At 33.9% G+C, this 72,089-nt stretch overlaps 5 protein-coding genes and 1 long non-coding RNA gene across 6 annotated transcripts in view; 4 read left to right on the top strand and 2 right to left on the bottom strand.

Moving 5' to 3' along the window:
* LOC25483637 (putative RNA polymerase II subunit B1 CTD phosphatase RPAP2 homolog) overlaps nucleotides 1-2,648 on the bottom strand; it is a 5,580-nt gene extending 2,932 nt beyond the window's left edge. The window contains exons 1-3 of the mRNA XM_013612335.3: nucleotides 2,431-2,648; nucleotides 981-1,586; nucleotides 1-746 (exon numbers count right to left, since the gene is read on the bottom strand). The exon at nucleotides 1-746 is cut by the window's left edge and continues 58 nt beyond it. Of these exons, the coding sequence (XP_013467789.1) occupies nucleotides 1-746; nucleotides 981-1,569 (1,335 nt within the window). The 5' untranslated portion in view covers nucleotides 1,570-1,586; nucleotides 2,431-2,648. The remainder of the gene's footprint in view (nucleotides 747-980; nucleotides 1,587-2,430) is intronic.
* A 7,539-nt stretch (nucleotides 2,649-10,187) lies between these two features.
* LOC25483636 (F-box/kelch-repeat protein At3g23880) lies at nucleotides 10,188-11,638 on the top strand. Its single transcript, XM_039834907.1, has one exon. It carries the CDS (start codon nucleotides 10,315-10,317, stop codon nucleotides 11,308-11,310), a length of 996 nt encoding a protein of 331 aa, XP_039690841.1. The 5' UTR covers nucleotides 10,188-10,314; the 3' UTR covers nucleotides 11,311-11,638.
* A 2,902-nt stretch (nucleotides 11,639-14,540) lies between these two features.
* Nucleotides 14,541-15,221, top strand: LOC25483635 (F-box/kelch-repeat protein At3g23880). The gene has a single exon (XM_013612333.2). The coding sequence runs from the start codon at nucleotides 14,541-14,543 to the stop codon at nucleotides 15,219-15,221; it is 681 nt and encodes a 226-aa protein (XP_013467787.2).
* An 18,820-nt stretch (nucleotides 15,222-34,041) lies between these two features.
* On the bottom strand, nucleotides 34,042-35,171 carry LOC25483633 (magnesium transporter MRS2-F). Its single transcript, XM_024774989.1, has 3 exons — nucleotides 35,015-35,171; nucleotides 34,497-34,918; nucleotides 34,042-34,302 (listed from the first exon to the last, which is right to left on the bottom strand). The coding sequence occupies exons 1-3, from the start codon at nucleotides 35,169-35,171 to the stop codon at nucleotides 34,042-34,044; spliced, it is 840 nt and encodes a 279-aa protein (XP_024630757.1).
* A 675-nt stretch (nucleotides 35,172-35,846) lies between these two features.
* On the top strand, nucleotides 35,847-36,335 carry LOC25483632 (F-box/kelch-repeat protein At3g23880). Its single transcript, XM_013612330.1, has one exon. The coding sequence runs from the start codon at nucleotides 35,847-35,849 to the stop codon at nucleotides 36,333-36,335; it is 489 nt and encodes a 162-aa protein (XP_013467784.1).
* Nucleotides 36,336-44,758: 8,423 nt separating this feature from the next.
* Nucleotides 44,759-45,451, top strand: LOC112418375 (uncharacterized). The gene is made up of 2 exons (XR_003008706.2): nucleotides 44,759-44,913; nucleotides 45,221-45,451. It is a non-coding gene; the product is annotated as an uncharacterized lncRNA (long non-coding RNA).
* Nucleotides 45,452-72,089: the final 26,638 nt, after the last annotated feature.

Here is a 72,089-nt window from a genome sequence, read left to right as displayed (position 1 = left end):
AATTGCACAAGCTTCCGCTAATGCACAACGTAACATATCTTCATCATCAGCAGAATCTACGTTATCAGCCACATCAGACTCCTTATTAATGTTTCCAAATTCTTTCACTGCACAGAGATCTTTACCCCCAGAACCGTTGATTTTCTCATCAGCCCATGTAACAGAGCGACTGAGTTTCTTTTTACCATTAGATTTAAGAGAAGATTTTGGTTTAGTATGGCATGATTCAATTGCTTTTTCATTTATGAATTTCTCTTCAACATTGGTAGGATTTAAATTGGAAGTGGAAGCATCATCGTTAGCAGCAACTATACTTGTTTCCTCTTTGAGTTGTATCGATTTCCTTTCAGAATTATTCTGTTCTGCATCACATTCTCTTTCTGAAATGGTAATCGAGTGGACAACTTTCTTTTCAACAGAAGGATCATGAGAGGATTTGAGAACATCTTTACATGAATTCGCTATTTCCTTCTCTTTGGTTGAGGTACTTATATTTACAGTACTCTCAAAAGATGAAGAAATATCTTGTATATTATCATCTTTCCTGACCACTTTATTGCCAACCCTTTTTGGCTTCTCCAATATGGATGGCGGCTTAATTTGATGATCACCAGTTGTGTCTGTTTGCCCCGATGATACTTTCGAAACACTATACTCATCTTGTGTAATTATTGTACTCATGAAGTCCAACTCACTGCCAATTAAACTTTTATAATCATCCGACTTGCCACGATTAGCTTTGGACCCTGCAAAACACAATCAGCAGTTAGAAAATGGAAAAGCATAAGGATAAGTAACTACACTATTCCATTTCTCAGAACTTAGGTCCTCAACTTTACAATTATAGTATATCAAAATCACCCATAAGGAAAACAAAGAATACAATACAATAATCAGACACTTTTGAGCAAAAAATGGCATAAGGCTATCTGATAATGTAGGATTTCAAAAAATTATATTGGATGCTGTAAAATTCTCACCTTTTTTATCATTTTTCTTAGAAGCCTTAGAACCATTGTCTCTTTGTTTTGGTACATAACCCTCAATTGCATTTGATGGTCCAGCCCACTGTTCCAAAGACTCCTCCCCAGTGCCGGTTTCTGTTTTATCCTGGATTTTCAAGTCAGAAAAACCTAATTCTCCATCCTTTCCAAAATTTTCCATTGGTTCCAAGTTCAAATTTCCAAACAACCTAAGAACATTGTTCAGTTTCTCCACGTCTAAAACTTGGCACCTCTCATCTTGCAGGCTCCCAGCAAAAGCTTTGCTGTTAATCACACAACCGGAAGAACAAAACATGTAAGTTTCCTGTAGGTCATACACTTTGTGCTCCTTCAATGAAATCCGATATCTACCCTTCCGTGGACGATCAGTTGGCAAAGCATTGCGGCACAATGGATACCCACATAAATTAGTGATGGACCTTTCAGTTACAACATCTTCATAGTCACTCTTTGATATCAAAGAACCAGCTGCAAACAGCTGGTCTTCTTTTTGGATGCCATCAAGGAGGGCCAATTGCAATTTCAAAACAGCATCTTTGACAAAAACAGGCTGGTTCTTTTCCATCAGAAACAAGCAAGTATCTAGAATTTGCATGAGGCACAAAGAACACCACAATAAGTTTTAACATTCCAACAAAACTTAGAACTCACATCAGAAGACATGCATCAAGGTAAGTAATTCTGTTAAAGCACTCATCCAATTGTATACATTATAAAAGAGAACAAAAGAATAAATCAATACATCGATGTCAAGTACTAAAACTAAAATTGAAATTTTTTAACACAACCCATGAAGATAAAACCAGTTCCAAATGAAGTGAATTACCTGCCTGAGTAAAAAAATAAAAAATATTATTGGGCTGTAATCTGGTGCGGCTAAAATATAATTATTGGCAGTGTGACACTTATACATAGTCATTAAAATTTCTAGCTATCAACTTACAAACATAAGCATACATAGAGATCAGCTTAAAAAATAATATGCTTCTAATTAGACCGAGGAAGCAAGATTTCTACTTTTTTGGGGTATCTGAGCTTGAGATTTTGGACTATTACAATTTCTATTCCAAAGTTCATATATAAAATTTTGATACCAAGTAAGATATATAACTTTGGTTCAAGGTAATTTAGCGAATATAGAAGAACTCTAGTCTAACATCTAAGTTTGATTTTTCTCATACAACAGAAAAATATACATCCAGAGAAGAAAACTCAGTATAGAAATTTGGTCCAATGACACACACTATTTATATTTTTAGCAATACATATATAAAACATGATTCTAAAAAATCAGTCCTAACCAACAAATTTTTCAATTGAAGCATTTTATCAAACAGCTTGTGCACAACGATGTATGGGAATATAACAATCAACGATTTAATCATACAAAAAATGAACGCGAAGGAGAGGGATAGAGTAATGGAACCTGACGGTGGAGATGGATTTTCCGGTGGTGGCGTGAGTAGAGTTCACGGTTCGGTTGCGTCGTTGAATGCGTACCTGATTAGGGTTGAAAATTTGAGTTGAATTGGGTAATGAAGAAAAACAAGAGAAACTTTACTACTCCAATGGTTTATATTGGATTTAGGGATTTGATTCACGAAAACAATTTACAAGTACACCGTCTTCTTTTTATACTATCAACTACTTGGCTGAGTTGTGTAGGGCTGCCTTTCGTGTTGTACAAGGCTATGCGATCCAACGGTCCATATAAATTATTCTATTTTTACATTTTGTTTTTTTACTTTCAAATGTCGTTTTAGAAACTATTTGACCGTCCCGTGAGCTTAGCTCAGTTGTTGTCCGCGGTTCGAATTCCGGCCACCACAAAAAAAAAAAAAAATTATTTGACAGTCGAAAAAAATTAAGTCATTGAATTAATCCAAAAAATTAAGTCAATGACTGAACCACAAACACCTAGATATTTGATCTAGTTTTTATAAGAAAAATGTCCATGTATTAAATTAGATTGAATCAGATTATTCTGGTTAGGCCGATCTATATTAAATATTAAAAAAAAAAAATGTTTATGTCATGAATTTTATAACAATGTAAATTAATACATTTGAAAAAATTATAAATTTAATTAGTTGTTGTCATTGGAAACGCCGGTGTATCTATACCTATTAACAAAAGTAATACTTTCCTTTTGGTGTAGCCTTTTTTTAAATACCAAAATATCCTTACCCAAAACATCTCTGAATAGAGCATAATATAATTTAATAATTGATAAAATGTCGAAATTGTTAGGCTAGATGTCATGATCGGGGTTCGAACCCCAGTACTCCACTTGTGTGTGTGAGTTTATAATGACTTTATCATTTCGTCTATCTAAAAAAAATTAAAAATTGACGAGGAAGAAACAAGTTTGTGTGCAGAGAAGCCTATTTTTGCCTTCAACTCCAACATGAAATGCTTGCTTCTCTTTTGTTTCTTATTTCACGGTTTGTTTCCATAGAATTTTACATTGTGTGTTGTTCAATATGACTAGATTTTTTTATTTGGTTACATCTTATGCCTCACTTTTGTATTAAGAAAAGCGAAAGACCTTCACATTTACTAATTTAGGGAATTATCTGTCTGTAAAGAGATGCACTTCTTAATGTTCATTTTGATGTCCTAAACATGTATTTTAAAAGGAACTTAAAGTACATTTGAAAAGACCCTGAAACAGGAGTTTAAGTGCATGTTTAAGAAGTGCATGTATTTTACATGTTTATGCCCACTTAATATTTATTTTCTCTAATTGGTTAGGAGTTTAATATTTATATCTGGCATATTCTTCTTAAAATTCGAGCACTAGGAGCGAATGTCACACTATTATCTTCTTATCATACACAATCAATTAGTTTTTAATGCTGGTAACTTACTTCCAATTAACTTCTCACCTTACACAATTGAGGTGTCTGGGGTTCGAACCTTGACCCCTGCATATAATATGCAATATCCCTACCAAATGAGCTAAGTTCATCTCATACAATTGTTAATAACTATTTCTCCGTCCCCATGAGCTTAGCTCACTTGATAAGGGATAATGCATAATTTATGCAGGGGTCGGGATTCGAACCTCAGACATCTTACTTATTCGCCTTTAAGATGAATTTCTCTAACCGTTAGACTACTTGACAAAAAAAAAAAAATATAACTACTTCTCCACTCTGATTTCTCAAACACACATTGCTCCTACAATCATCATTTCTATCATTTTTTTTTCATTAACAACTCCTGGCAACAAAAGAAAAAATTCTCTACCCATTGTTATTCTTATCTCTCCATTAATTCATTTCATGGTCTACTATTTTTACTCAAAAAAAATAGGACATTTCATCATGGAATAATGTTGTCAACTTACATTAAATCATTCTTACTTCCTAGAATTGTATGTACATGACTAGGGGGTGTTCGTGGATGAGTTTGGATTGGGTTTGGCCAAACCTAAAATTAAACCAAATAGGGTACTCCAATTTGGGTAAGGTAAAATAATCACTCGTAATGATATTGGATCGGTTTGGACAAACCCACTAATTTATGGAGTAAATAGTCAATTACCCCCCTGAAATTGTAAGTTTCGTCAATTACCCCCTTAAAATTAACAAAATGTCAATTACCTGTTGGAACAAAATGTGTTTCACAATGAACCTTAATGAGTTTTGATGATAACAAGGTATTAAAAATTGTCAATTGGTTATTGCTAATAATTGTTCAAGTATACAGGACCAAAAGCAAGTCAAGTAATTTCAATAGGTCTTGGAAGAACAATGGAGAGCAAAGGAATTCGAAGCATCTGAAGAAAACTGCGTCTGAAGCTAAAGTGCTTCTGAAGCTGAAGTGATGATGTCATCAGAAGCAGAAGCTCATCAGAAGCAGAAGGTCATCAGAAGCAAGGTTTTCATCAGAAGCGAAATCATCACCAGAAGCTACAATTGATCCATAAATTTAAACTGAAGATTCAAAGTAGCTGTTTAATGTAACGCTCCTATTTCTATTAAAGCAATTAAACATGCGAATAATACATTTATTCAAGAAATAGAGATTACGTCTTATTCAAAATTCAAAAACCAATAAACATGTACATAAACCTCAACAGTCGCAGCGGAATATAAACCAGAGTAAATTCAAATATACATGTTATGAATAAATAAATTACATCAATATAGATGCATCTCAAAAATCCCAACAAACGGGTAATCTCCAAACATAACAAAATCCAAAATAAACTAATCAAGACCGACACAACGAAGCCTAGATCAGAGCCGACTAATTCTAAACATCGATATCGGAGAAAGCTCCAGATATCCACCAAGCACAAGAACTCACCAAGCAACTAAACCTGCACAACGTCTACCCATCCATACAGATAGGCAGGCGGTCCATAACAGATCCACTAGGGGTAAGTATTACATTATCATAATCCAAATAACAGTTAACATGAATATTTCAATTAAAACATCATGCACTTGATCAATAATAATTACACATTAGTACTTACATCACACACCAATATCTCACATCAATCTTCATCAATCATATGAACAATTATCAATTTACAATTATTCATTCACAATCACCAATCACATTTATCATGAATAATCATTAATCACATTTCATGAACAATCACCAATTACTTGTATCATGAATAATCACTAATCACATTTCATGAAAAATCACCAATTACATGTATCATGAATAATAATTAATTCACAGTTATTCATACACAATCACCGATCATATACATCATGAACAATCACCAATCATAAGCCATGCACAATCATTAATCATATTTCATGAACAATTATCAATTCACAAATATTCATTCACAATCTCCAATCACATTTCCAAATAAGACTCATGTCATGATATGCACTTATTGACACATAAATGCATGTGGTACCAAATCTCAACAAGGTCGTCACCTTTCGATGCCACTTGCACATCGATTGCAAGGGCTCACACCTGCCTTACAATAATCTCGAAGTAAAAGAGTCATCCCTTTTATAGCAACAACGACTATGATGCATGGACATGTATAAGGACTCGATAATGCGACAACAATTCACAATCTCAACCTCAATATATAGGACAACACCCAATTATATTGATTATCTCCACATCATTGCATTATCAAGAAAACATGCCCATACACAAATAAATCATAGTATTCACCATCATCACATCAACATGATCATCAATAATCCACAATGTTATTCAACATCAACTGTCACATATAGTTCACCAATTCAAGCATTCTCATATTCCAAGTAATATGGAAAACAACATCTCATGATAAATATCATATCCAACATATAATCATTCATAATCAACTATCACATATAGTTTCACCATTCAAGCATTCCTTACATTCTAAGTAAGATAACATATAACATCTCATGATAAACATCATATTCAATACAATCATTCATTCATACAACTTCACTTAGTCATACAAGAATAATCTCAATAACTCACAAGACAATTTGCTAAAGAAACATTTCCGACAAAAATTCAAATCATGTGGCAAACGGCCAACATTGATAATTTTCAAACTTAGGTAACTTATTCAAATTTGAAATCCTACAATTCAATCTTAATCAATCATGTAGTCAAGGACTTAAGCCACTTACAAACTATTAGAAATTAGTTCAAAGGATAGCTTAAGTTCGTATGAGAAAAACCAAGACAAAACGACATTTAACTCAAAATTTGTTTTCACCGATTCAACTCCGCCCAAAATATTTCTTGAACCATCAACACATTCACATTCCAAAATACATAAATACATACTCAATTATTCACTCTAAGTACTTCATTAAACCCAAATTCAAGTTTGGAAAAGTTCCACGGCTCAAAGAAAAAGTTATGATAAGTTTTCACAAAAATTCACATGACCCATGTGTAGTAATTTGATCATAACTCAAGTTCTAAAAATCATTTGGACGTCAAACCAAAGCCATTAGAAAGCTAACATAATTATCTAAAACTTTCACGTTTACAAAGTAAGCTAGAGACAGTCATTCCTCATGAATAATTAATTCTAACAGTTTCTTAAGATAAGTTTGAATAAAATTGTTCTATCTTAAAAATTAAACTAAACATGCATTTTGCTAAAGTAATATGAAGTTATTAATTATGCGTTATTTTTAGAGGATATATTCTTATTTTAAGATTAAATATTAAAGTTAACTGTTAATTGTTTGTCTTTAATATCTTTTGAATCAAGATAAGAAAAAAAACATATAAATTTTTAAGTTTGGGGGGCATTTTGCACATAAGTGCAAAACTTCAGGGGGGTATTTGCAAAACTTCATGTTCACTGACAGAAGAATTTGACGGAGGGGGTAAATTGATTAACGTTGTGCAATTTCAAGGGGGTAATTGACGTTTTGTTAATTTCAAGGGGGTAATTGACGAAACTTACAATTTCAGGGGGATAATTGACTATTTACTCCTAATTTCTGGGTTGGGTTGGATTGAGTAATGGATTATCCAACTTATTTTTCTATTTTTTTTAATATTAAATGACTAAATGATAAGTCCTCATAATTTTGTTTTAAAATAGTATTCAACCTTTTAATTTTCTTAAAAAAAAAAAAATTACTATAATTTTATGCATCATAGAATATCAAATAATAAACTTCATTATAAAATACTTGCAACAAACTAAAGGTGTATGACATAAAATTGCATTAGTATCAAAATAACCAAAAAATGCAACATATTAATTTGCAACTTTAGTATGTTTTGATATTTGATTGATAATATCAAAAGAATCTGATAAATTAATTATGTCCATAGTTATCCTATATTTGAAATTTATATATACTTGCAAGAAAAATTCATTAGATATGAATTATTTTACTTTCGTGATTATGAAATTATATTGGTAAGTCATCTTAGAGGAAAATACAAATTATTGCAACGTTGTTACTGAGCAAATTTCTCACGATTGTCAAAAGAAATATTGTTAAATCATTCCTAAAAATATCTTCAAGTATGAATTAATTGATATGAATAAAGTGATGGTTATAACGTGTAAACGCTTTTACTCTTTTTTGAAATGTGATCATCCTATGTAAGACTTGAATCTGTTATCAAAGTTTTGTTATTATTTCTTCTATTGGTTTGCCTTTGATTTTTTAATTTTAAATTTTTAAGGGGAATGTATGATCTTTTATTTTAATTCTAATAATTTTGTTCAAGATATATCAAGAAAAAATTAAATCAACATTGATGTCCAAAAACATGTTTATGAAGTACATCCGTTATCACATTAGGAAGAGCGTACATATAATAGTAGGGTTGGTCGGGTTCATTCGGGTACATATGGGTTCAACCTTAAAAATTCACCTGAGCAACCCGTTACCCATATTAACCCAAACCGAATGTTTCAAATTGTATCGGGTTGGTCGGGTACATTCGGGTAGACCCGAGTTTGCCCACCCCTATCAGGTATCATGGAGTAGCTTGGTGGGTTACTGTTAGCACTAGGAGACTTATCCAGGAAGAACAAAAAAATAGAAAAAAAGGGTTAACATAGAGAACCGGTTAACAGGTAATTGATTAAAAAAAGTGAATGGTGTGAATAATTATTAATGGAGTGTGTTATAAGGGTGTGTTAGAAGGTGTGATCCTAGAATTTCTCTATAAGGAAACATGACTTATGAATTCCGCGATGAAAAATCTTTTAAAAGTGTTAAATATGGGAATGTGAAACAAATTGGATAAAGTTAATGAGGGTAAAAGTGGAATAGTGACATTTAATATGATGACTTTTATATACTTTTGTTTACATTTGAAACCATTATTTTTTTTATTTTGTTTCTTACATTCGAGACCGCAAGAAGTACACATAGGACAATACAATTATATTTTCACACAAAATGAACATATTAATTACTCCCTTCGTTCCTTTTTATATGAATAGTTTACAAAAATTGCAGTATTAAGAAAAATGTTTGAAGTAATAAATTTGTCATAAATATATGTTAATATTATCAAATTATCTTTTGTTTATAGAGATATTTAATGTTAACGTGTCATATTTTAAAGTATATTGATAATATTAATGAAGGGTTTATTTGGAAAAAGAGTAATAAATGCATCTAAAAATTTATAAATAGTCTAATATTATTTAAGGATAATTTTTATTAATAAAATAGTTTTATAAAAAAGGATGGAGGGAGTACATTAAAATATTTTGTTAAGGGTTTTTAATTTGTCATTTTTTTCTCACGAAAATTTGACGGTAGACTTGTAGTTGAAACATGTGATCCCTCACTTAACTTTTATTTATCCACTCACTCACCAACAAGTTATTATATTAGCTTATACTCCCTCCTCTCTTGAGTTAGGACATTTGAAAAAATGTGTGTTATTTGATCAAATTATTTGTATGACAATTTAAATAACAACCATAAATTTACTAAGAAAAGTAAGTATCAACATGAAAATTAAAACAATAAAGAGAGAAAGTAAAAACATAATGTGGATATGAGATAAAAATCATCATAAAAATTGTGAAAGAATGTATATACAAATATTATTTCTCATTTAAAATCCTCTCCACTTAATTTTGATTTCTCATTTAAATCCCTCTACTTTTCGTTTTTTTAGAGTGATTAAAACGAAAAGTAGGTATATTTATTTGGCAAATTCTATGGTACATCTAATAAATTTGGGTGTATCGGTACACCAAGTCGTAAAATTAATAATAAATGAGTTGTTTTTTTGAAGAAAAATAATTATTTTATATCATTGACAACTAAGAGAATTAAATTTTATTTACCAAAAGCTTCGACGAAATAAAATTTAATTTTTAAGAATTTTTATTACTCATAACAATGAATATTGATTATTTTTTATGACAAAATGTAAATTTTTTAATATGATCCTTATAAACAATGAAATGATGATTTTTCTTATGAAATGATGTTTTATAAAATATAAATATTGACAAATACCTTTTTATTTCATTAAAGTGATCGTTAATTTATATATTTTGTAAAACAAGAGTACCGTAGAAGTTCCCTATTTATAAACGTCAAAAAATATTTAAACTTTAAATGTCATCATCTTCCAATTAATTTAAGAAATGGACTCCTCTCTCACTCTCGTTCTCCACAAAAAGTACATGCCATTCCAACAAAATGAAACTTCATTAACTAGCCTCGTTGGTACTTCATTATTTAACCATGTTTCTTATCCTCACCAGTCACCAACCTTACTTGCCAAGATATCATTTCCTAATTTTTTCCTAACCCTTACCCAACACTCATTTTCATTCCAAAACGACGCCACTTCTTCTGATTCAGTGATGGAAGAAGAAACTACCGCCACCACGAGGCAGCTGCGACCAACCACCTCCACCGGAACCCTAACACTTGCAGCCAAGAAGTTCCTCCGCAAGTTGTGGAATTATCTGATTTCAAACACCAAGAGGAAGCAGCCGGTGGCTCAACTTCCGTTGGATGTCGTGGCTGAAATCCTGTGCAGACTCCCTGTCAAGTGTCTCTTACGATTCCGCTGCGTCTGCAAGTTGTGGAATTCTCTCATCTCAATTGATAGAAGTTTTGCAAATAAACACCTTAGAGTGTCAACCAAACGCCACCATGTCGTCACAAGCTCATTGAACTACCCACCAAAGTTAACTGTAATGTCTTACCCATTGGACTCTTTTCAACTCAACTCTAGTTTCACCTCTGATGCCACGTTCTCCTTTGATCACTCTTTCCTTTATCAACTAAATACTACGTTCTATAGCCGCATTCTCGTTGGTTCTTGTGACGGTCTCCCTTGTTTCGCTATTGGTGAACATATCACCGTTATTTGGAATCCTTCAACTAGAAAATTAAAGAAACTACCGTCTTCAAAAATTCCACAAAAAAAAGATGCAATTGGCAATAATAGTTTTACTAACTATGCTTTTGGCTATGATCCTTTCATTGATAATTACAAGATTGTTTCTGTTTTTTGCTATGATTCTCAATATGTTGGCAATCGCATGAAGAGTTGCAAAACTCAAGTTCAAGTTCACACTTTGGGTACAGATTCATGGAGACGGATTTCGGATTTCCCTTCTACAATGGTCCCTCGTGGTCGTAATGAATCAGGAATAATCGTCAGCGGCACAGTAAATTGGTTTGTATATTCTATTGTGTCTCCTAGGCGTGCCATTGTTTCTTTTGATTTAGGGAAAGAGTGTTACCAAGAGATTTCAGAGCCTAACCACGGAATTAATGCCGGTTTACTCGACCTTGGGTATGATAAGGGATTGCTTGTGCATATTTTCTCATTCAGAATATTTTACTGATGTTTGGCTTATGAAAGAATACGGAAATAAAGAGTCTTGGATGAAATTGATCCGCCTTCCTATCTTTGATGATCATGGTAACTATGTTGACAATCCGAAGATACTATACATTTCTGAGGATGACAACCATGTACTTCTCTTGTTAAAAGAGAATCCTAAATGTAGCTGGCTTGTTTATGATGCTAGAAATGATACTAAAAAGATTTTTGAGACTCAAGTCCGCACATATGCAGAATCAACAGTCTACGTTGAGAGTTTGGTATCGCCTTGATTTTAATACTAGGACTTGGATGTAGATGTTGTGATATATCATTTGAGTGAGTTTCAATCCCAACTTTTATGTTAGTTTTTGTTTTTGTTTGTGTTATTAATGTATTTTATATATGCTTGCTTTGACTACCGTCGACTTCATGTATCATTGTTAATTAATGAAATTTGCAACTTCAGAAGTTGTTGTGTTATTATCATTTGTTTGTTAGTTATAGTAGTTGGTTCTTCACCATTACAATTTTACATTGTTCACAATCACACATTGCATGCATTAGATGGTTTTGGTTTGATTTTATAAGATTGGATTTAGGATTTAGATATTATGTGAAGTCACTAACCGCTGCACATGCAAATTTCATAATGTATGCTTCAAATTATCTTCTAAAAAATAAGGTCAATTCTACGGTACATCCAACATATATGAGTATACCGGTACACTAATTAAACCCTTAAATTTATAGTTAAATGAATTATTTTTTGAAGATTTTTTTTTATTTTTTTTATCATTTATAATTATAACTATAAACTCTTATTCACCAAAAGCGTCAACAAAATAAAATTGAATTTTTATCGCTCATAATGGAAAACTTTGATTATTTTATACGATAATATGTAAAAAATTTATTATGATTCTTATAAACAATGAATGATGTGTTTTTCTTATGAAATGATATTTTCTAAAATATAAATGCTGACAAATAACTATTTATTTAATAAAATTGATCATTAATTTATAGATTTGAAATGGAAGAGTACCGATACACCTCATTTTACGAGTGTACCGTAAAAGCTCTCTAAAAATAAATATGAACAAAATGCAATTATTAGGTATGAAAATGTGACGTGAGTAGACCAAAGAAAAGAAGTGACATAAACCAAAAAGGAAAAGTGAAATTAGCACGTATAAGATATTAAAATGCAAAGTATTGTAGGCAAGAAATGTAAGAAAACAACACACAAGGCAACCGATATTTCATGGAGGAGCAACAATGAAAGCGCATGGTGGAGGACAATTTTGGATTTTGAAAATTAACCGAATATAATATCGACAATGTAATAAAATTTTAAGGTTTTTTCTAGATTACCTTTGAAGAATGGTGGGTAATTTACCCACCAACCAATGAAAATGAGCAATTTGTTGGTGGGGTCAAGATAGTTCATGGATACCACTTAAAAATGTGCTTATGTGACTAATGTGTATTAGTTGGGGTAAATTATCCACCATTCTTCCATGGGTACCCTAGTTATCACCAAATTTTAAAGACAATGTCTCTCCTCCTCTCCACTATTTATCCACTCCTCAACCCTCCCTCTCTAAAAACGGAACTAAACATATCTAATAAATATGTTCTCTCCTCCGCTTCATTTTTACCTGAACCAAATATAGATTCCTTAAGGGAAGTGGGAAGTATAATTTAATCTAAAAACAAAAAAGAAAAAATATAATATGAAAAAAAAATTGATAACCAAAATTGGCCAAGGAACATTATAAATTGTAATTTATTTATTTATTATTAAGTTTATTTTCTTTTGTGAAGTTTCACGTAACAAACAAATAATTATTTAATATTGTTGTGAGCCTCCAAACCTTAATTATTATACGCAAGCAGGGGCTTTGGTAACGCAACAACGACAATTTTTTTTCCATACATGTTCCAATGCAAAAGTAAGAACCACATTGTTTCAAGCAATTCAACCTACAATCATCACAATATTTTCTCTAGAGGTTGATTTGCGTTGCATACTCTAGTCATAACAAGCATGACCATTAACATCATCATCATGATCATGGTGATACATTTCTTCATCTCGTTCATCACCATAACTTTTCTCAATGTTTTATTTCCATCTTACAAATTTCAATCTTTAACTCAATAAATTAGTATCATCAAAGCTATAGGGGCAAGTTATTTGTTTCTTGAAAGGACTCAATCAAATTTAGGGTTTAATTAGAGAAATGTACGATCATTCAATTTAGGGGCGAGTTGTTGCATTTTCAGAAGAATTTGTGTTGATGAGAGGAGAATGAGTTGAACTACTTCACCCACCCATAGTTCTACGTTATTGATCTCGATCATTTGTTGAACGTCTGGTTTTATCAGTTTTGCATAATGCCAATAGTATGAATAACGTTGTGATATTTAGTAAAAGGCAGCCTTAGTAAAATTCATTTTCTTTTGTAGCACCAATTCTATTTTTCTAGTAGTGATTTTTTCTTGTAAAGAACATTTCGAGTAGTGATTTTTCTCTCTCAAAATGTTCTGTAAAAATGAGTGAATGAATGTAATGACCTAATTTTCTTACAAGACTAATGTTTATATAGTCACTACAACAAATGATCTTAGTCTCTAGTTGTCTTGGTGAGCTCAATAATCTTACCAACTAATTCACGAAGTTACTCCACACTTAAACTGTTAAAATAACGAATAATTACCATCTCTAAATAATTACCCCATCTTACTAGTAACTTAGTAAAAATAATTATTCCCACGTAAAACACTAAAAATAACCTTCTCAATAAAAAAGACTAATTTACCCTTGCTCACAAAATGACCAAAATACCCCTGAGTTTAAAATGACTAAAATACCTTTCTTAAAACAAAATCCACTAATCCCGAATAGAATACACACAGAGACAAATAAATTAATAATCACATACAAGCACAAAACGCCACCACGTCATCGTAACCCTATGGAAACCCTCATCACAGTTAAGTGTAACGTCTTATCCATTGGACTCTCTTAAACTCATATCTAGTTTCACCTACGATGGTATGTTCTCCTTTGATTGCTCTTCCATTTATAATGCCTCTACCTATCCTTTCCAAATTGGTTCTTGCGACGGTTTCCTTTGTTTCAATGTTAGTAGGCATCTCACCGTTATTTCGAACCCTTCAACTAGAAAAGTAAAGGAACTTCCATCTTTACAATTTCCACCAGAATATTATGCATCTCGTAATATGGGTTATGCTAACTATGCTTTTCGCTATGACCCTTTCATTGATAATTACAAGGTTGTTTCTGTTTTTTGTTATGAGTTTCAATATTTTAAAAATCTTCGTGCAAAAGCTTGCAAAACCGAAGTTAAAGTTCACACTTTGGGCAAGCATTCATGGAGAAGGATTCACAATTTCTCTTCTACATATGTCCCTCGTGGGTGTGAATCAGGAATAATTGTCAGCGGCTCAGTTAATTGGTTTGCATATTCCAGTGTAAACGATAGTTGCTCGATCACCATTGTTTCTCTTGATTTGGGGAAAGAATCTTACCAAGATATTTCACAGCCTGATTATGGAGATTTTGTTAGGTTGACCATGGGTGTGATGCGGGATTTCTTGTGCCTATTTTCTTATTCTGACTCTTTTACTGATGTTTGGCTTATGAAGATATACGGAAATAAAGAGTCTTGGATTAAATTAATTCGTCTTCCTCGCCTTCGTTATCATGATTACAGAGTTTCTAGCAGGATAGTTGATATTTCTGAGGATAAAAACCAAGTGCTGCTTATCTTGATAAAGGATTATAGATTGTTGAGGTGGTTTGTCTATGATGCCAGAAACGATATTAAAAAGATTATCGAGATTCAAGGGTCTGATTGGGTACAATCAAAAATCTACGTTGAAAGTTTGATATCACCTTGATTATAATTTATAATATTAGGATATAGATGATGCGCTATCAATGCCACTTGCGTTTGAGCTGTTTTTCTATTGGAAAATTTCAACATGTCTGAATGTGTTTCTTCTTGGTCCTAATTATAGATTCCAAGTGATGCGGTGACCTCAATTGTGGCTGCAATATAAACGATTTTTAGACCTCTACAACTGCATCACAACTGCAATTTCCACCGCATCGGACACTTTTTGCTGCAATATATATATATTCTGGGTATAACTGCAATTATAACTACAACCACAGTTTGAAAGTTATTATGGAATCCCTTGGCAGCAGCTAAGTTATTATGCGGTAGAGTTATATATTGACTGATTCAGAATCAGAGACCACTCATTTTCTCTCGTTGATATGAGTGGATTTTTCATTGATGCGACTATTTCATGGGTGCTGATTGGTTTTGGTGTTGTATAATGTTGTTTGTTTGGAATCACGTTGATTTTAACAAAATTACAATGGCACCGTCATTTTATTAAAATTACATAAACACAACAGAATTTAAATTTTTTTATTTCCTTTCTTTCGTGGGATCAATACGAATGATCATGAATTAGTGATAGAAACTTTACCTTTTAAAGGGCATAACCTTTATAGTTGAATTGTTTTTGATAGCGAGCAAAGCAAGTGCAGCGATGTCTTTACTCATCCACGTGCAAACAAAAGTTCTCTGATGAGCAGGCTAGCCAGTTCGAACAAAGATACGGAGAGACTACGGTTTATAGTGCATAAATGGTTTTCTGAACTTGTTTTATGTTATAGCTCCCCAAAGAGACTTATTTATAGACTCACTCATGTGGACCATATCTTATTGTGTACTACATTTAACTTTAACGGCGTCATTCCATATGTACCACATTTCTCACTTTTCTCTAATTTTTCGTAATGTTTGTAATTATATTAAATCATACGTTTTATATTATAAACATACTATGTAGTATTATTATAAGAGAAATTCTAATATGGTCACAGGACCAAAGAAAAAGTATTTGGTCACACACACATAAAAAAGTATTTTTTTTAATAATAAGGAGGAAATTGATAAAAAAGATGATTGAATATTTTGAGGAGAATCTTTTTATGTGTGTGTCCAAACATTATTGATTTGGTCATGTGACCATGGAAGAATACCTCTTATTATAATGGGTTAATCTGATATAAATATTAGTCATAATATTTATACATATGTATAGACTTGATATCTAATGTCCATGACCCGTGAGATTTGGTTAGTGTACAAAATATAATAATCTCTACGCTTTACTATTATCTCAATTTATTGTTCTCGTGAGCTCCTTAGCTCAGTTTAGGCATGGCAATGGGGCGGGGGTGGGGACTGTAACACCCCGTTATCCAAAAGTAATTTAATACAAAATATTCATCAGAGTAATTCATCAAACGGGCATGCTACACTACATTTCAAAATTTCTTAAATAGAAAATAAAACTATTTAGTTCAACATCTTTCATAAACTTCAATAATTATTTGCAGCGGAGTATTCTCAACGTTAAAATCCATCATCAACATAATCCAAAGCATTAAGTTTGTTCAACAATAACAAAAGAGCTACATCAGCTTAATCCAAAATTCGATGCATAAGAATAAGCATAAACATAAAGACCCCATCCCAGACGTATCAGAGTCCTAGACATTGAGCCACCACCTACTACTCAGGATCACCTGCAAGTTACCCATAGGAAGGGCAACATTTTCAAGGAGAAGGGGTGAGATTCACAACAATAAAATATAGATATTAAAATCATCAATTGAATCTAACACCCTATTAAACATCAATACATCATCTTGTAAATATAAATATATATTTCACAAAGCAACAACATAATCTTCAAATCAATTCATCAAAATATATGTATAAATATATACTCATCAACAACATTCTCATCATCATCAATATGACAATTACAACCAACAACAAAGACTCATGCATGACATGACGACACCACTAAGACCCCTCAATAAATGCAATTATGCATGTGGTACCAAACAGGACCGAAGCCCTCACGACTTTTGAATGGTTAAAGCATTCATCAGGACCGAAGCCCTCACCGTTATGAACAACTAGTGCTCCAGGACATGAGTCCTCCCGCTGTTTATGCATATGCTATGGACCCACTTGTGTATATCTACATACAACTTGACCATGCATACATTCTCATATGACTCCGGAATTAAACAACATGTATGGTTTAGCAAATACAACATACATCACAGTCATTATCAAAATCAACAATCAGTAATCCAGCAATCTAGAAAAAGGTGAACAATTAAACATAACAATGCTCAAACATCAACATCATTCAACAATATTCAAAACAGAATAAACACCTCAGATTCTGGGCTACTCGCCTCGCGAGCACAACTGCTCGCTATGGCGAACTCATAAAATAGGTTGCTCGCCATGGCGAGTTCAAGGCGAACTCTGTAACGCCCACTTTCGTTTAATCGTTTATTTAATCGAGTTTAGGTGATTATATTATATTTATATAATATATGCATGATTTTGGTATGTCTTGATGATTTATGATGATTTGATTGATGACGTGATAAGTTATGAGTTTTGGAGGATTTGATTATGATATGAGATTTATTTTATTGTTAAATAGAATAAAGATTTGAAAATAATATAAAATATTTAGTTGAGGGCTGTTTTGATATTTTAGATAGTTTTGGGGGAGAAAGTGAGATAAGATAAGTTATTAGAAAGAGGTATAAATAGGAGAAGACCTAATATTTTAGAAACTCATTGTACGTGAAAACTTTTGGAAAAGGGAGAAAAAGCTTAGAAGGGAGAAGAGCATAGAGAGAGCTGCGATTTCTTCATAACCAGGTAAGGGTGAGACTAATAACTCAGTATTGTTAATTGAATGTGATTCTGATGATTAGTTAACAAGAATTAGGAGTGAATTGGAGAAAACGGAAACTAGGTCAAAACCTTAGAATTGATGATCAAACGGTGAGAATTGGTTTAATTGATGTAGAAAGTGTTCCTAGACCTTAGATAATGTTTAGGACGAACTTTGGAATCAAAAACAAGCTTAAAACCATGTGAAACGTCGAGTTTTTGTGAATTTAGGAAGTCTGGCCGTAGCGACATTCATCGCTCGCCACGGCGAGCTATGAATCTCGCCTCGCGAGTGATGAGCATTCATCGCTCGCCTCGCGAACCCTGTTTCCTCGCCTCGCGAGTTGTGCAATGCAGCTCGCCATAGCGAGCGACCTTACTCGCCATAGCGAGCTAAGGCAGAGTGCATGTTAGATTTTGTGTTTCGACCTTTTTAGCTGGACCTTGAATGCCTTAGTGTGCCTGAACATACCTAGTAATGATTAGGAATGAATGTAGGGCAAGATTAGACCCAGAACAACATTAGTTTGGGAGATGAGTGGTACTCGCCATGGCGAGTAAGAACTCTCGCCTCGCGAGTACAACCAGAATGTACTTGTTTAAGTGTTTGTGTGATCTGTGTCGCACGTTTTGATCAAGAGCGAACCCCCTTATGATAATAAGACCTAATGATGACGTTAAATGCAGTCTGTAAAGCAGTTAAGATATGTTGATATTGATTGAGTATGATTAATGTATTGTACATTTATGTAAGATATGGAAGTTTAATTATGATATAATTGATGTGCTATTGATATAATGATATCATCCTGTTATGTGACTTGATTATGCTGCTGCTGTTATTTAACTAAGTGCATTGTATATATTTATATATGATGAAATGATGACGTTTAGCTCCAAATTGTTGGATGCATGTTGATATGTTGATTACGATGTTTTGTTCATAAGAGTCCATGCATAACATCTCATTGAGCTTAGTCCTCACCATGTTTATTAGGAGCTTTGTCCTCCGCACGTTTATTAGGAGCTTTGTCCTCCGCACGATTAAAGTATATTAATACTTATGATGACGATTGGTACCACATGCATATAAGGAGTCTAAGAGCATTGTCACATTGTCATGTCCATAATGCTATGTTGTTGATGACGATTGAATAAGTGAATACGTGATATTTGTTTATTGAATATGTGAATACGTGATACTTGTTATTTGAATATGCAAAGTTATCCAAGAATGATTATGATGTTAATGTTAACTATGATTCGAATTACTTTGATTAGCATTATTTTGTTATGAAATCTCACCCCTTCTGCTTGAAAATGTTGCCCTTCGTATGGGTAACTTGCAGGTGATCGTGCTTAGTATGCAGTTTGCTTTCGTGAGTTGGCCTTGCCTTCACTGTGTCGTCTAGGTCGCTCTGATACGTAACGGGATGGGGTTATATGCTATAACATGCTTCATTCTTTTACGTGAACTGCTATGACAATTTCTGTTTTGATTAACTCTTTTGAGATACTTATTTGGGGCCTGCGTGCCAAACTGATTTATGGTTTATGAACTAATATTCCGCTGCTATGTTAAGATATTATGTGGAAGTTAAATTATTATTTAACTGTTTTTGGATTACGTTTTTATGTGATATCCCTTTTATGGTTTTTACTCTGATAAATGTTTTTAAGAATTTGTATATTGGGAAAACGGGGTGTTACAAACTCGAGGCGAGCGAAAATAAGGTGCTCTCGGGAGTTTTGACATTTTTCTCACTAAATCTTCATTTTTAAGTTCCCTATTCATCTTTTTAATCTGAAAATTGTCCCAGACCTCTCTAAAATCATCTAGGCACCTAAAACTATCCATATTACAGCTTATAACAACACTTCAAAAATCATGTTTTCAACTGGGTTACTCGCCACGACGAGTTGGTCTGCTCGCGAGGCGAGCTATGAAGTTGCTCACTCGCGTGGCGAGCACAAGCTACTCGCGAGGCGAGCGATGAACTTCTGTACGGGCAGAAAACAGGTTTTTTCCCCAAAATCCCATTTTTCTTCAATTCACTCCCCAAATCAGTTTACAGATATGAAACTAAGTGTTGTCTACAACCAGAACCTAATTCTAACATCAGAACAACAATCTCTACCCCAAATCATCATTTCATCACAAAACCCAAAATCCCCAACTCTCACCAAAACTCTGTTAAACTCAAAATCAGAAATTAACATCTATACTACTGAAGCAAACCTCACCCTTACCTTAAATTTGCAGAAGAAATGCACATCAATTGGTTTTCTTGGCTCTACTTGCTCTTCTCTCCCTTTCTCCCAAAACTGTCAGTTTTCACGTAAACTGCTTTCTGACTCTTTTCTTTCTTTCTTAACTTCCTACTCAACTCCCCTTTATTTCACTTAACTCCCCGTAAATTCTAATAAATTATATTAACTCCCCAAACTCTAAAATAATAATTATTTCTCACCTAATTTAAATTAATATTAAAACCAACCATATAATAAAATATATCACACCACATAACACCACAAATATTAATTAAAATCACATATAAGACTCTAATTAATTAAAATAAATAAATATATCGACTAGGCGTTATAGGGACGGATTTTACCTTCCTCGTCCCCATACCCGATTCTCATATACTTACTCGTTACCCCACCCATACCCAACGGGGATGAGAAATTGAATCTCATCCTCGTGCCCGACGGGTTCGGGTATCCCCACCCCATCGCCGTCCCCGCATTGAATATTTTTTTAATAAAAAATAGAAGTTTTTTTTGCATGCCCAAAAGCAACGTTGTAATACATTATCCAACAATAAGTCCACTTTCACATTTGTTAGACAAAATGATTTAGTTGATCCTTTAAATATCAATGATAGTTTTTATTAACATGACAATTATCAAACAAAATAACATAACATATCAACATAAAATAATTTTTTACATTTGGGACGGGTTTGAGTATGGGTTCGGGGTGGGTACCTATATACCCGTTCCCCGTTCCATACCCGTGTTTTGAGATCGGGGAAAACCCATACCCATACCTAAACCCAGTCAAAACGGGAAAAACCCGTCAAATTGAGTTTGGTTCGGGCGGGTAACCATGGGTATGAGTTTTGTTGCCATGCCTAGCTCAGTTGGTAAGGACAATGCATAATATTTACAAGGTCTGGGGTTCGAACCTCTGACACCTCCAAAAAAATTATCCCAATTTATTTATAGTTATTGTAAAAAAATTATTTAAAGATGGAGTAAAAATACTTTAAAAATAATGTTTTATATGTCAATCGGGTCCCACGATTAAGTCACATTTAATATTTAATTAATTTAACTATCTATTTTAATTTTTTTTTTTTTACATTCTAGAAACACTACCAGATTAAAATGATGGATAAAAAATCTAGTGATGTGAACCTTGAAGCAAAACATCACAATAACAACAAAGAGCTAAGTGCGACCTAACGAGGGATATCAAAGAAACATCAATTGAGTTAGGTCTTATGAACACATTTAAAATCGACATCAATCTTTGTGATTCTCTTTAGGCTTAATTAATTTTTTTTTTTGTTTGTAGATGAAGTGACAAACACTACCTAAAACCCAAACACACAAGTCTAGGGTTGGAAGACAGATAAACATGTACAACCTAACATATTAACATTGTTACTCGAGTTAGGTGCTACACACACATTTAAAGCATTTATTTGATTTATTATAGATTGTGGTTAAATAAGTTTTTTGTCCCTAATAAATTACCAACTTTTTTTTGAAACATACAATTTTAGTCCTGATAAATTCAAATTTGTTTAGTTAATCTTAGACTCGTATATTTTTTAAGAATCTTTTGCAAGCATATTTTACAAAATTATAAAAAAAAAAATATTACAAAAAAAATAGAATTTTATAAATTGGAATGAATTTTGCAAGTCACAAACTTAGCAATAAGACAATTTTAGATCACCTATCCACCGTACAACCATCCGATCAAATAAATCTTCCACACTCCGACACACACAATTTGAAAATCAATTTGTTCCAAGCATGCACTGGAGTACCATAGATCCTTAACCAAGCACCCCTTTCATAATTCACATCTTCTGCCGACCATTTATGCAAGTCCGCAAACAACATACTAAAAAAATGTATAGCATCATTGAACACCTTCCAAATATCCTCACCCCCCAAACAATGAAGAAAAACTCTATCACTTCCCATTAGTGTTACAACAACATTCGCAAAACCTGCATCTTCCACCCTTTGTTGTAAAGATAATGAAGAATCTCCCGTTGCCACCCTTGCCACCATACCCCCACTAGCCCACAAACGATCCTCCGAATTTGAATTGTACCACAAATGGTTGACATGATGCTTCAGAATATGATGTACACCATTACTCTCCCCTACCTTCTTCACCTTCGTCTCCCACACCAGCCTTCCTTCCTCCAACTCTTTGCATTTTTTCCCATCCACCTTAACGCCAACCTCCTTCCGAACCACATCCTCCTTCCCCACAACTCCCTCGTCCTCACTCTTCTTTTTTTATTTTTTTATTTTTTATTTTTCGACTTATTTTTTTTCTTCTGCTGCCCTACTTTAACATCCACCATTCCAACCTTCACAATTTTTCTCCCTCCCTCTCCTTATCCTCCATCTCCACCTTCCTCATCCTCACATTCCTAATCCCCTCTCCATGAGTAATCACTACCGGCTTAACCTCCACATCCTTCACAACATTTCAACCATCCCTCTTATCAATCCTATTATTCTCATCAAAATCCGCAAACCTGTCGAACCTAGCTTCCCTTGCCCATACTCGAAATAATTTTTTTCGCTCGTTCACTTATACATTTTTTTAATATGTGTGAAATGAACAAATAGCTCATTTAATTTAGGATGGAGGGGGTATCTAAATAGAGGATAAAAATGTATTTAAGGTTTACTTTTTTTTTTGGCAAAATTACAATTTTAGTCCCTTAACTTAATTTTAGGTAATAGTTTGGTCCTATATTTTTTTTCATTTCAATTTGGTCCTTTTTGTCTATTTACATATGAATTTTCAAGCTTCAAATTCATGGTTTTATTTTCTAATGGCATTTCAATCTTCAAATTTATGGTCTTCATCTATGTTTGCATAAGAATATAAGATTTGAAGCTTGAAAATCCATATGAAAATGGACTAAAAAGACAAAATTTAAATGAAAAAAAGATAAATGATCAAACGTATTTTACTTTTTGAAGAAATTTTTTTTTTAAGGAAATTGTTTTATTTTCAAGTAAGTTGTAGATATCTCTTGCTTATAAAAAAAAAAAGTAGTATATTTCTCTTTCACACACACGTTCGGCAAAAGTCCAAACCTAAATCCAACCTTCAATCCGATCAAACCTCATCACCAGTCTGCTTTCGTCCCATTAAAAAGTAAAACTGCCTATCGCCGCCCCTAATCCTAAATTGCCTAATGACAAGGTTTCTTTTCAATCATTGATGGAGGAAACAACCGCGTCCATCGGAACCCTAACACTCGGCGATTCACTTCACACGCCGCCACTGGTAGTCTGTATTCCTTTTGATCTTATCATAGAAATCTTGTGTAGACTCCCTGTCAAATTCCTCCTACAATTCCGCTGTGTCTGTAAGTCATGGAATTCGCTTATCTCTAATGATCCTAAATTCACCAAAAAACACCTTCACATGATGTCAACAACCAAGCACCGCCACCTCGTTACAACCACATGGATCATGGCAAAAGAGTTAACTGTGACTTCTTATCCATTCGACTCTCTTCAACTCGACTCTATTTTCACTTCTAATCCCACACAACTCGATTACTCTCCCATTATTACATCATGGCAGGATGGCCTCATTGCTTCATGCGACGGTCTCCTTTGTTTTGTCATCGATCAACGCCTCGCTGTTCTCTATAACCCTTGCATTAGAAAAGTAAAGAAATTACCCTCTTTAGATCTTCCAAGAGAAGAAGGTTCAACTCTATTTGCATTAATAATTACAAGGTTATTTCTGTTTTTTGTTATGGTCATAGATTTGCTTGCAAAACTCAAGTTAAAGTTCATACATTAGGTACCGACTCTTGGAGAAGGATTAAGGACTTCCCTTCTATGTTTCGTTTTGGTCGACATGGAGTAGTTGTGTGTGGCACAGTGAATTGGTTGACTTATTATAACTCAAGTGACTTGGGTGTCATTGTTTCTCTTCATTTGGGGAAGGAATCTTATCAAGAAATACCAGTTCCTGATTCTGGAGATTTTTTTTTGTCGACTTTGGATATGATGAGGGAGTGCTTGTGCATATTTTCTCGAAAAAGAACCGATTCTTTTACTGATGTTTGGCTTGAATACGGAAATAAAGAATCTTGGATTAAATTGATTAGTCTTCCTATCTTTGATGTTCCTTATCACACTGTTTATACCAGGATAGTCTATATTTCTGAGGACAACAACCAGGTGCTGCTTATCTTTAGAGAGGATCGTAGATTAAAGTGGGTTGTTTACGATTGCAAAATGATACTATTAAGTGTTTGAAGATTCAAGACTTGAATTGGGTAGAACCAAGAGTCTACTGCATTAAAGACTTGGGTTGGGTTGAATCAAAAGTCTACGTTGAAAGTTTGATATCACCTTGATTATATTAGGAGATAGATGATGTGCTATGTCACTTGAGTATGAGATTCAAACCCAACTAATTTCAAAGAAGATGATGCCATTAAGAGCATCACAATTCCATCTTCAAGACCATAAATAAGATTTTTGGATCAAATGCTTGAAGAAGCAAGAGCCATGTGCTCCCACAAAAGTGATTGTCATCATAGATGGTCAAGTTAAAAGTCTTTTGTCAACTGCAGCACACATTTTTCCATAAAATATGCAAGGTCCGCGGTTCAAATCCCGACCACTACAAAAAAAAAAAACTAATCAACACATAAAGTAAGGCAGTGAACATGTTATAACCTCATGTTTCTGTTTATTTTCTTTTCTTTTTTCGTTTATGAATAAAAAAATTCACGCACTCTTATTTCCCACTTCTCATTCTTCATTCACCTTTATATGTTCATTGGGTGTAACAAATTCAGGCACTCATAATTCTGCAGCAAATTTGTCTCTCAATCCATGTTACGCCCGACTCAAAGTTATTACGTAGTATTTCTCTAGCTAAATTCGTGTTCTAGAAAAAGTTACGAATTAGCTACAAATATCATCGTATAGACTGACATTCGTTAAACATTTAAAGAAGAATGTCAAGTCTAACATAAAATACACAATATACCAAAATTTGACGGCGTTTCCTTTGTTTTTCTGCATTTCAAAAATATTTACATATTTCTGTATTATATTCTCAATAAAATATCATCCTAGAGAGAAAAGACGGGAACTCACGTTCCCGACATTTCGCCTTTTTTATTCCACTAAGGTTTAAAATTATGAACGGTGTTTTTTTATGAAATTTAGAATTTGGTTAAAACTAAAAAATATAAATGTTTGTTGCTTTTAAATTATAGCAAACCAACTAACCATGATTATCTATTTTAATAGCATCAACAACAATTTTTATTATAGAAAAAATTGTTTAAGGGTATAATTGGGATAATGAAAAAAATAAGTATAGATATACTCATCTAGTTTTTCTTTAAAAAAAATATATTTATCTAGTTTGTTACACTTTTTAAAGGATAGAGAAAAAAAAGCTGGACATATATATACTCATATCTTGTTTGTTATACTTTTATTTTAATATTTAAATTTACTTTTATCTTGTTTTGTGTGTTATTTGTATTGAAAATTGAGGGTAATTTTGGAAGGAGAAAAGGTCAGTCCAAAAAAGGTGAAAGATGTTATTTTCTTTATATACTAGTTTAGAGCCCTGACGTTGTCCAGGTTAGATATTAAATAAGTTTGTGTGGACGAATACACGTGTAAATATATTAAATTGAATTTATTTAAATTTAAAATTATAACAATATCTTAAAAATAAATATAAATGGTGAGATGAATGTCCAATACAAGAATAAAAAATGTAACAAAATTAATACTGAATTAGTCCAAGTGGTAAGAGTTTTGGGTCCCTTTAAACATGTGGTAATGGGTTTGTTTTGTGGCTCACCGCTCATGCGTATGAGAAAATAAATCGATTGAAATGAAAGGGAAGAACACACCTTTTTTGCCCGACCGATTTCTGACGGAGATTAGTCATCTCTAACGATGGTGGAATTTGTGAACCTATATCATGGTTAAACAAAAAAAAAAAGGCTTAAATGCTCTTTTGGTCTCTTAACTATTTAATTGGTATCGCTTTGGTCCCTTAACTAAAAAAATGATTGTTTGAGGATTTTAAATTTTTTTTAGTCTCGTTTTGGTCCCTTCTGTTAGGTTTCCGTTAGTTTTAATAAAAAAAGTTAAGTGTGAACACGTGTCACCTTGTCATTGACTCTGAGATTTTTGTTTTTTACAAAAAAAATATATATATTTTTTTATAATTTTTTTTAAATATATATATTTTGTTAAAAATTCCCAGAACCAATGAAAAGGTGACACGTGTTAACTCTGGGACACATGTCACTTTGTCATTGGCTTTGGGATTTTTTTAAACAAAAATATATATTTAAAAAAAAAAAATCATATATAGTTTCATATATATATTTTAACTCTGAGACACATATAAATTAACTCCTTAAAAAAAATTATACGGTTTCACAATGGTTATAGTTTCATATATAAAATATTCTATCTTCAGAGGAAGTTGGTTTAAATTTGTGGTTGTTATTAGAAATTAAGATACTTTTTATCTCATAACAATTACATCAATAACATAGAGGCAAATTCTATGGTACATCCAATATATTTGAGTGTATCGGTACACCCACCATTCAAATTAATAGTTAAATAAGTTGTTTTTGAAGAAAAATATTATTTTTTATCATTTATAATTATAATAACTAAATTGTATTCATCAAAAATGTCAACAAAATAAAATTAATATTTTTTTGAATTTTTATCACTCATAATCGACAAAATTCATTATTTTTTATGATAATATGTAAAAAAAAATTACTATAATTCTTATAAACAATGAAATGATGTTTTTTCTTATGAGATGATGTTCTATAAAATATAAATTTTGACAAATAGCTATTTATTACATAAAAAATTATCGTTAATTTATAAAATTATGAAGCAGGAGTACCATTACACCTCACTTTGTGAGTGTACCGTAGAAGTTCCCTAACATAGATTGATATTTTGTAACATTGCCGCTTCACACAGTGCATTGAATTTTGATCCCCTAGAATATCACCACCAACAACAAAAAAATATTAGCATAGAAAAATAATTAAGTTGATGTGAAATCATGTTATTAAAAGTTCAAGAGGAAAAAAATTTGATGCATGCTTTATCATCCATAAAAATCACATCGATTAAATATATGTGATATGTTTAAAATTTGACATTCTTCACATTTTAATGATCTTAATCTTCAGTCTCCAAATTTTATATTTAGAGCGTGATTTTTTTTCCAGTAAACCAGGAGAGAGGACAGGCATCAAGGAGAAGCAACGACATCCCAACTAGGTTGACACCCCGATGAATTCCCATCCTATGCCTCCAAATTCAAATTTTATTAAAAACGGGGGGATACAAGATGGGGGACTAGGCCAAAACCGTCAAAAGAAATAGAAACTAACAAAAAGATGAAAAAAAGTTGTAGAAGTGATATTTGTCAAACTTGAAGAATGAGAAAGATTGATTTGAAAGGTGTAATTCTACTTGTGCTAAAATTATGCAAGTAGTTGTTTAGAAAAATCCCTTGAGTTTATAGTTCTAAAAATATGTTAGTAGTTAAAATTTGAATTGGCACACTAAAAGATAAAGAAATAACAAATAATTTAAGCAATTTAAAGATAAAATATAACAAAAATCTTTAAAAGAAAGAAAAAGATATAATATATGTAGTTTGTTGAGACAATTATGTTACAATAAAAATAATAAATAAAATATACTAAAAATTTGAAAACCTATCAAAAATAATTTATGATAAAGTAAATTAAAACAACATTAAAAAAATAGAAATAAAACAATAGGATCCTAGATTTTTGAATTGGAATATGATGCTAAAAGATAAATAAAATAAGTAAAATATAATTTATGCAATTATAAAAATTAGGTTTTAAAAGATAAGATATAACAAAAAAAATATATAATATATTTAGTTTGTTGAGATATTTATGCTACATAAAAAATAATGAATAAAATATATAAAAATTAAAAAATAATAAATTTATTTAAATAAAAAACATTAAAAAAAATCTACATTGGTATATTTATATCAAATTAAAATAAATATTAATAAAAATAAAAAAATATTCTAAACAAATGTGAAAGCGACAAAAATATTGAATATGAAAAAAAAAATGATTGAAATAAATTATGATAAAATTAAATTATACTTTTAATAATTGTACCAAAAAATTATTATTTAATCATATATTGAAGTAACATATTTATTGGGAAATATCATATATAGTTTGTTGAGAGAAATATATGCTAAATAGAAAGAAGAAAATATTTTTGATAAAAAGAAAGTATTTGTTGAGATATCTATGCAAAATTAAATCGTCACGTAAAAATAGAAAATTTATAAAAAATTTGAGAATAAACGTGGAGTCGAAATGTGACATAAAATATGTTACTTTATTTATATACTATTGATTGATTGACGTCATCAATGGAGTTAAATTTTGTAGCCATAATTTTTGGAAAAGAAAAATAAAAAATAGAATGATGAAATTTATGATTTGGTTAGTTGCGAATCAAAAAATTGAAAACCTATCAAAATAGAATGAAAAATAAGTGTGTGTGTGCGCGCGCGCGCGCGTGTGTGCGTGCGTGTGTGTGTGTGTTAAGATGTTTGAAAAGTTGTCTTCGAAAATCAAAAAATAAAAATAACACAAAGATGAAAACATGTTATATTAAAAAGTAGCATTAGAAAGTGGTTATATATGTTAAAGTATATGTAAGAACGTTTGAGGTTTCCGTTTGTGCACAAAATATGTGAATATACGATTAACAAAATAATTCCTTTATTTATAGTTAACATTTTCATTAGAATGAACTGCTAAAAGATAACATAATAACTAATCGAAGCTTTTTTTTTTCCTCAAAAAGAAAAACTAATTCAATATGTAAACAAACAAATTGGAGCCTTTTAATTATAAAATAAGATCATATATGTATTTTGTTGAGATATTTCTGTTACATAAAATATTAGAAGTTCAATAAAAATTTAAATAAAATATTGAGTGGATAAGATCAAAAGTTTGTTGAGATATTTATGTCAAATAAAATATTGGTTTTAAAAATAAAAAAAAAATTAAAAATATTGAGAATGAATGTGAAAGTGACATGTGTCATAAAAAACCTTACTTTATATTGATACTAATAATCGATAATATAGAAATATAGATTACTCATAATTCTTTGTTTTCATATGTCAATCGGGTCCCACGATTAAGTTGCACTTAATGCATGTTCCATTAATTTACCTATCTATTCTAGAAACTTTATTATTTTTTTATATTTATTTTGGTTACTTTCTAGAAACTTTATTAATATTACAAACAGAGATTGACAAACAGATTAAACAATGGTTAAAAATCCAGTGATGTGAACCTTGAAGCAAAACAATCACAATAACAACATAGAGCCAAGCATGATGTGACCTAGCGAGGGATATCAAAGCGACATCAATTGAGTTAGGTCTTATGAACACATTTAAAAGCGGCATCAATCTTTATGATTCTCTTTAGGCTTATGTGAACCTTGAAACAATGGTTAAAAAATCCAGTGATGTGAACCTTGAAGCAAAACAATCACAATAACAACATAGAGCTAAGCAATGTGACCTAGCGAGGGATATCAAAGTTGAAGGTGAGAAAAACACAAGAGGGGGGGGGGTGTTGAATTGTGGTTTCTTTTTCTTCTCCAAAGAATAAGCATCCAATGCAAAATTCCTCTGAATTAGTCGTTGCTCCAGGCTTCAATTCCTTCTGCGTAGATAGGCGAGATAATAACAGCCTTTGACAAATTTCTGAAACTTCTGGTCTTCAGCTTCCGAATGATCTTCAGAACCTCTGATGACGTCAGCTTCTGATGAGAGCGCTTCTGATGACGTCAGCTTTTGATGATCTTTAGAACCTCTTGTCTTCAAAACCTCTTTTCTTCTTGCAACACAAGCTTCCTTTTTGTAGATTCCATTGCTCTCATTTGTTCTTCAGAACCTATGCTTTTAAACACACTAAATTTTTGTCTATGCTCCTGCACACTTGAACAAATATTAATATATCCAATTAACAATTTTTAATACCTTGTTATCATCAAAACTCAAAGGGTAATGTTACGATTACAAAAATGAAGTTGGTTATTTACGATTAAAAAAATGATTCCATAAAGAGTTCGAAGATTCAAGTCTTGGATTTGATAAAATCAGCGGTCTACGTGGAAAGTTTGATATCACCCTGTTTATAATATTAGGATGTAGATGGTGTGCTATGTCACTTGAGTATGAGATTCGATCCCAACATTTATGTTTATTTTATTTTATTTGAATTTACTTTTGTTTTAAGCGTTGGTGACTTCATGAACAATTGTTAATTAATGGTGAATGAAATTTGCAGCTTAAGAAATTGTTTTATTATTTTAATTTGTTTGTTAGTTAGAGTTGTTGGTTCTGAATCGTACATTGATAGTGTGCATAGATTTATTTTCTAAGACTGAAATTAAGATTTGATTTTTTTTATTTTTATTGAAATTAACATACATCTGCTGCTAACTGGTGCAAATGCGATTTTCTTAATGTTTTTTTCAAATCAACTTCTAATGGATAAGATACTAATAAGACTGATTATTCAATAACTCAGTGGAGCACAAATCCTCTTTGGTGGCGTTTGCAGAAGTGTAGCGGTAGCGGTGCAGACGTAGAAAGGCAGTGATTAGGACTGTCTTCTAACTGATAATGGTAGCAGCTCCTGATAACATGAAGGTTTAAGAAAGAGCAGCGGAGATAGACGATACACTTTTGGTGGCAGCATTTGTACCTTATTCTTACAAGAATGATGTTATGGAAATAAAATACTTCTTTTACCTTTAAAAAAAATATATTTATGGTTTTATACATTTAGTTCTATCAACAAGCCCCAAATAAAATTAAATTATGTGGAGATAGTTATGGTTTTATACATTTTGTATGTAGCGTTGATAATTAGGTTTTAGATGTTGATTTTTTTTTTCTAGTTTCTCCGTAAAAGATGGTGTTAGAGTAGAATTTTGCAAATTTAAAATACAAAGAAATTGTGAACAAAACCTCATTTAGTGGCTGGAATGGTACTCAAATTTATTTGTATTATATCGTAACTCACGCACTATCGTTTCTCTTGCATTGCGGCACGAGTTATTGGTTTGCATTTTCTAATGTGTTATATAGTAACTCACATGCTATCGTTTCTCTTAAATTGCGCATACAGTCTTACCAAGAGATTTCACAGCCTGATTATGGAATGATGTCGGTTGCATCAAAACTGGGTATGCTAAGGGATTGCTTGTGCTTAGTTTTTCATTCCGACTCAGTCCATGATGTTTGGTTTATGAAAGAGTCTTGGATTAAATTGATCCGTTTCCTTTACTTTGGTGATTTCATTATATAGTATATATTTCTGAAGACGACAACCATGTGCTTCTCAGCTTCAAAGAATATAAAGATACAGTTGACTTCAGTCTGCATTAGATGGTGTAAAGTTGTCAATAGGATTTAGATGATATACCAAATCTTCTGTCCATTTCATGATGCATGCTTCACTTCAGCTATCTGCAATTTTTTCTTAAATATCGAATCTGCAAGACTTCTTACTTCTGATTCAGCTTTCCCACTTGTTCTTTTCAAATAGTTCTTGTTTTGGGAGATAAACTTGAAGTCATTGTTGTAGAGAGGCCCTGTAACCGAAGTCAGTATAAACCCTCTGCTTTTTATTTGCCCTGTCCCCTTATGTTGTCATGAGGGTTCAATGTTCTTATTCTTTCATTAGTGTCCATAAAGAAGGAGAAAATATTAGCAGAGCAGCAGAAGCAAGTTGTATACAATATAATTTCGCATCTTTAGTGTCGCCGACATACTGAGTGAATTTGCTACTTTTACTTTGTAAAACAGGATTGTGACTTATCAGTTGTTCGCTCTCTAGTTTATGCTCTTCCTCCACCAATCAGAAGCCAATTGAGCACGAAGCAAGGAGAGGAAGTGAAATGGAGTCAAACTTGCATGCCTGTAAAATGTTGAGCTAAAGGGTTCGGGTAAATGCTACCAAATATGTTGCAGATTTTTGACTTGCCAAGATTAGGCCAATACTTGAATAATCATGATGATTTTTAACGTGACAGAGTATGCCTACACTTGTAAGGTGACATAGAACAGTGATGTTTACAACTTTCGTATTAAATTTTTTTATCTATCTTCTTTCATTGAGACACGGAAATCAAATTTTTATTTAGCCATTTGAATTCCAAATCTTATAAGTGTCGTAGTCATATAGAACAGACACTTGTCATAATAAACACTTATCTATAGGCTTACGTCAGCTAATTTTATAGCAAAAGATGAAATTAAATTAATCTTTTTTCATCTATACTATCAGCTGTTTTCATAAGCTACATTGGAAAACTTATGAAAATAATTTGAAAAACGCTAACTTATAGTCAATAGTTGTTTTCAAAACTTCTCCTTGACAGTCTCACTAAACTTTAGTAGATAAGCCCAAATAAGTCAATCCAACCGGGCCGATATATCCAGGTTCTTAGATTGACTGCCTTCACACTGCTCCCACTATTCCGTAGTGAATCCACTCATCCAATACATCCACAAAACACCAAGCATATTTGTACAAATAACTTAACACAGAGGAAGAACACCGCGCACAGACATTAAGCACAAGCAATATGGTCTTGAGCAATTGCAAAACCAGAAAAGGAAAAAAATCCAATCGTGTCATGAGCTTAAAGAGAAGTACGATATAGAAGGAGAACTAAACACACTAAATCCTATTTACAATCATCACTGTTAGAAAGGTCAGCAACATTTGGTAGTGAAGAAGCAACATTTGGAAGAAATAACAACAAAGGACACAAAATAACTAAAACAAATTACTACTGCATTACACTATTGTTTTCTTGAACGATGCGATGTTTGATGTTAGAATCACAGTAATTTCAGGAAATAAATTTAGGGTTTTAGGTAGAGAATGAATAACCATCATTCACTCAACAACATTGTCAAGCTATATTCCAGCAAATAAGCAGAAAATGTCCCTCTGAAACATTAACAAAAATTGGCAGCAAGTGTTACATGATGTAACCACAACCCAAGGTTACAAAGTTCCTTCTACATATTGTTATGTCATTCGGAAAACGTGATACAGACATGGAAACTTAAACGAAAAAAAAATAATAATTAAAGGCAATTGACACTCAAATCATAGCTATAAAATTGCAGTTGCGGTAAATATGGCTCGTGTGGTCACAATTGCAACCTAGTTATGGAGACCTTCGAAACCTTTATATCACTATCGCAATTGCAATTACAGATCATAATTAGGAATCTCAAATTGATAATAAAGTTATTTTATATTTATTATTTTATCAGTTTCCTTTGTAAAAAATAAGAATGAATCCATCTCTTGAAATAAAACATCACACGCTAAATTGTAGATAAAAAATACACAATATACAAGTTTTAAATTAACTCTACTAAAACATTGTTGTATTTGTGAAAAGCAAACAACTTGCAAAAATTAACTCATATTTCACTACAACCTTTGATTTGTCCACACAATAAGGTACTAGAAAAATCTGTTAGTATCTTTAAGGACAGCTTAATCTAACAAGCATTTATGCTTCGACCAGACAATGACACACATATACAAGAATATGAACACATTAATGCAGATACCAACGGAGAAGAGAAAAACTCCGTCATTACAAACACTGTTGCGTAAATTACCAATCACAGTAATACATCCTGTTACTGCCACATACGCAATGGTCAGCTTGAATTTCTTTTGTGCGCGACGTTCCTGTTGGTAAACCAACACATTGTTGAAGTACTCCTCTTTGTACTCAACATCCTTCCTCAGCTTGAACATAACACCAACAAATAATAAAGTGTAAACAATAGAGAAGTTAATTCTTTATTAAACTATATTATGTCAAATTATCATAAATGATAACCATATCTGACAGAAAATTATTAACATTTATATAACTAGTTTCTTATAGAAGAGAGGTAAAATTAAGAACTGAACAATGGAAAATGAAATAGAAAGGATACCATGGAGAGTTCGTGGAGAGTATAGTTAATCTGAACGACGTATTCTTCGAACATGTCTAGCACAAGCTCGTCGGTGGCATCTGTGGTGGTGGTAGAGGAGTTTTCTTCCATTTGTTGTTTTTTGGTGAGATAAATCTCAGCCAAATTTGCATCAAGGAACAAATGATCTAATTCATCTGTTAACTTTTGAACCCGAGCGGTAATGTCAACCAACCGGATCTTCAATTCGCCAACAACAACCAAACTGTTACCACTTATGTTTGAATCTAGTTCATCTAGAGCAGGACGTGCATCTTGTTCTAGTGTCTTTGTTTCATTCTTCAACACTATGCAAACCGCCTCAAGACACACCTCAAGTGCTGTGAATTCAAACGGGAGAGGAGTGGTGGTTGCATCGTAACGGAGGATTCTGTCTTGAAGTTCTTCAACAAAAGTGGAAGAAGGGTCTCAGAGGAGAACTTCGTAAGCTGTGATGATGGCTTTTATGTGTTTCATGCTGACAATTATTGCTCTCTCGCGTCCGAGAATAGTGGAAGGGGTGGAAAGAATTTGAAGGTCAGTTGCGGTGAGACCAGTACGTCTCATGATCTCATGTTCTCCAGACTCTAACAGCTGTGCTTGTCCGGTACCATCGACCACCAGCCATAGCTCTTCGTTGCTGTTTCCCCTCATCATTTTTTCTGGTGTGTGGAGGAGGTTCTGTGTTTTTTTGTGAGAGTAAAGAGATGAAAAATGAAATAAACTTGTGTGTGTCACAAGAGTGTTATGTATGAGACACTTTAAAATGGGTGAGGAGAAAAAAACAATATTTTTCAGAGTTAATTAGTTTTGTTTCCTATGCTAACCTTCAACACACTCACACAACTAACCTTCTGTTCTTGCTAAGTAGCAATGCCATGTGGTTCTATACTTCAAAGTTGTTTTAACTTGCTTTCACTCATTTTGCGTTTATCAAAAGCAAAGAGTTTACTGTAATATCTTACCCACTCGATTCTCTTCAACTACACTCTATTTTCACCACTAATCCCACACAACTTGATTACTCTCTCATTAATCCAAAATATCCTGATCACCTCATTGCTTCTTGTGACTGACTCCTTTGTTTTGCTATTAATAAAAGTCTCGCTCTTCTTTGGAACCCTACCATTAGAAAATTCAAGGAATTACCCTCCTTGCAAATTCCCTTCTATGGTAGAAATATATATTCATTTGGTTACGATCGTTTCATCGATAATTACAAGGTTGTTTCTGTTTTTTATAATGATTTCAATAAGCTAGAATTACAAAACTCAAGTTAAAATTCACACTTTGGGCGAACATTCATGGAGAAGGATTCAAGATTTTCCATCTATGGTTCCTTCCGGTGAACCAGGAATATTCTTTGGTGGCACAGTTAATTGGTTGGCATATTCTAATAGTGGCTTGCCTGCCATTATTTCATTTAATTTGGGGATAGAGTCTTACAAAGAGATTTCGCAACCTGATTATGGAATGTTTGTTAAGTTGACCATGTGTATGCTGAGGGATTGTTTGTGCATAGTTTCTCATTCCGACTCATTTAATGATGTTTGGCTTTTGATGGATTACGAAAATCAAGAATCTTGGGTTAAGTTGATCCGTCTTCCTTACTTTGGTGGTGATCATGGTTACTATGCTCATGGTCCGAAGATAGTATACATTTCTGAGGATGACGACCATGTGTTGCTCATGTTTAAAGAGTTTGCTAAACTGAAGTGGGTCGTTTATGATTGCAAAAATAGTACTATAAAGACTATCAAGATCCAAGACTTCAGTTGGGTAGACTCAATGGTCTACATTGAGAGTTTGGTATCACCTTGATTTTAATAGTAGGACTTTAGTTGTGGTATGTCATTTGAGTATGAGATCAATCCCAATGCTTTTGTTAATTTTTGTTTGTGTTTGTGCTTGTGTTTGTAATGCATTTTACGCTTGTTTTGACACCCGATGATTTCATGGATCATTGTTCATTAATTCATGAAATTTGCAACTTCAGAAGTTGTTGTGTTGTAATAATTATTTGTTTGTTAGTTTCACAATCACACATTATATTAAATCGTGCTTGTTTGATTTTATAAGATTAATCTTATGTATGTTTGTTAATACATTTGCTACTTACTGTTGGGCATGCAAATTTTGTAAAGTTAGCTTTAAATCAGCTTCTAATAAACTGAGAGTGTTAAAATACTCTTGTGATGTTATTTTATGAATATTAAATTTTTGCACATATATGGCCTTTTGACAAATACGAAGGACCTATATTGTTACACATGAAATTGGATTTTAACTGCAATCAACCACTTGAGCTAGTTTTCTTAGGAAAGGAAATAGATTGGCAGGAGGAAGTACAAGATTCGTAGTGGTGGACTGTCGGTAAGTAAAGAAAGTATTCAGTTAGAGAGGGCTAGAAGAGGAATGTGATTACTTTTTGTGCATATGGAACAAGAGTGTCAATCTTTGTGTGGATGTTGAATAGCCTATAAGGAAAAACTCTTCAAAATTTCGGCAATTGAGTCGAAATATACGGAGTTGAGTAGGGGGATATCATTCATATCAAGCTGAAGAGAGTGTAAACATTTGTTCTTTGAACGTCCACCTTTTGCAGTGAGGGGAAAGATTATAGCATTGTTCGAAACACCTACATCAATGCATAGTGAGACAAGAGAGTATTTCCTGCAATTCACAGGGCTGCTGGAGGAGGGGATTTTGTCAGTATAAGCTAAGGGGAGCTGGATGGAGTAGGAAAATATACGCTTAGTTGCGTTGGAGGAACTGTAGCGGTGTAGAGGTACGAAAGCACTGATTGGGGCCGCCTTTTAATTCATAGTGGTAGCAGCTGCAGATAACATGCATAGGGCATGTTGCTTGGTTCTGCTTCTGGTTTATAGGAAGATGGCAGCATTAATACATGGTAAATTTGAGACATATGGAGCATGTTGGCTTTTCATCACACCAGGTGTTTGGAATTTCATTGTCGTGTGGTAAGTGAATATGAAATTCTCAGTTAGATAGGAACACAACTATGCAGATGGAAGGGTGTTGTCTCGGCTTTGGGATATTTGTGTAGAATCATTATTTTCATTTTTTTTAGAATGGCTATACAATTTTATTTAACGGCACAAAGTTGAGAACAAGCCCAACCACCTGAAAATGCCATACCATACTGCTGCAGAATAATTGCAATGAAGAAACAGCTGCGCTGCTGTGTCGACCTTTCCTATACAACACACACAGTCCACCGAATCCCCTGTAGGAGTCACTCCTCCACAAGCCAAATTTGACTTTGTCAGAATTCTATTGTGCATAAGCTACCACATGAAGGCTAAAACATTGGACGGTTCTAAGCTCTTCCAAATGTTGGGGAATACGAAAGCATTCACACCAAGAAGAACAATCTCATTTGAAAAATCCGGCGCTAACGAAGCATAGGCTGATTGGACCGAAAAAGAACCACTTTCATCTAAGTGTCAAGACCAAGCATCAACCTCTGCACTCCACACCACAGTTGACAGCAACTGTAGGAATTTCTCTAGGCTCTCCTTCTCTCATTCAAAAAGCCATCTCCTCCAAAGGAAGTTCCACCACCAAACTGATCTACCCCTCACCCTCACCTTGGACACCTTAGCTCTTTTAAATTTAGAAATAAAAAAATGACGATGAAACTTGGTATAGCTTACGTCTCCCACCTTTCTAGATACCGAGCTAGCAAACCAGAAAATGTTTTCCTCCTAATTAATCCTTCCCAAGTCTCTCCACACATGTGACCTTGGCCCATGCCGTTCGTGTCCTCTTGTTGTTGGTTCGGTGAATCACAAAGCCGCAATTATGAGATACTAACAACAATAATCAGACCCAAATTACAAACCCACTTGGGCTAATATAAATATGAGATAAATGATACAAACGACAATTAGTGTAGGTTTTTTTTTGTATTTTTGAGAGCAATTAGTGTAAAGCACTTTTAAATTATAAGCACTTGACTCTGGAATGATTGTAATTTTCAGTTGAAATTACGGTAGCAGCTACATGATAAATCTCTGCATTGTTAAATGATGTATATGTGGCGTATATAGCTGTAATGAGAACCATAATGCAGTTATTTACACCGTTCAAATATTTATGTTACGATACAATTGCAAATTGTAATTTAGAATTCGGAATTGATTTTAAAATTACCAGAAATGCTCAATATAGCAAAAATTATATCACGCACGCATCATAATACTATGTGGTATCGCAACTTGCCTATGTTTTCTCTTTACTATAGTGTGTCCCTCTCCTTAAAACAGAGTTCGTGAAATTAGCGAGCATGCCTATTCGCGACATATAGCACCTCTCTCAAATTATTTTATATTTATTTTGTCTCCTTTGTACTCCTGAGAAACAAGAATTGATCAATAAATCTCTTGAAATGGAAACCACATGTTACATTGCTGATAGAAAATAAAAGATATGCAAGTCCCATATACGAACAATGTTAAAAAGTAAATGGAAACCACACTTAGAATTGATCAAAAAAATATCACAAAGAACTTAATATGCGTTAAATAAAACAGTGAATCTCTTGGAATGAAATGTTTATGTAAATAACAAGAATTGGAAGCCTTTAAAAAATAAACGGAGGAAATTTTTTTATAGAATAAACCAATGTCGAAAGAAGCGTGCTTCCAACATGCATTGGCAACCACAGACAAGAATACATGGCCCCAACAATGAAGCCACAAATGGTGCATAGAAACTCTCTCGTCCCATCCAAGGCATTAGAATGCAAAAAAAATATATAGGCAATCAATACAAGAGCTATTATGGAAGAGAAAGGAGGACTGGACTACTTCCGGATCGTGGAAGGAACCAGAATAATTGCCTTGTGTCTTTCTCTTCTCTCTATCTTTACTTTATCTGCTGCATTAAACTGTGAACATTGCTTCAGAATCTGAACTCTATCAGACTTTGGACTTTGAACTTAGTTTAAAAAGAAGAAAAAACTAACACAATTCAACACCCCTTCTTGTGTTTTTCTCACCATCAAAATATTCTTAGATCACAGGAGAATATACAACACTACAAAGAACACGAAATACGGTACAACATCTTACTAGAACATATTGTTTTAACAAAATGAAACCAACACAACATTCAAAAACACAACATTACTAATTTATTATTTGGTATTATTTGATGCACATGCCTAAATTACACATCAATATAGCTCTAGGCCTTGTTACATTTAGGGAGATTTTCGCTACCTCTTTTTGTATCTAAGGATAACCTTTAAGGCTTGTACAAAATATTACTTATATTATTCAATAATATTATATTAAATTTATAAGTAGATATATAATTAATCATCGGAGTCATATATTGACATTATTTATCAAAGTAGATACTTATAATTATGTAGTGACATTGTCAAAAAAATATGTTGGCATTTTTATTTTTAATATCTTATATAATAATACATTTTCAAGGTCAAAGAAATGGAAAGGTAAACAAACATAAATTAAAGTGTACGGATAATTTTGACATAGATTAAAGTGTGCGGATAATTATAACTAACATATAATATTCTTCATATTAATGGTTATGTGACACCCTAAACCTAAACTCAAGATTAGGAAATGAATAGTTTTTGGTAACATTTTGCAAGAAGTATAATTTTAAAATAATTCTTAAAAAAAATAAAAATAAATCAAGACACTTATTCCATCAAAACAATTATTTGGATAAAATTTATTTCCATTGTTTGTATTTCAATGCATAAACTCGTTATTTTTTTCAGCCAGACATCGCCTATCAAAATGTGAATTTTCAAGGAACAATGACTCCAAAATAGAACATTATAAATACAAGTTAAAGTGGATAAATATCTTTGATGGTCACCAACACATTGGCTTCCTCTGGACGTTGTTTAAGATTGCTCATCTAGCAAACTCCTAACACAAACAACGAAAATATTGTTTTATTAGCAGTCGGTAAACAATTTACTGGTAGTTATATATTTAAACTTGATAACTAAATAAAAATATTGCAAATTTAAATGATTCACAATAGTTTAACACATATACACAACATCAATTGTGGTTAAGGAGTCAAAAACAAATTGTCAATTAAAGTAATATATCTCTACTCATTCTTGTTCATCAACAAGTCATTAATGTGGTCATAGCTAATGACTACACATATGAGTTCAGACTCAACTTTATTGATTTAGGATAATAATAATAATAATAATATCTTTGGATTACATATAATTTTCGCGTTGATTTCAAGCATAACAGACTTCTAATGACGAAGATTGCAACAAAATAATGAAACTAATCAATGTAAGTGTTGGTGTTTTAAGAGAGGAGATGGAAGGGTTACAAAATTGAAAATTTATACTTAAAATGCTAAATAAATCATAGGAATATTTTTTTTTTAAAACTCGGTATCCGATCTAAGGACCGACTAATTCTAGGAGATGAATTTCATCGCCTACTTGGGATTACCTCGATTAAAGCGAGCAAATCTTTGTATGGATTTACCCACCGAAATTGGCACCAAAGGTAATCGAACCTGAGACCTTGAGAGGAGCACACTCCAAGATCCCAAGTCAACCACTAGGTCAACCCCAAATGGGTCAATCGTAGGAATATTATCTTGAAGTTGTCCCAAAAATGGAGCAATTTTCTTGCATATCCTTGTACCATAAAGATTGATTTCTGGATCTTGTTTCAACTACCATGTTGTGTTATTTCTCTACCTACCTTTTATTCTCTATTGACACTATTTCTTTCTCTAATATTAGGGATTAACTGAATTTATTTTCTCAAAATATAAAAACTTTATATCATTATAAACTTTTACTTTTTTTTATAAAAAAAAAAAAAGTATTCAAATAGACTAACCTGCATGTACAAAGATCACTAATACACCTTACAAATGTATTAGGGGGACACCTGAAATTCATTGGACAATCATCACTGACGGTGCACTTTATAACTGCAAAGTAAAATAACAATAAATCAATTCCATCAAAAGGTTATGAAAGGTTGTGTATAACATAACATAAAGAACAAAATGCAAAACCACTTACGTTTAATGCCGGTTACAACAAGAATTAGAGAAAGAAATATAATTAAAGCATAAAAAGATTTGGAAATTTGAGCCATATTATTCCTCTTTTTCATGTAATAACTTGAAACTTATTTCAACACTTTATAAGTAAAATATTCGCTTTGTTAATTTCAAGTAAATAGTTTTTACCTTTTAAGTGCTACAAGAAACCAATAATTAATCAAAGTTGTTAAATGTGACTAAGATAAGATAGGTCAAGATGTCCCTTACCCTTTAGCTCACTTAATTGATCACTTAGCCTTATTAAATTCCAAAATATTCATTATATTTTTCTTTTTATTCGAGATTTTCATGATAGACAATGTAAAAATATGAAAAGAGAAATATTATTGATGTACGATAAAAACATTAGGTTTAAAATTTATGTATCATTTAAAAATAGAGATTTGAATAATCTTTTAATAAAGGTAAATGATATCACAAAATTCGATATTCTTTTAAACAAGATTGGAAGTGTAAATAGCCACCAATCACAAAATTAGATATTCTTTCATATTGACAATGAATCACAAAATAGCCCCCAATCATTTGCATAAGGTGACAACTAAGCTATCCATAAAAGAAAAGAATGATGGGTAATTTACCCCAACCAATACACATTAGTCACATAAACATATATTCATGAACTATCTTGATCCTACAAATAAATTGCTCATTTTCATTGGTTGGTAATTTAGAAAAAACCTTTGCATAAGCTTCAAAAGTATTATTCAATATGAAAAAAGAAATCAAAGGTTGAGGGCCAAAAAACACTCCCACCAAATGAGGTCATCAACATAGAAACCCGCGTTGCAGTCTTATAAGAGCAAACATCACATTCCTTATAATTGTGTGAAACTCTAAATCTAAAGTTTTTAATGAGATTGAGACGATTGTTTCAATTATTATAAAGTTTTCAGTGAACAAGGTTAATGTTTGAACAATCATGGACACTCAAAATCAAATCACATACAATCCACAAAATGAAAGTAAACTTGTGAGTGTTTTTATTTTCAAGTTGAGATACTCCACCTTCTTCCTCCGACAACCCAAAATCATTTTCTCCGTTCAACTTTTTCGTATCTTAATTGTTACCCATGGTGCTGGCCTAAGGAGTTGTTCTGATTGCCCCATGGTGGGTGCCAATTGTTATGAATTTGGATAAAACTCACACCAATACTTGGATGCGTGGAACAAAATTAATAGCAATCAAATCAAAGCGATCAAACAAGTACATACAATAAAACAAGATAAAGGAGGAGAAGAAAACAACGTTATATTTGTTCACTCAGTTCAACTCAAATCTGACCTACGTCTGGAGGAGAGAGATCTCTCCAATTCACTATCAAAAGTTTCTTACAAGCAGATACAAAGGTTACACAAACCTTTGTATCTATCTAGGAGTGTTCTAAGATTCATAGATGGGTCCACCTACATGAACATTGGCCATCATTGCCTTTGGAAATCTTGGAAAGCCAATTTAAGTCTATGTTTCAATTACCTTTGAATTCGCAAGACCCCTCACGTAAGGATCATCATGTGCAGCTAGCCATCGGAGGGATAGACCTAGATCAACCAAGATAGTATAGACCCCACACGTAAGGCCCACCGTGCAATCAGCAGGTGCAGCTTGACAACCGACTAGGTTAGAACGTCTCATCGACCTCATCACTTCAATAGTCTACTTAAGATAACTAAACGCGACTGTTATTTAATATCCAACAAAATAAATAGGGGGATTCAAAGAGTCCTAACCGCTACTTATTTTTCTGCAACCAAACCAGGTAACTTGGCCTAACAGATAAAAATTCCAATTTCAAACCCTTAATTCTTTTATTTTATATCGTCCACTTAAAATAAGTAACGTAAGTTGTTTAGACGAAACAACAATCCATGTGGATACAGTACTGTACTTATCACTTTATTACTTGGTAAACGACACTTGCCTATTCGACCATCAGTGTGCCATTATTTGCTCTTGTTGGAAACTGCTGCAATATGAACAGAATAACTCACAAGGAATATTTTTTTTTGAACTAGAACATGCGGTAAAAAATTAGACTCAAAGGAAAATTAAATATATATATATATATATATATATATATATATATGAGACATGATCCGTTAACACCAGCCAGATGTTAGTGTATTTAGTTACACCAAATCTCATCCGCCAATTTATTTCATCCGACGATTCATGCTTCTTTACTAATTGGGCCCATGTGATGATCATTACTCGCTAATTGTTCCTCACTCTCCTACAAAGCTGAAGAATCTCAATGTTACGCTGTTATTTTCAATCTCTCTAATTTCCCCCAAATAAAATTTATTTGGGCAAACACACATGATCGATAAAATTTAAAAAAGAAATGATATTAAGTGATGTGACTAAATTATTTTTTTTTTAAATGTTATGATTCATGTCATGTGTATGCTTAAATACTTTTGATTTGGGTTGTGCCCAACTAAGTATTTTTCATTTTATTGTTATATTAAAAAATTGAACAAAAATATGAGTTGGCCACTAAATTAGTAATCATACCCACTAATTCCTAAAATAAACCAAATTCTACAATCAATAATCTTAATCACAATGTTATCAAAATATCACCGTTCAAACGCGGATAAATATAATATCTTCCTTTTTGTATGTTAAATGATATGGTTGGCTTCCAGCGTTGGGCATTTTCTAAATTAACATTCACTTGTAATGGTTGTCTTTTTCTGCATTCACTTGCTAAATAATCCTTTCCCATATAACAACTACAAAGCTACAATATAGACAAACTTATTATACAAGTTTGACTTATTTAGATATATATATAGTTATCAAATTACACCGATGCAATGTTACACCAATGTTACCGCTCAAAATCGTTTTACTCGATGCATATTCTTTACACCGCTCATATTCTTTATCGTTGGATTGTAAATTTATGTCATATAGATCATTCATGTAAATTTTTATAAAAATTTAAAATCATTTGATATGTTATTGCCATACACAAAGATTAACGATGTTCTATAAAAGTGCATAAACTGTTAATCTTGATGTATCTAAATAAAGTATCAAATTATTTTAGATTTTTATAAAAATTTACAGAAATTATATATATATGATATAAACATACAATCCAACAGTCAGTTTAAAAAAATATGGATTGAATAAAACGATATTGAGAACATTGTTGTAACATTATATAGATGTAACTTGATACTATATATATATATATATATATATATGTTGTCTTTGCTGAAGTGCATTCCATCCCCTCTACTCTGAACGCTTCATACTCTCTCTTTGGTATGTGAATCACTTGAACCTTTCATGCTCTATTTTCTAAATGAACTACTGTTGTTTTTTCTTTCTATTGTTTATGCATTTCTCATGTTGTTTGATAAATTTGTCCTTCATTCTGAGATTTATGTTCATAATTGTGCTTCGTGCTCTCAATTTGTGATGATGCAGGTTGTCCATTGGTATGTAGTATTCTATACAAGATATGTAAAAATCCATGATTTTTTTTCTTCTGTATTTCTGCATTTGTTTGTTCAACAGCTTTACGTACGCGTGCGCAATTTCATGTCTCTTCTTTGTCTCCAATCCATAGGTTTACATGGATAACTTATGGGACTCTTGAAGCAACCACACCAGCATCATGAAGACACACCGGAAAAAAATACATCAATTAGTCCCAAGGGTTTGAATTTTATTTTGAAAGGAAAGATGGTTAATGTGTGAAAGAAATATTGAATCTTTTAATGTTTATACATTCTGTCAAGTTGTAAATATAATTTAACAAAAAGGTTCTCATGTTTATTCAAGAATTGTCTATCCATTATATATTGAGTAGTGCTTGAAGCAATCACACCAGCAACATGTTATATTCAACTTTAAATTTTGTATTCTAGACACACATTTAAAAAAGATAACTAACAGATTTTCTGAGCAGTGCTTGCATTCTATTCCAGATTGGTTAATTATTTACAACACCCAATAGTCCAAAAAAGTACATAAAACCATGTAAAATTGAAAGCATTTTTTTTTGAATTATCTCATACTATACTGCGAACATGATCAATGATTCTCACCTCACAATCAATTTTGTTGGTGATATATCAGAAGACTACTTTAATAAGAAACTTTCGTGAAATATAAATTAAAATATTAAGAGAAAAATAATACAAAACCTATGATTTTAAGCCATAATATATATACACAATGCATCATACTAGAATCTTAGATGAAATTTGGAAACAAAAATATATTATGGAGTGGATATTAGTCTTAGTCCAAAGAGCTATATCAGTAGTTGTCCATCTATCCTAACTATAGGGTTTGTATTTTTTATTAAATATAATACTAATATTCTTTTGAAGTTAAATATTAATAGAATATCATTTCAATGAAGAGCTATATTCTTTTGTAAAGTTAAATATTAATAGAATACAATTTTTAAAATTGAACATTCATAAAATATAAATGAAATTTTAGTAGAAAAATAAAACGAATACCATGATTTTAAGTCATAGATATGCACACTTTCTCACAAAAAGGCTACTTTTTTTTGCAGAGAAAGCAAAAGATTCTATTACTTGAAAAATGCAACTAGCAAGGATATGTTGCATGCTTAATTTAATGGTAATCACATTGATAAGCTTCTTCTTTTAACAAAGACTATGCAAATTGAACAGACTTAAATGCAATAAAATTTGATATCTAATCAAAGGGAATTCTATCCATTTTCAGCAATAGTATTAGTATACCAGATTCTATCAAATAGCTATAGTATCAACCATAGCAGCATCTTGGACAACACCAAATTCTGGACTCCAGTCAGTCGTTCCATTTCCTGTCATCTACTCTTTAAACCTGAATATTGGAAGCAACATTAAAAATGAGTAATTTCAAATAAATAAGTATGGAGAAGTTGGAAACAAAATGGCAAGAATATGCTATTGTGAAGAACACAAAAGTATTAAACAATTTAAATAGGCGCCACTTTTTGGAAGGAGTGATAAGGGATGGAATTAAAATCATCAGGGATAGTACTTAATACTTGTATATATTATGTGTAAAAACTAGAATAGTTCTAAAATCTGTAGAATTAAGAGATGCGTCTGGAGCTTGGAGTGTTTGGGAAAAGAGACACTTTAAGATAGGGATGGTTCAGTATATTGAAGGTGAAAAACACAAGAAGGGGGGGGGTTGAATTGTGTTTTCTTTTTCTCTCAAAAAAATACTTCTTCTGATAAAACTTCAGAAGCAGTTTGAGTGCTTCTGATGAAATGATCAGAATCAGATTGCAGCGGAAAAGAACAGAGCAGAGAAAAGAAAGACAAAGACACAAGCAGTTATCCTGGTTCCTTCCATAACACGGAAGTAGTCCAGTTCCCCTTGCACTTCCAAGGAGATTTCACTATAATCACAAAGATTACAAATGCTCAATACTTTCTAAGTATGAGACTTCACAAAAATGCTCAAGCACACACGCAAGAGTCTTCCAATGCTCAAGCACTAAGCAAGAGACTTCTAATGCTCAAGCACGCAGGCAAGAGACTTCTGATCAAACAAAAATACAGAGAATTGAGTTTGACTTGAACACTTGATATACAATCAGTGGTGTTCACAATACAATACAATAAAGACTCTAGACTTTGAATTTCTAAGATGTATCAAATCAGTGCAGAAATTCAGTGTGCTTTGTAGAATCAATTTGACAGAGTTTTGGCGCTTTTGAACTTGTATATCTCTATCTACAATCTTCAAGTCTTCACTCCTTTATATAGAGGTGTGAAAGAGATGTTGAGATAATCAGCACGTCTAAAGAGTCGTTTGAAATCCTTTGATCATCCACCAGTAATCCTTTGCCTGATTTGGATGTAGTCCTTTGAAGAATAAGCTTCAAATTCATTCCCATCTTGAAGGTACAAATTCTGCAGGCATGGCTGTTGTCTTGTCTTGTAGCGTAGACAGAAAACAGAGTAGTGGAGGTAGTGGTTGTACACTTGTACTTTGTCAACTCTATTAACGAGAGACAAGTGCTCAGTGCTATCCATATATCCGTTGATACCTCCCTTTCAATTCTTCGTTCTTATTGGATAAGACTGAATTGAGAGTCAGCTACTTTGAATCTTCAGTTTGATTAAAGGATCAAACGTAGCTTCTGGTGAAGAGATTGCTTTTGATGAAAACCTTTGCTTCTGATGACCTTCTGCTTCTGATGACGTCATCACTTCAGAAGCACTTCAGCTTCAGGAGCAGTTTTCTTCAGATGCTTAGAATTTCTTTTTCTTTCCATTGTTCTTCCAAGACCTATTGAAATAACTTGAGTAGCCTTTGGTCCTGTACACTTGAACAATTATTAGTAATAACCAATTGACAATTTTTAATACCTTGTTATCATCAAAACTCAATAAGGTTCATTGTGAAACACATTTTGTTCCAACAATCTCCCCCTTTTTGATGATGACAAACAATAATATTTAAAATGTTCAATTGTTGTTGATCTAATTAATAAGTTGACCACTGGGATAGAGGTTTGTAAGCTCCCCCTGAGTCTAATAGATCTTTAAGGTGAGGTTTGTAAGCTCCCCCTGAGTTCTATTCTTATTAATTAAATTTCAATAAAATACTCATAAAAAATAAATAATATCAGAAGTATTTAAAAAAGTTTTGAAGTGGTTATAGTGGGGCTCAGTGCCTTAAAATACTATACATTTACTCCCCCTTTTGTCATCAACAAAAAGAATAAAAACAAAAGAAAGAGTATCAGAGCAATAAACATATAAACCTTAAAATACAGTGTATCAGAGCAAACAGCATTAAAATGCAGCAAATATTATCAAAGTATAAAGCTTGTAAGACATATGATTCAGAAGCAAATGATAATATTTATATATATATATAAAAGTTAAGATACAAACGCAAGGCAACTAAAGTACTTAGAACAAAGATTAAAACAAGCAAAGAAAATTGGGTGTGCAACTAAGGTTGGGCTTGCTTATACATCTGTTCCAAGAGATACTTAATTTGCTCATCCTTCTTCTTAAGTAGCTCATCCTTTTCTCTCATTCTTCTTTTAAACCCAGCATGAATTCTTGCAGCCCTTGTGATGTACTCTTCTTCTGGATAGAAAGGAGTGATGTCCAGCAGAGGCACATAGTTCAGCTCTTTCACTTTAGCTGCTTCATGCATATCATCCAACATCTTTTTCAGCATTGCAGAGTGAGATGAAACACACTTAGTGCTTAGCTGATCCAGCAGCACATCAAAACTCTTCTTCAGATCCATCCACTGATCAAGATAGTGAATAGGAGGTACAAGAACTTTTCTGCGAAGAATCAGTGTCTGAATCTCATCACTAAGCCTGATTAGCTGTTCATCTATATACTCAGATTCTAGGATGGTGTCTGGGATTGGTGTTTGAGATGTAGAAGGTTTATTTGAGGCTGTTTGATGGTCAGAAGAGGTTAGGTCAATTATTGGTGGTTCTGGTTGTTGTTGTTGTTCTGTTGTTTGATGGTCAGAGGCTGTTTGTTGTTGGTCTGTTGTTTGATGGTCAGAAGCAACTTGTTCAGAAGCAGCTTGTTCAGGAACAGTTTGTTCAGGAACAGTTTGCTCAGGAACAGTTTGCTCAGGGATGGTTTGCGTTTCTGTTTGTTGGTTTTCTAAAACAGTCTTTTCAGGGACTGTCTTAGAGGCCTTTGTAGGTGTAGGTTGCATTTCACCACCTAAATGTTTTTCTAGATTGTGAAGTGTTGAGGATTCTTGCTGTTGGGGGATTTCTGAAGTAGTTGCTTCTGAAACTACTTCAGAGGCTCTTTGTGGAGTTTGGTCATTTTGTGGGTTTGTTTGGTTAGGTTCTTGGTTGGGTTCAGGGTGTTGTACACTAACAGCTTCTGGAATGACTGGATACAAAGGATGAGAAGCAGGCAAGTTGAATTTTTCACATAGTTTAATTCTGTTCTTAGAAAATTCAATTTGTGTTTTCTCATAGTCAAAAGTTCCAAACTCTGTTAGTTTTGTAGGTTTGATATTTAGAAGTTTTTCTATGTGTTGACTAAGGGGTTGGTCATCTGATTCAGTGGATGATGATGAGGGTGAAGAAGGAAGGTCAGGAATCTGAGTACTGATGTCAGTTTTTAGTGATGTACCTGAAGAGTGAGCTTCTGGAAGATCTGCTTCTGAAGCTTGAGAAGCTGGTTCTGAAGAAGTAGCTCCTGAAGCTTGCTTGTCTTTCAAAGCTTGAGAAAGCAGCTTCACTCCCTCTTGAACAGTTTCCTTTTCAACCTCAGCAGCCAACGCAGCAAACTCAGCAGCCTTCTCAGGAGCTAGCTTGTACCCTGCAGCCTTAAGTTGTTCCTCTCTTTTCTTCTGCTGTCTCTACTCCTTCATCTTAGCCATCCCAGTTCTAGTATAATTCCTAGCATATAGCCATTGTTCTGCTGAAGGAACATACTTTGGCATAACACTAGGCTTATTCTTAGCATGTTTAGCACATGGCTCTTCTTCTGGCTGTTCAGCTTGATCTTCTTTGCTACCTTCAGCAGTCTTTAGATCTCTTGTTCTCTTGTCTCTGATAGTTTAAAGAGCAGCTTCTCTTTTCTTCTTAGGACTTAGAGGATTTTCAGAATCAACTTGTTCAGAAGCAACTTGTTCAGAAGCAAGCTGTTCTGCTGATTCTTGAGCACTCCTTTTCCTTTTCCTGATGAGTGGGACTTCATCCAAGTTCTCCACTTCCTCTTGAATAGTGGACAATGCTGATTTTTCCTTCTTAGCTTTTTGATGCTTCTGAGCACCCTTCTCAGTAGCATCATCAGCAAGATACTCTTCCTTGGTGATCTGCTTCTTCTTTGACTTTCTGCCTTTGGCCACAGGCAAATCACCACCATACATCTCCTCAGGGACATCTTTCAAGCTAATCTTCTTCTTGTAAGTTTTGTAGAAGTCCAAGATGTAAGTCCTTTGCACATCCAGGGGATCCTTCTTGCAGATAGGGATGTGATGAGTGACTAGATCAGATATGGCATCAGATTCATGCATATCAGAATCTAGTTTCTTGTAAGCATTTGTTGGAATCAATTTCATCTTCACAAGAGTTGATCCATTGATTATCTTTCCAGTGACTGCTCCCAACTTCTGGTTATCATAAATGCCAACATCCTTCAAGGCACTTAGTACTCCTCCTTCTTGAAAAATTACAGAGAGCAGCCTTCCATAAGGAACAAACTTCCTGTTCTCCATCTGACTATTTTTTAGTTCCTTGATCATGTACTTGAACATGTACTTAGGAACATTCATCGTGGTCTCTTGAGTGATGGTGTGATGCAGGAAAACCTTGTGTCCAAGTGAAGGTTGATCACTTCCTCCACCTTTGGGAAAGATGTTCTCATTTTGGATTTTCAGAAGCATCTTCTTCTCCATGCTTAAGGTGCTGTATGATTGAGCAACCTTAGACCCATAAATGGTTTCATTAACAATTTCCTTCCAGGAGCTGGTTCTTGGATTAGGAATCTCTTCTCCAAAGTACTTGCCAGAGGTATCCCTTCCCATGGCTTGAGCAATAATCTGCTCATTTATGGTTACAGGAATACCCATGACATTTGATCTTATCTCTGTACCAGTGAAGGAGAGTGGACCCATTTCTTCTCTGGTTTTTCCCTTCAGAGTAGGATCAACCAGAATCAATTGAGCTTCTTCCTGTCTAGCAGCATTAATGTCAAAGATTGAAGCCCTTACCCAGAATTGTCTGACCAGAACTTCATACGTTGGACCATTGAGAAGACTGAAATAACGCATTAACTTTTGTTTCTTGTAGAACCTTACTAGGTCGCATCCATGGTGGGTTAAGGAGGCGAAATCCACTGGATTTTCTGCTTGAATGATTAACTCCCATTCTTCAATAGACATGGTTCTTCCTTTAATCTCATAAGCCGGAGTATCTATTTCCATATTTGAAGATGAACCACTAGCAGAACTTGAGCTTTCCATTGATTCGAAGGAGTTTTAGGGTTCTAAGGTGTTTTGAGAGAGAGAGTGAATGCGCTTACTTCGCAGAGGGTTGAGAAGAAAATAGAAAGTGTTTGTTGTGAAGTGAGTAGTGTGTGAATTGACTTAGTGTTTTTAGTAAAACGTTTGCAATTCAGAAGAGACAAACAAACATAGCATTAATGACAAATTGGGGGCGCGTGTTAGTATGTTTAAAAGCAAATAAAATATCATTGCCCTTTTTGTTATACTCCAATACAAATAGACAAAGTCAGAGACTCTTCAGAAAACTACCTTTTGGGTAATGGGGCAGCTGTTACAAAAAGTAACTGGCAACGTTCCCACTAACCTTGCTATTCAGAAGCAAAGAATACCGCTTCTGAAGTCTTAGTGCTGACGTCATCTTCAGAAGCACATTTTTCTCAGAACCTCAGTTAAGAGCTTCTGATGGACCAGATGCTTCTGAATAGACTTCAGAACCAAACTTCTTATTCAGAGGCAAGCAATTTTTCAATCAGACACAAAATGCATGTTCAAATTTTTCTTAATAAAATCAAATCTTTCAACAGATAAAGGTTTTGTAAATATATCAGCCCATTGATGTTCAGTATCAATGAATTGTATATCTAAAATCCCTTTTTGAACATAGTCTCTGATAAAATGGTGTTTGATCTCAATATGCTTGGCTCTTGAATGTAGAATTGGATTCTTTGACAAACAAATAGCAGCAGTATTATTACAAAAGATGGGAATACTGTTAGCATTAATCTGATAGTCTTCCAACTGATGTTTCATCCAAAGTAGTTGTGTGCAACAACTTGCAGCTGAAATGTATTCTGCTTCTGCTGTAGACATAGCAATAGTTGCTTGTCTTTTGCTTGCCCAGGATATCAGATTCTCTCCCAGGAATTGACAATTTCCACTGGTTGATTTTCTTTCAATCCTGTCACCAGCATAATCAGCATCACAGAATCCAATCAACTTATAATCTAGGGATTTCCTATACAGGAGTCCAAGATTAGTTGTTCCTTTCAGATACCTGAAGATTCTCTTAACTGCAGTTAAATGAGATTCTCTAGGATCTGATTGAAATCTTGCACACAAGCATACACTGAATAAAATATCAGGTCTAGATGCAGTGAGGTATAACAGAGAACCAATCATACCTCTGTATAGCTTCTGGTCTACTACAGTTCCAGTATCTTCTTTGCTTAAGGTGCAGGTTGGATGCATTGGAGTGTTCATCACTTGACAATCTTCTAGCTTAAACTTCTTCAGAAGCTCCTTTGTATACTTTGTTTGATGAACATATACTCCTTCTTTACTCTGGTTGATTTGAATTCCAAGAAAGAATTTCAATTCTCCCATCATGCTCATTTCAAATTCATCCTGCATTAACTTAGAAAATTCTTTGCAAAGAGATGCATTAGTAGAACCAAATATTATATCATCAACATATATTTGCACAATCAAAATGTCTTTCTTAAGAGTCCTTCTGAAGAGTCTTGTGTCAACTTGTCCTCTTTCAAAATCATTTTTAATTAAGAAATTACTTAGTCTATCATACCAAGCTCTGGGAGCTTGTTTCAAGCCATATAGTGATTTCTTAAGTTTATAAACATGGTCAGGATGCTTAAGATCCTCAAACCCAGGAGGTTGTTTAACATACACTTCTTCTTCAATGACACCATTAAGAAAAGCACTTTTGACATCCATTTGATATAATATTATGCCATGATTAATTGCGTAGGATAGAAGTAACCTGATTGCTTCCAATCTTGCAACTGGAGCAAATGTTTCAGTGTAATCAATGCCTTCTTGTTGACTGTAGCCTTGAGCAACAAGTCTGGCTTTGTTTCTGGTTACCTCTCCTTGTTCATTCAGCTTGTTTCTGAATACCCATTTTGTTCCAATAATGTTCTTCTGAAAAGGTTTGGGTACCAGATCCCACACATCATTCCTCTGAAACTGATTTAGTTCTTCTTGCATAGCTAGTATCCAACCATCATCTGAGAGAGCTTCTTCAACAGTTTTAGGCTCAATTATTGAAAGCAATCCTATTAATGACTCTTCTTGTCTGAAATGTGATCTTGTTCTTCTAGGACTATCTTTGCTTCCAATGATTAGCTCCTCAGGATGTGAAGATTTGTGCTTGAATTTAGGTTGAATAACCTGCTGAGTGTTATCTTGAATATCCTCAGAAGCATTTTCATTTTGTACTACTGGACTAGGTTCTGCTTCTGAATTAGACTCAGCTTCTGGAGTGATTTCAGCTTCTGGACTAGATTCAACTTCTGAATACTTTTCAGAATCAGAAGGTTGATCAGATTCTGATGCATCTTCAGAATCAGTTGTACCTGCATTACTTTCACTTTGCTCTGGAGTTTTACTTCCAGGCTCTCTATCATCAAATTTTACGTGCATAGATTCTTCAACACAATGTGTTTCTGAATTATACACTCTGTACGCCTTTGACCTTTCAGAGTAACCTAAAAAGATTCCTCTTTGAGCATTGACATCAAATTTCTTCAGATAGTCTTTAGTGTTTAAGATGTAACAAGTACATCCAAACTGATGAAAGTAAGAGATATTGGGTCTTCTTCCTTTAAAGAGTTCATATGCTGTTTTCTCCAACATAGGTCTGATATAGATCCTATTTTGAATATAACATGAAGTATTAACTGCTTCTGCCCAGAAATGTTTAGCTAAATTGTTTTCATGGATCATGATTCTGGCCATTTCTTGTAAGGTTCTGTTCTTTCTCTCTACAACCCCATTTTTTTGTGGAGTTCTAGGAGAAGAAAATTCATGGAGAATCCCATGTTTTTCACAAAAAAGTTTAAATGGCTCATTTTCAAATTCTCCACCATGATCACTTCTGACTTTCAAAATTTTCAATTCTTTTTCAGATTGTATTTGAGTGCAGAAACTGCTAAACACTTCACATGCATAGTCTTTACTTTTAATGAATTTTACCCAAGTCCATCTGCTGTAATCATCAACAATGACTAATCCATATTTACTTCCATATAAAGATGCAGTATTAACTGGACCAAAAAGATCAATATGGAGTAATTCTAAGGGTCTAGAGGTTGATACAATGTCTTTAGATTTGAAAGTACTTTTCACAATTTTCCCTTTCTGACATGCACCACAAAGTGCATCTGAATGATAATCAATGTTAGGCAATCCTTTGACCAGTTGTAACTTGCTAATTTTAAAAATTAATCTCCAATTAGCATGTCCCAACCTTTTATGCCATACCCATTTTTTATCATTCATTGACAGAAGGCAAACTACCTTCTGATCAGCCAGATCAGAGAAATTTATTTTATAGACATTCTCAACTCTCTTTCCCTTGAATGTAATGGATTTGTCACCCTTGTTGACTAGTGTGCAGTTGGTCTTACTGAACATTACATCATACCCATTGTCACAAAATTGACTAATGCTCAATAGGTTATGCTTCAGACCATCTACTAGCCACACATTATTAATTGAGATGGAGGAATTACCAATAGTACCTGTACCAATGATTTTTCCAGTTTGGTTGCCACCAAACTTCACTTCTCCTCCATCTTTCATTGTAAGGGTAAGGAACAAAGCTTTATCTCCAGTCATGTGCCTTGAACATCCGCTGTCTAGGTACCATGACCTTTGTTTCTCTCTTGCCCTTAGGCACACCTCATTTTCATCTTCTGAATCTGATTCAGCTTCTGATACTGCTTCTGATGATACTATTGCCACTAACCCCATGGCTGCCTTAGCATCATCATCAGCTTATTCTTTATCAGAACCAGATTCACTATCCAAATCTTCCCAGGTCGCCATCAAGCTCTTTTTGATTTGCTTTCTGAATTTACTGGAGCTGAAGCTTGATTTCTTGGATTTGCCTTTAAACTTCTCCTTCTGAAGATCAGGGCAATCAGCAATGAAGTGACCAGACTTCTTACAATTGAAGCATCCCTTCTGATCTTCTTTCTTGGAGTTCTTGTAGCTACCTCTCTTGCTCAAAAATTTCTTCTGCTTCCTTGCCAGATACTCAAGCTTGTTGGACAGCATAGCCATCTTTACAGATTGATCTTCATCAGAATCTCCATCAGGTGATTCTTCTTCAGATTCACTGGCTTTGTAGGCTTTGGAAGATTTTGAAGTCTTTCCTTTAGATGGTAAAGCAATGGATTTACTCTTCTTAGAGGTTTCATGCTCATTTAAACTCATTTCATGCACTTTGAGTGAGCTAACAAGATCTTCAACACTTAAAGTACTTAGATCCTTAGCTTCCTCAATAGCAGTTACTTTGGGTCTCCATCTTGAAGGCAAGCTTCTCAAAATCTTACTAACATGATCAGAAGCAACATAGCTTTTCTTCAGTATTTGCAATCCAGAAACTAAAGTTTGAAATCTTGAGTACATTTCTTCTATACTCTCATCATCCTTCATTCTGAAAAGTTCATACTGATGAACTAGCATCAAAGCTTTAGCCTCTTTCACCTTCTTGCTGCCTTCAAAGTTTGCACATAGAGAAGCAAACATAGCCTTCGCAGTAGATTTGTCACTCATCTTCATGTATTCGGTGCGAGGTATAGAAGCCACAATGATTCCTCTTATCTTGTGGTGTTTCTTATAAAGATTCTTCTGAGCAGGAGTATGTATTCTTCTGTCTATAGCAGCTCCTTCTTCATCTAAATCCAGATCATCAACTCCATCTTCCAGTATGTCTCATAGCTCTTCATCCAATCCCATGATAAAGCTGTACATATTTGTATACCAGATTCTATCAAATAGCTATAGCATCAACCATAGCAGCATCTTGGACAACACCAAATTCTGGACTCCAGTCAGTCGTTCCATTTCCTGTCATCTACTCTTTAAACCTGAATATTGGAAGCAACATTAAAAATGAGTAATTTCAAATAAATAAGTATGGAGAAGTTGGAAACAAAATGGCAAGAATATGCTATTGTGAAGAACACAAAAGAATTAAACAATTTAAATAGGCGCCACTTTTTGGAAGGAGTGATAAGGGATGGAATTAAAATCATCAGGGATAGTACTTAATACTTGTATATATTATGTGTAAAAACTAGAATAGTTCTAAAATCTGTAGAATTAAGAGATGCGTCTGGAGCTTGGAGTGTTTGGGAAAAGAGACACTTTAAGATAGGGATGGTTCAGTATATTGAAGGTGAAAAACACAAGAAGGGGGGGTTGAATTGTGTTTTCTTTTTCTCTCAAAAAAATACTTCTTCTGATAAAACTTCAGAAGCAGTTTGAGTGCTTCTGATGAAATGATCAGAATCAGATTGCAGCGGAAAAGAACAGAGCAAAGAAAAGAAAGACAAAGACACAAGCAGTTATCCTGGTTCCTTCCACAACACGGAAGTAGTCCAGTCCCCCTTGCACTTCCAAGGAGATTTCACTATAATCACAAAGATTACAAATGCTCAATACTTTCTAAGTATGAGACTTCACAAAAATGCTCAAGCACACACGCAAGAGTCTTCCAATGCTCAAGCACTAAGCAAGAGACTTCTAATGCTCAAGCACGCAGGCAAGAGACTTCTGATCAAACAAAAATACAGAGAATTGAGTTTGACTTGAACAATTGATATACAATCAGTGGTGTTCACAATACAATACAATAAAGACTCTAGACTTTGAATTTCTAAGATGTATCAAATCAGTGCAGAAATTCAGTGTGCTTTGTAGAATCAATTTGACAGAGTTTTGGCGCTTTTGAACTTGTATATCTCTATCTACAATCTTCAAGTCTTCACTCCTTTTTATAGAGGTGTGAAAGAGACGTTGAGATAATCAGCACGTCTAAAGAGTCGTTTGAAATTCTTTGATCATCCACCAGTAATCCTTTGCCTGATTTGGGTGTAGTCCTTTGAAGAATAAGCTTCAAATTCATTCCCATCTTGAAGGTACAAATTCTGCAGGCATGGCTGTTGTCTTGTCTTGTAGCGTAGACAGAAAACAGAGTAGTGGAGGTAGTGGTTGTACACTTGTACTTTGTCAACTCTATTAACGAGAGACAAGTGCTCAGTGCTATCCATATATCCGTTGATACCTCCCTTTCAATTCTTCGTTCTTCTTGGATAAGACTGAATTGAGAGTTAGCTACTTTGAATCTTCAATTTGATTAAAGGATCAAACGTAGCTTTTGGTGAAGAGATTGCTTCTGATGAAAACCTTTGCTTCTGATGACATTCTGCTTCTGATGACGTCATCACTTCAGAAGCACTTCAGCTTCAGGAGCAGTTTTCTTCAGATGCTTAGAATTTCTTTTTCTTTCCATTGTTCTTCCAAGACCTATTGAAATAACTTGAGTAGCCTTTGGTCCTGTACACTTGAACAATTATTAGTAATAACCAATTGACAATTTTTAATACCTTGTTATCATCAAAACTCAATAAGGTTCATTGTGAAACACATTTTGTTCCAACAATTTTCAATTGAGATTTTCAGTTAGCATCATGCTCCAAGGGTTAAAAAAGAAATTGACAATCAAGACATATGGATTTAGACTTGCACATTCCAAAATTAAAGTTCACATAAGTATACAAAACCAAAATGAGAATATCATGATATTCTAATTTTGCAAAATCAAAATTATACTAGACAAGGGTTTATTAGGGTTCTCAAGATTGTAGGACTCACAATCAAAGAAATAAGGAACAACATAATGACAAAGAGATATATATGACATACAAGGTGACCAATGTACAATTGCAATGGACACAATAGAATAAAACATCTAGATTGTACTGCAAATATCTATGAAAAATATGAGAACAAACCAACTAATTATATGACGAAGAAGATTAAGATCTTGGATAAAAATTTGGATTTTATTTTTTTAATTATTCAACTTATCCAAAGAGAAGTAGGATTTTTTTAAACAACATATTAAAAGCTACAGGGTTTGATTAAGAGTTATTAAACAAAAATTAACCCAAATCACAGAGAGGTGTTTATCAATTGAGACCTTAAAGCCACGTATGGATGCTAATGCTCTGAAGATTGTGTAAGATAACAAAATGCTTGCCTTTCTCATTGATCTGAATAGAATATATACAACTATTGTGTAACGTCTGGTCAACTTACTAATTATGATACAGCCTATTTACAGGGAACTAATAATAGCCAATAATGACCGAATATTCTATTCTATTAATTTTATTAAATATAATATTCTATCAGACTCCCGCAGTCGAAGCGGGAGGTTCACGGACGCTAAGACTGGTCCGAAAATCATCAAAGAGAATGCGGGGAAGCCCTTTGGTGAAGATATCTGCAATCCGATGTCGAGATGGAACATGGAGGACGCGTGGCTGACCACAAGCTACTTTTTCCCGTACAAAGTGTATGTCCATTTCAATGTGTTTGGTACGTTGATGCTGCACAGGGTTGCCAGATAGGTAGATGGCACTAACATTGTCACAATACACCAAAGTAGCCTGAGGAATAGGAAAGTGGAGCTCCAGTAAGAGATTACGAAGCCAACATGACTCAGACACAACATTAGCAACACCTCTATATTCCGCTTCAGCACTAGACCGAGAGAGAGTGGGTTGTCTCTTGGAGGACCAAGCGATGAGGTTGTCACCGAGAAAGACACAGTATCCAGAAGTGGAACGTCGGGTGTCAGGACATCCACCCCAATCGGCGTCAGTGTAGGAAAGGAGTTTGGTGATGGGAGATGGTGATAAATGTAGTCCAAAATGTACGGTACCCTGAACATAACGAAGAATGTGTTTTAGAGCAAGCATGTGTTCTGTACTGGGTGCATGCATGTGAAGACAAACTTGCTGAACAGCGTAAGAGATGTCGGGTCTAGTGAATGTGAGGTATTGTAAAGCTCCTGCAAGACTACGATAGAGAGATGGATCTTCATAAGGTGTGCCTGATGAAGTGCTGAGTTTTTGTTTAGTATCAACAGGGGTGGCAGATGATTTGCAAGATTGCATCCCAGCACGGTCAATGATTTCAGAGGCATAGGTGCTTTGACTGAGAAAGAGACCACCAGGATGACGAGAGACGGCAATACCCAAAAAATAGCTCAGGGGACCCAAATCCTTCATTGCAAACTCGGATGCCAAGAGGGACATAATGGATTGGCGAAGGGCATGAGTGGAAGTAATAAGGATAATGTCGTCCACATAGAGCAGAATGTAGGCCATGTCGGATTGCTGTCGGTATATGAAGAGAGAATGATCTGATGTGCTATGTCGAAAACCAATGGTAGTTACATAGTCAGCAAAGCGTTGGTACCATGCTCGAGGCACTTGCTTGAGACCATAAAGCGACTTCTTCAAACGACAAACGTAATCCGGATGACGAGAGTCGCGAAAGCCCAATGGTTGATGCATGTGGACAGTTTCGTGAAGATCACCATGCAAAAAGGCATTCTGAACATCCAGCTGATGAATGGGCCATGAGTGAGAGAGAGCAATGGTGAGTAATGTTCGAATGGTAGCGGGTTTTACCACCGGGCTGAAAGTCTCATCACAATCCACACCTGCAACCTGTGACCTGCCATCACAAACAAGGCGAGCCTTATAGCGCTCAAAAGACCCATCAGAATTTTTCTTATGTTTAAAAATCCACATACATCGAATAAGATTAGCATCTCTAGGGCGAGGAACTAAATCCCACATCTTATTTCTAATAAGTGCATCAAACTCAGATTGCATTGCAGATTTCCAATTCGGGTCCGATAAGGCTAGTTTGTGATTTTTAGGTATGGGAGAGATGGTGTGGTTTGAGTGTGAAAGGGATAAGTTAAACATTGTGCGGGGTTTAGTAATACCCTTCATGCTACGGGTGATGATGGTGCGTGTAGGTGGTGGACGATGTGGTTGAATTGGTGAGATTAAGGTAGGGGAGATTGTAGTATGTGAATTTAGTGGAGTTGGGTCGATTGGTTGGGCCATTGTGGATGTTGCTGGTGGTTGGTTAGGAGTATCCGGTGGTGGATGTTGAGTTTGCTACTGTTGTATGAGGTAGGGGTGTAGGTCGTTGTCTAGAAAGTCATAGGAGTGAGGGGAAGGGTAGTGTATTTTGGTGAAGGGAGATTGAGTTTCATCAAAGATAACATGCCTCGAAATTATTAACTTTCTGTTAGACAAATAAAAACACTTGTAACCTTTATGATTCAGGGGATAACCTAAGAAGACACACGGAGTAGAACGGGGTTGTAATTTATGAATGGTAGGTGATGGGAGTAATGGATAACACAGACAACCAAAGACTCGTAAATGTGTGTGGCTGGGATCACGGTGGTAAAGGAGCTGTGTTGGTGATTGATTTTGAAGTGTTTTACAGGGAAGAATATTTAGCAAATAAGTTGCCATGTGAAGTGCATGATGCCAAAATTATGGGGGAGAGCAGAAGAGTGAGCCAGCATAGTGTGAATCATATTATTAATGGTTCTTATTTTTCGTTCCGCTTTCCCATTTTGGGAGGATGTGTGAGGGCAAGAGAAGCGAAAAATAAGGCCATTAGTAATACAATATTGTTGAAATAGCTCATTATTATATTCACCGCCATTGTCACACTGGAAGGATTTTACATTTTGCAAAAATTGAGTGTGAATAAGAGAAGTAAGTGACTTGAACATTTCAAAAACCTGAGATTTTCTACTAATAGGAAAGGTCCACAAGAAATTTGTGAAGTCGTCTAAAAATAAAACATAATATTTATGGCCAGCAGAACTTAAAACAGGAGAAGTCCACAAGTCACTATGTAAAATATCAAAAGGCATGAGAGTAGCAGTTTGAGAATTAAAAAATGGCAATTTAACTTGTTTGCCTAAAACACACGAGTCATAGATGACAGAATTATGAGAAGTTTCACAACATATGAATTTATTCTTGCGTAGGGAATTTAAAACAGACACGCCAGGATGACCAAGACGATCGTGCCATAGACTGGACGTAAGATCGACAAAATTGTTGGGAGGGGTGACTGGATATAGGTCGCCACGACTATTACATCTGAGAAGAGGAATCCCCGTCTGAAAATCAGAGACAGTAAAACCAAAAGGGTCAAAAGAAACAGATACATTGTTGTCAGTGGTGAGTTGTCTTACAGAGATTAAATTTTTAATAATTTTTGGGGCATGAAGGGCATGTTTTAAGTGAATGGGTTGGTTAGAGGTTGTGAGTTGTGTGTGTTCGGTGCCGTGAATTGGAATTCCATGGCCACTGCCAACAATAATTTTCTGATTTAAATGACTTATAGGAGAATAAGATGAGAGATTACCTCGTGATGCTGTCGTGTGAGATGTTGCGCCGGTATCCATGTACCACTGAGTATCAGGAGGATGTAGAGACATGGTGTGCATAGCTGCCTCAATGTCAGTTGGTGTAAGAGATGAAGTAGAAGCTGCATACGCCTGAGGACGCTGTCCTAGGATGCCCGGCTGTCTCGGAGGAGCGGTAGGGCCAGTAGGGCGTGTCCACTGGGATGTGGGATACGGACACAGAGGTATGGCCCATGGTGGTGGGGTCCAACCCCATGATTGCCAGGCAGGGTATTGTTGTTGCTGCGGCCAAGGAGGAGAAGACCAGGGTGGGGAGGTGTTGGGAGCTCCAGACTGAGGTCCGCTACGGTTACCACACCCCCCTCCGCGACCCTGATTGCCACGAGAGCGAGACCGGTTGTTGGGGTTGTTGGGACGACGGTTGCCACGTTGAGAGGTGTCCTCAGGAGGTCACTGCTGAGTGGTGTGTAAGGCAGCAGGAGAGCCGGTGTTAGCCATTTTAGCCATGCCAGCTTCTTCCAAGGTAAGCATGGAGCGAGCCTGATAAAATGCAGGAAGAGGATTACTCTGGCGAATCAGGGTGGCCACACTACGATAAGCTTCAGGGAGTCCAGATATCAGTTGGAGTACCAGACGGTGATTGTTGACGGGAGAGCCGACATTCCTCAATTGGTCAGAGAGCATCTTGAGACACTGGCAGTATGCAGAGACGTTGGGAAAGTCTTCCATGCGGGTGTTGGAGAACTCTTGCTCGAGAGTGACAGCACGGGCGTTTTGATTGTCTTGAAAGATGTCTGCCAAACGATTCCATGCGGCTACCGCAGTGGAGTTTGGTTCCAAAATAGTCATTAGTAAGTCAGTGGAAATGGTGGAATAAATCCACTGAAGCACGGTGGCATCTAGAGTGGTCCATTGCTCATATTCGGCATCTGCAGGTAGTGGTAGTGCTTTGTCTGCAGAGGGAACAATGTGATGCAATACTCGATGAGAACGAGCATGAATGTAGAAGAGTTCCGCCCAGGTTCCATATTGGTCCTTTTCCATCTCAAGAATAATAGGAATGTGATTCCTAATATTGGAGACAGCAAGAGCGGGATGAAAGCCATTTTTGAAAATGGTCGAATTGACAGCAGCGGCGGCAGCGGAGGCAGAGGCGGCGGCGCTGCTCTGATCATTGTCGAGGTCGGAATCGGACATGATGAGTGATGGTTAAGGTAGAACAGCACGGAAAAATAAGAAACAGAGGTGATCGGAGGTGAAACACAACCAGATTGAGAAAGGGGGCGACGGCGGCGCGGTGGGCACGGTCGAAGTGGAGGAAGGGATGCACGAGCACTGTTGGTCAAGGATCGGAGGTCGATCGGATTACAGGGCAACAGAGGCGGCGGCGGCGCAAAGGAAGAGGGAAGGGCGCGGCGGCGCTGTACGTGCGTGAGAAGAAGGAGAACAGAGTTCTGCGACTCTGTTTTTGTGTTTTTCTTTCTTTCTTTCTTTCTTTCTTTTTTTTTTTTAGAGAGAGGGATCGGTTAGGAGTGATACAATGTAAGATAACAAAATGCTTGCCTTTCTCATTGATCTGAATAGAATATATACAACTATTGTATAACGTCTGGTCAACTTACTAATTATGATACAGCCTATTTACAGGGAACTAATAATAGCCAATAATGACCGAATATTCTATTCTATTAATTTTATTAAATATAATATTCTATCAGATTGTGGTTTCTAGGGTTTGAGGAGAAGGAGGAAGAAGAGAGGGTTTAAGTTTTTTTTTGGTTACAACCTTTGGTTTTGGTTTTTTTTTTTTGTTACAATTGGTTTTGGTTGAGGAGAGATAAGATGCATATGAAAATTATCCAATATCAAATGAATGGGGATTTTATTTTATTAAAAATTAAAACAAAAATAACTAAATAGGTTGTTATTATCTATACTATACTATTCATATTTAATCCGTGCCTTGTCGAAAAAATTCAAATTTTTTGTGGAAGATATTCTTTTTTTTCCTAAACATGAGTGAAAAAAAAAATAGTGAAAACATTCAACCTCTAGGTCACTTTTTCGGACTCGCACTTGGAAAAAATTGCGATTTTGTACGGTTCGGTCAAAAAGTCAAAATAAATTGAGATTTAGTCATATAAATGATGTGCAAAGTTACGTAGCATTCCGAATAACTCTCGGTTTTTTTTATATCTTTCGACCGAAACACGCAAAATCACAATTGATGCTCTGCCAGAAACCGAACTTAAGTGCAGATAAGTCAATGGTAGGTAAGTGCAGCTAGGAGCCAACGGTAGTTAACTACAACTGAAAAGATTGAATGGTAGTTACCTAACTGCAGCTGGAATTTCCATGTATTTTTTGGAACTTATTGAAGTCAAAAAAGCAATTTTCATGTTATAATACTATTGTTTTAAGAACATTGAATTTTGGTCAAATGCATCTAAAGGTCCTTTAAGTTTTTCGTTTTTTCCAAAGTCGTTCTTTAAGTTTCAAAAGTCCCAAACAAGTCCTTTAAGTTTCAAAGTCTCAAACAAGTCCTTTTAGTTTTTGAATTGTTTCAAACAAGTCCTTTTAGAGGATGATGGTGATGATTTAGATGATAGCAATAAAGAGCATTATCCATCATTTGCCATGCCTAAAAAGATGACTCATTTTAAGTGGGTATTAGGAGCCAGATTTGGTACCAAAGACGAGTTCAAGGAAGCAATTACCAACTATGCTATCTACAATAGGACTTGTTTGAAACGACTCAAAAACTAAAAGGACTTGTTTGGGACTTTTGAAACTTAAAGAACGACTTTGGGAAAAATGAAAAACTTAAAGGACCTTTAGATGCATTTGACCTTGAATTTTTGTACATAAGTAGCCTTTTGTAAAATATGAAGGATCGATATTCTGACACAAGAAATTGGATTTCAATGGAAATCAATCATTTCAGCTTGTTTTCATAGTTAATTCGTAACCTGGAATAATAATTAGTAACTATTTATTATGGTTTTAAATATTTAGTACAACCAACCTGCTCCGAATAAAATTAAGCAATGTGGAAACAAGTGCTGGAGGTTAGGTAATTCATGATTGATTATATTGACAATTTATCATCAAAGCTTTTATATGATAACATACTCACAAACAAATAAGAAATGACTCTTCCTCAAAAGTGATCATTCACTGTATGCTTTCTTCTTGTCTTAGTTGGAGATTTGTGTATAAGTGGTAGATGTTTGAGGTTTGATCTCTGGATGTGAAATGAAAAAACATATACTAGGAGATGTTGACCATTAAGTTGATGAGCAAAAACCCAACGGAGGTTGAGTTTCGTGGAAGGGACTAGACTCCGATGAACAAGAATTCCAATTCTAGCCGAAAGAGATATCAACATTTTGTGTCGGGCATGCTTAGATGCCGATATCTGAGCTAAGAATGCCCGTGTTGAACCTACCTTGGCATCATGATCATCAAAAGAGAAAACATATCATAAAGAGAGAGAAAAGAAATAACAAAGAATGGGTTCAACTTACAATTGAAGCCTGCAATGCAAATCTGTGTCTATTCAAAGTCAGTTAGAATTTACAAGGTGTAGTTACAGAAAGTAATTCAATGTCACCATAATGCTATGTGGCACATAGATAACTTGGAAATTACCAATTTAGAAATACAGAAATGTGATTTCACAAGTTACTTTCATCTATGAAGATAATCAAGAAATGACTTTCCAGATAATAGAGCAGAAACAAATATCTTATTCTCAATTGGGCTTCCAAAATTGGATTATGTAACATAAAGACTAAGTGTCATCAATAATGTTCTCATGATTAAATACTAAAACCTCGACAAGAGTTATACATCACACTAGCAGCGACAAAACTGATCAAATGATGATTTTGACATTCTGACACATTGTATGAATTAAGAAAAGAAACCTACGCTGCATACTAACGGTGACGATAGAAACCAGTACAGAGAACACAATAGAAAAACACCGTAATAACAGATTGTTCTCTCAAATTAACCCTGAAAGTGTTATCTCAAATGATCTACTGCCAACCGAAGGTATCTCATTTGGAAAACTGTGAAACAAACATGGAAACTGAAACAAATATTAAAGGTAATTGACACTCAAATGATAGCTATAAAATTGCAGTCACAGTTACATAATAATATTGTTGTTGTGAATCCGGTTAAAACTCACACCAATGAAAACAAAGATGTGTGGAGCAAAAGGGAGTGGTAATCTATGTGTAAAGTGTCTCCAAGCAAACAACAACAAAACAGCCCTAAACTAGTGTAGAGCAACACCACAAGAGAATACAAAGCAAACAAGATAAGCAAGAAAGGAAGAACAAACACACCAAAAAGATTGTTGACCCAGTTCAGCCAATATGGCCTAATCTGGGGGAGAGAGCAGCTCTCCAATCCACTATGATGAAAGTGTTACAAAGGGTTACAAGAAAAATAGCTTGCAAGCTTACACAAGAACAAGACCTAGATTCTACCCATTTGTGTTTCCCCACTCTCACAATATGAACCCTAAAAGAGAAGACACTAGAGGAAGCTTTAGATCCTTCCAATGGTGAGATCTCACTACCCAAGGTGATTACAATGTTTTTCCCAACCCAAGAGACACTCTCTACAAAGACACTCAACCCTAAAGTTCCCTCCTTTGTAATCCAAGTTTCTCTCTCTAAGCTCTTCCAAGCTCTCTCCAAAATATGCACAAGAACACTTAAATACTAGCCTTCCTCTGATACAATCGTGTCACGATTTCCAGATCGTGTCACGATTTGAACGTGCGTCCCAAGATATGACCAGTCCTTATCAAGGATACTTAACGAGCAAGTTTGAAAATCGTGTCACGATTTGGCACCCTGCAAACCAGCTCACGGCATCACGAAATCGTGTCACGATGCCAAATTCGTGTCACGATTTCTCTGTTCTTCCAGACCACAAATTTGAAGCCAAATCTCAACATTTGTATTAAAGTAAAATATGTGGTCGCAATTGCTATCAAAATTGCAAGTAGACGGAACATAATTTAGAATCTAAAATTGATGAATTAATCTCTTGAAATGGAAAATTCCAAGTTGCATAGTTGATAGAAAATAAACTATATAAAAGTTTCGAATTAACGCAGAAAAAACATTGTTGTATTTGTGAAAAGAAAACAACTTGCACAAATTAACTCATATTTCACTACAACCTTTCATTTGTCCACACAAGAAAAAAGTTGCAGGACACCTTAATCTAACAAGTGTATGTGCTTCAACCAGGCAACGACAACCATATACAATAATATGAATCCAGCAATGCAGATACCAACAGTGATGTGAAAAACTCTGTCATTATTAATATTCTTATGTAGAATACCGATCGCAGTACAGCCCACTACAGCCAGGTTTGCAACGTTACTGTTGGTCATCCAGCACAATGGTGATTGTCATCGACATCCTCCCTCAGCTTGAACATGAAAACCAACAAATAGAAAAGTGTGATCAGTATTAACAGAGAAGTAAATTCTTTAATAAATAGAAGTATTAATAACATTTATGCAACACGATTTGACAAAAATCTGGTTATACGAACACTTACGAACAACGTCTTCACATGAATTCCTTTCAACTTGATAAAAACTTCTTCAAGCAAGATCTCCAACTCCTCTATATGTCATCCTCAAGTTTCTGATTTTCCATCATCTTCATTGTCAAATATAGTCGAACCATTATTTATTGTTATTTAATAGACATTCAATTGTATGTAGCATCTGCAGAAGTGGGCAGTTAATTACAGAGTGCTTCAAAGATAACAGAGTGATTCACTTATACAAAGACAAAGTGACAAACATTTTGGTTTAGACTGCAAATAACATATAACAAATGATTTTAAAAAGAATCACACCTTATTAACAAATGCAAGCAAACAATTATGGTCCATCTTCAACCATCTAACATATTTTAGATTCTCATCACTAAGGATTCTTATCACGTTTATCTAATAAAGGTGATGATGTTGCATCAACACTAATTTTTAGTTATGTTTATGTCGTTTTAGGACATTAAGAGAGTCAACTATTTGTAAATCATGGTGAAATCAGACCAAAACAGGAACAAGAGCTCAAAAGACGAAACTGAGAAAAAGATGAAAAATTCCTAAGAGTTAAGAATCGTGCCACGATGAAGCTGGTTCGTGGCACGATAAGTGAACGTGGGACAAAGGTTCAGCACTGGAAATTTCGTGGCACGAAGCAAAATTCAACGTGCCACGATGCTAGGTTTTGTCTGCTGCCACGTAGGATTAATGATGCTATCGTGCCACGATTGGATCGTATCGTGGCACGATGATGGGCTTTCTGGAACTCTAAAAATCTTTCTATATAAGGGAGATGCGGAAGGATTAGGGTTCGATTGGGAAGTGCGATTTTGAGCATAGAAGACATCAGAAGACCGAAGAACAAACCCTGAATCTCATACCAACTCATAGTTGGTCCTGATTATGTATGTTCACTGTTAATTATGTTTATAATCGTAAAACCATGAGTAGCTAAACTCTCGGTATGATTGAGCAATGATGAACCTTTGTAATATATGATTTAGTAGTTGATACTCTCTTATTTAATAATATTATTCAGTCTTTATTCAAAATCACTTGTGTTTATTGCTTTCATATAATTGCTTGTATGACTATTAACCCTAGCTTCTTGAATTATATGAATTGATATTAGGAATTGAATGACTATTAACCCTAGCTTTTAATCCTGAATTAGTAATTCTGTTTGATTCAACATAGGAACCTAGAGATAGGAAATTGAGAATCATGACATATGAATTAACGTTCTTTTATCGCTTCCGCAGTTATTCAATCGGTTTAAGAGATAAAAAGGTTATAACTTAGGAAAGGGTTTTGATTCAAGAGATTGATCAAAACCAATTTGTTAATTCGTCGTAAAGGATGAATAGTAATTAGTAAATAAGGGAGGTAATTACTCATATAGAACAATAGGGGATTCATCGGCTTAATCATTCTTCTTTAATCATCTTTTCAAACAACCTTTATTTACTTTTGTTATACAAAAATCATCTGCCTAGGGCAATCAAAATAACTTTTACATATCCTAAAATAATAACGTACTTGCTATAATTGGAATTAATACAGTCTTTGTGGAACGATATTTATTACTACTTCGATAGTTATTGGTACACTTGCCAAATTTTTATCAAAAGGATAAGCTACCCTTTCAATGTGAGAAACATTGGAATTGTACAAACAACTTCCAAAGTAATTTTAACACTTGGAAATCAAACAGAAGCGGAAGCTCGGTGTGTAACCCTTCAATAGCCGCAGTAACAGACAATTCTTTCTCATCATCACATGGAAATTGTTTGTTTAAGTTTTTAACAAATGGAAAAACTTCTTGATGTGAAGGATCAGGCAAGAACAATTCTTCAGCTGTTACTATTGCTTTTAAAAACCCAAACTGAACAACCATTACTCCATGTATCCCCAAACAATAAATGATAAAGTCATTACATGCATTATTGATGAAAGAAAAATTGAAACCATAAAACTTGATAGAATTTGAGAAATTGAATTACAAGAAGAGATTGCAAGAATGAGAAAAGGAACATGTTCTCCCACTCATCGGCACTTCGACTCGCCTGATCGACTAAACTGCATCCATAACTAAATTGAAGTTGAGAGCGTTGTTGAAATATAATTGCAAACTCTTGTATATGTTTTATTTTTGGTTATGTTTTAGTTAGTTAGTTAGAAACTACCTGTAACTACGTCTCCTAGTTTTTAGGTACTTAATCAAGACTTAAGGCTTTACCTATGTTGCCAGTAATAGAAGACAAGTTGTCTATATACATATTCACGTGAACAAAGGATAATCTATTTTCTGTTAATTCAATCTCTTTCTCATATATTCAAACTGTTAACCTTTCTTCTCAAATTTCACATAGATCAATTTGTTCACCAACAAATTGCTATCAGAGTTGATCAAAATGATCCAATAATAAGAGATAATTAAATTAACTATGAATGCTACGTAATATCTTTGCACTAGATGGGTGAAACAAATGAAGGTGATTAGCGTCAATTTATCGTATGTTTGCATTGACGATCAGTTTCATGAAAACATTTTTTAATGAGTTAGCTTATTTCTTAGTTATATGATGTTTTTGTGAATAGTTTGCTACATTATTGATCCTAATGTTTTCTTGAATAGTTTGTTACATTTTTTAAATAATTGAATTTACTTTTATCTATTTGTTATATATATTATTTGTATTCAAAGTTAGTAATTTTAAAAAGAGAAAAAGTCAGTAAAAAGAACTATAAATCTATTTGATTAAGTTGTAAAACTTTGACAACTATTTCCTCCGATCAATATTATAAACAAAAATTTACTTTTTAGGTTCATTCAATACATTATTTATTGAATGAATTTAAAAAGTGTACTTTTGCTTACAATAGTGATTGGAGGGAGTATAATTTATCGTACAACAATCTTTTTGTTATGTTACTAGCGTGGGTTTCTGAGCCATGCACATGGTATTTTTTTTAATATTATATATTTGTTTTCTTTTAAAAGAATATAATATATTTGTTTATTTTAAATTATTATATAATATATTCATTGATAATTAAATGATGAAGCTTAAAAATGCTTCCTATTGTCCATATATTTATATATGTCATATATTTTTTTATGTGCATGGTCCTCTTTAGAGATTTCCACGTTCTAACTCTATAAAACATCTATCATCCTCGTTTTCTATCATACATGAAGATTTTCTTTTTCTGCCTCATCATCGCACATTCTTACGGTCTCTCTCTTGAGAATCTTTTAACAGAAAAATATATATTCTATATTATTTTTATGATAAATTTCAATATACACCGTTTAAAAATAAAAGTAATTTGGTGTCTTATTTTATTATAAATTATATTTGTTTTTTAGTAAAATATTCATAAATGTAGCTAGTTGTTTTTAATATTATATGTCAAATAATTAGTAGGTAACAAATTTATGTGCTTGTGTGTTCGTAAAAATGTTTTTTAAAATATATGAAAAAATAAATATAAAAAAATATATGAAAACAAGTTTATAGGACAAATAAATAATTATCTGTGTTGATATTCCCCTTTTAATTTCAAAGTGGTAATGATATAATTTATATTTTTTCATAAAATAATAGAACGTTACTAAATATTATGCAATTATTTATAGAAAATTAATTCAGGTATTTGACAGAAAATAGAAACATAATACATAAATGTTATAAGAGTTAAAGTTGAGAATCTCTATTTATTTATAACTTATACAATATTTATTCTCACACGACATGAATGATTTAAAGAGACTTATTTAATACATGAATAATGAGGAAAATATGTATTTTTAAAAGATATATTGTTGGTTCTTGCATGTACTTGGTGTTATTGTTTGTAATTGAAATATATGACTTCATAAGTCATATTTAATACATGCGGAATAGAACAAATATGTACTCTTTTCAAAATGTTAGTGGTTTGTGCATGTTGTTTGTGATTGTAATTCACAACTCCGAAGTCGTGTCCAGTTCATGAAAAAGAGAAAATTCATTATGTGTGATTTATCTAATATTTAAAAAATTTATTTTTTAAATTAAATGATAATTATATAATAATGTTTTTTTAATTAATAAAGCATGGATTAACCATGGTTTGATAGATTTGTGAAATGATTCTCCTTGAAATTGATTCATGGAAATTGTGTATCAACTCACAACATTAATTAAAAAACTGCACAACAACATTAAATATTGAACTCGTTGTTTTCTTAGTAGAATTGAAGTTATTCAATTTTGGTCTCATACGACCGCTGGGTTTTCATTCACTGGGTTCCACAATCTCACTATTGTTCAAAAGTGATGATTTTTAAACAATCATGTAATTCGGGACTTTGATAGATTAATACATCAGATTCAAAATAATTTGAAATGTGGGTTGGTTCAGATTAAGTTCATTATTTAAAGATTTAGAATTTTGATTCTAATTAGCTGAAATATGTGGGCAAAGTTCAGAATTCAGATTCCATTCATTGTTAAAGATTTCGATATTTGATTATACGTAGTTGAAAAATGAAAATATTTACCCAGTCAAGTTAATCAAATCTTTTGATCAACTAATAAACTAGATTCCAAATTCAAAACTGTAATGTGGACGTTTT

This window comes from Medicago truncatula, chromosome 1, assembly GCF_003473485.1.
Source record: "Medicago truncatula cultivar Jemalong A17 chromosome 1, MtrunA17r5.0-ANR, whole genome shotgun sequence".
NCBI classification, from domain to species: Eukaryota; Viridiplantae; Streptophyta; class Magnoliopsida; order Fabales; family Fabaceae; genus Medicago; species Medicago truncatula.
This window is presented reverse-complemented; position numbering and strand designations above follow the sequence as displayed.

What these genes read in the sequence shown, in the direction of transcription:
- LOC25483632 (XM_013612330.1), top strand. Translation starts at nt 35,847, where the DNA reads ATGGTTCCTTCCGGTGAACCAGGAATATTCTTTGGTGGCACAGTTAAT.
- LOC25483636 (XM_039834907.1), top strand. Translation starts at nt 10,315, where the DNA reads ATGGAAGAAGAAACTACCGCCACCACGAGGCAGCTGCGACCAACCACC.
- LOC25483633 (XM_024774989.1), bottom strand. Translation starts at nt 35,171, where the DNA reads ATGATGAGGGGAAACAGCAACGAAGAGCTATGGCTGGTGGTCGATGGT. An exon ending in CCCTTCCACTATTCTCGGAC is followed by an intron (nt 34,919 to 35,014) that starts GCGAGAGAGCAA and finishes CTTTTGTTGAAG; the next exon opens with AACTTCAAGACAGAATCCTC. An exon ending in CTCTCCACGAACTCTCCATG is followed by an intron (nt 34,303 to 34,496) that starts GTATCCTTTCTA and finishes GTTATGTTCAAG; the next exon opens with CTGAGGAAGGATGTTGAGTA.
- LOC25483635 (XM_013612333.2), top strand. Translation starts at nt 14,541, where the DNA reads ATGGGTTATGCTAACTATGCTTTTCGCTATGACCCTTTCATTGATAAT.